Genomic DNA, 72089 nt, shown 5'->3' on the forward strand with positions numbered 1-72089 from the left:
TATTTGGTCAGCACTTATCATGATGACACCTGAGGCACTTCCACTTTGGCTAAAGAGTCCTTGCTCTATAAGGGTATTCGGATTGAGCCTGTATCTTAGTGAGGAAGTGTGGCTGACACCGTTGCTAGGTTTGACACTGTTTTTAGGAGCTCTGATTGGTTGATGCCACAAATAAACACTAATCAATGGTAATTAACGAAAATAAATTAATCAACTAGATTGTATAACGCTTCAAAATCAAAGTTTTATGTGGTTTATACAGTAGAAAAGGAATTCCCAAAGTGTGGTGCGTACGTGAGCTGTCAGTAGGGGGTGCCTACTGGCAGTCTGACAGTGTTTTTTCCCCCACACCATAAAGATGTGTGAATAAACATTTCCTTTGTAAAAATTCAAATCAAAAACTATAAAATTAATCAATAAATAAAAATTTATTGTAATGATCCGTATTAGACTTTATTGCTAAGTGCTGTTGCACACTTACTGTTTCTTTAAATTAGGTTATTTTGGGTTCATACTGGGAAAAAAAGTGTGGCTTCCAGGGTGAGAAGTGCTGGTTCGGGGACTGGCTAGCAAATAAAGTGTTAGCAGCAAAACCTCGGTCTGGTGCTTGGGTGTCATAACGGAACGATACAGAATTCACACGAAAATGTATTTGTAAGAAATCTTCTACGCTTCATTTTTCTCTGCATTGTGCTGTATATGCGCACCTGCCTTTTGGCCTCTGCTTCAATAATTCTCGCAAATATGCTCAATTGGCTGAAACCAGGTAAACTGCCATGCAGGTGAGACATCTAAGTTCAAAGTTAGTGATGAAGGAGGAGAGGAAAAGAGAATGACAGAATTGGAGACAACAGTGGATAGAATTGCAACCGTTCTGGCGAAAGACAACGAGCGAGAATCAGAAAATGCCTCTTCCTCAGCAGAGGAAATATTTAATTCGGACCGAAAGTTTTTATTTGCAAGATTAAGTTGAGTGACTGTCCCTCAATCGATCGCCCAGAGCCTACAAGCAGCGTTGCTCATGCTGCCGTGACTCTGAACCGTGACAACCACTGATGCGCATGACACGCCCTGCTCTCTCTCTCTCTCTCGTGAGAGAGAGAGAGAGAGAGAGAGAGAGAGAGAGAGAGAGAGAGAGAGATGTTCTTATTTTTACAAGGCTTGAAAATAAGTGTATGCTAATATTAAATAACATTACAAATTTTTTGGTTTCTGGTAAACTCTAAATCTAAAAGTAAAAGTGTTGCGACGAGAGCAGGAGCATTTAGCACCAGATACACAGAACTGGTCTCCTATTAATGATGAGCAAATATAGAGAAAAAGTAATACATGAACACATGAATGAAGGCTTGCTCTCTTGCCTCTCAAAAAATAAGTTGATGGTTTGAATTTTAAACTTAAATATTTATGTGTGGAGTATTCAGTTTGTGCAAATGTTTTTTTCTTCATATCAGAGTTGTTGAATTAGTTTCTTTCCCTGAGTCTTTCATCTTGATTTGAATCAACCACACTATATTTTCTGATGCATTCTTTTACCCAGGCCTGATAAATGATAAATATCAGAAGGCCAATATTGTTTGTTGATATAAATCTTTCAATCTGTTAATTAAATAAACTTCTGGGCCTTAGGGGTTGTGTAGGAACATCAATCTGGAGGAGGAAATTTGAGATGCAAATAATTGTTGAATAATTTATCTCATTTGTCTTTCAGAGAGAAGCTGCCTGAATCCTGAAGCAGGTTGTAGCGTTAAAGAATCTGCTTCCACAATGGAGGTACACAGCTATTTTGCCTCAAATGAATGATGAAAAATACTGTACCTGTTATGCTGGAGAAATTATTTATGATCTTATGTTCATCTTAAGGAAAATTCTGGGGCTGACCTGCGCGAAGCTGGAACAGATGGTAAGGATCAGCCTATTCAATTAAAAAAGACAGCTACAGTAAGATCTGCAGTCTGTAAGTGTCTTCAGGTAGTATTATGATTGTTGTGGGTGTTACCTTCACAGCTGCTGGTCACGTAAAGACAGCAGAGGTTGACATCAGACATGAGCCAGTGTCTCGTCCTGAGGAGACTCCAGAGGCAGAATCTGGAGACTTCACAAGCAGAAAGGATGAAACTTTACCAAAGACAACAGACACAAATGACTCAGCAGAAGTCGCCGACCTCCAAGGAAACCAAAACCTTGAGGAAGAAGGACAAAAACAACGTAAGAACGCTATGTCACTTCAGCAACTGAGTTGAATGTGAAATAAAACACATGAAATTATTCTGTTTTGACCTAAATACAGATCAAATCGATCTCTTCTATGATTGGTTCCATCCCCTAGTGGGAGGGGCTGTTGGATGTGTCCTGTGGGGCGGGGTGGCTGATTTGGGGGTGCCTGGGTTTTGGGGGTCTGTGGGGTGCCTGTGTAACACAGTAGAGAAGAGTATTATATTATTTAGATAAATAGGCTAATAGGTTTGCCTATCGGAGCACAGTGGGGTGTTTAAATGACACAAAAAGGCAGTTGGATGAATTTAAAGAACAACCGGCTTTAGTGAAAGAAACCATAAAATTGACAAACAGTTGTACAAGACACAATTATGAAAAAGAATTCCACACAATAAAATACATAAAATAGTAATACTTGGCCAAGTGCTGATTCTCAGATTTAGATATTTTGGGTGCACCCTGGTAATCTGAATTCTAAATTGTAATAGAAAACAGATTGATCAAATTCAGTTCCAATTCAGGTTTGACTCAACATCATTCACATGAGGAAAATGTCCTACACAGCAGTTTGTTATAATGTCCGAAATAAAACTTGTTAAAAAATAACAAAGTCCAAGAATAAAACAATAAAAGTGAAAAATGTCAGTCAGTGGTCTCATGCATAGCCAACTGTGCGTGAAGATGTGAGTGATACAGACCTACCACACCGCAGGGTGCAGCAGGACTCCAAATGGAAAAGAAGGGATCCAGTTATTTCTCTAAGTCCAGGTGGGAAGGCTCGTCATCAGTCAAAGGAGGAATCCACCTCAGGAACAATCCAGCATAACAAAAAAACTTGGCCCGTCAACAGACAGGACCAGCAGAATAATATATTTTTTTATTAAGCTGCTCTAGCTTTAATCCTTAAATCATGTTTCTGTAGACATCAAATCTGACATAATTTTGTTTTTAAATTACTCTATGCTAAAAACAATTATTTTTACCTCAATGCAGTATTTCACTGCATTATTCATTAACTTTTTCTTCTTATTGTCTTCTTTTTTTCAAGCACAATAATAAAACATTACATTTTACCCAAACTCAGTAAAAGTTTACATCTGAATAATTAAATAGCTCAAATAAAGGCTATTATTCAAAAACAATGATAAACAGAACAAAAAACAAATTAAAAGGCACAAAATATGCTCACCGATCTCAATGCAACACATTTGGGACAACAATATGATGGCTCTCAGTCCGGACAGGTGGGGCGCTTCAGCTGAACGGAGAACGAAATTAACTTAAAGGAAACCAATAGCCAATAAGCGCTAACAAGGCTAACGAGGTAGCTCTAATGCTCGGCAGAAAAACTGAAGTTTAGTCTTCAGTTTTTATATATAAAATATATAAAAAAAAACATTTAATATATTTATGCAACCTTTTGGGGTGATTTTGAGTTTTTTGTTATGGGGACCAAAATTCCTGTTGGCACATCTGCATCCACCTGGTCTGACGGGTGGAGCAACCAGAGCATAATCATGGAAGCAACCAAGAAGTTAATAGTACCGTATTTTTTTGGACAATGAGGCACACTTAAAATCCTTAAATCATCTCAAAAATTTATAGTGCGTCTTGTCATCCGGTTCACTGTATGTATGACTGCTGTTATGCTTACTGACCAATTTTTTTGTGGTACAATGTGCTCAAAAATCTGTTAAAATGTGTAAGTATGATTTTGGTAAGCAACAAAGCCGCTCTGTCACTACCCAATCTGTACCAGTAGCACGATCCGTTCCATCAGCTAATTTGCGCACGCGTGAACAGAATAACTTCCGGGTCGCCAAAAATTCATGTAATGAAAATACTTGTTTCTATACTTAATTAATGAAATAATGCTAAACTATATCATATACAAAATACTGTAGACTTTTCTGGAAGAAACTGATGCATTTTACATTCTCTCCATTGTATTGCTTGACGTCATCATCGGATATGCTCAGAAGTCCGGCGAATAGTGCTTGCTCAGTATGAGGGATTGCTGCAAAGCCATGGACAATGCAGACGACTCTCCCTGTGGCTCTACGGTTCCCCAGGAGTGAATGCTGCTTGTCGGGACTTTGATGCAATCAACTGGTTTCCTTATATAGGACATTTTTGACCAATCTGTATAATCTGACCCAATCTGTATAATATGATTGAACTTGATTTTGTAAAGTGCCTTGAGATGACATGTTTCATGATTTGGCGCAATATAAATAAATTGAATTTAATATATTATTACGTTATGTTTATCTGTATTGTCTGAATGGACTCTATTAGTTTTATTATTTGTTCAAACAGGACTGGAAAAAAATATTTCCATCCCTAATTATAAGGTGAATTTTGTTATATACATAATCTTGAACTAAAAATGTGTTTTATTAGAAAGTTAAAATTATCGATTGAGATTGTAGCACCCTCTGGTGTACACATCATAAACAAGAAAAGACTTTGTCAATATAGTAGCCACATTGTTTATTTCTTACAAAACTGAACAGGGAACAGAACAAAGAACACATAACAAAGCAAAGGCATACATTCTTAAAATACATTTTATAAGTACAAAATACACAAATACATTTGCAAATCAAATAAATTAAAAAAACCTGAAGAATATTCAAAATCAAATATGTTTCTATACTCCTATATGTGTTTATAGCTGTTTTTTTATGTACTTTAAGAAATAGTGTACATATTTTCATTTCCCTAACCATATTTTTGCTATTAAAAAACAAAAAAACCCAATGTATTTTTATGTATTTCTTTTGTTTCATTTTTAGAATATGCAATATTTACGCAAATACAAAGATATACAAAAAGAAACCCCTGGCCCGAAAAAAGACAAAAGAATAAAAAAGTAAGAAATACGAAATACAGCCTACCGGAAGTTATTCTGTTCGCGCAGGCGCAAATGAGCTAATGGAACGGATCGTGCTACTGGTACTGAACGGGTAGTGACACGCTCCACTCAACGGCTCTTTGGAGCATTACGGTACACTGTGTCACTACCTGATTGGACCCCTGAGCTGTCTACAAGACTGCCTGACTGTAATGTCTAAACTAGAAGTGCATTCATGTAAGGCATACTCTACGCCCAGAGTATGCGCTAGCAACAATAAACCAAGTAAGTTAATTCAATATAAAAGTTATGTTTACTTTCCCCTAATGTTAGAAACATGGTAGTGTAGTCCAACTACTCTGTCCTCCAAACAGAGACGGATTGCTCTCCCTTTCAAAGAGAGCTGTTTACACAGAGGGGTGGAGTGATATTACACACTTAGGACAAATATTTAATGCACCTTATAATCCGGTTCGCCTTATCTGTATAATATAACATTTTAAAGAAAGATTTTCTCAGTAAAATCATTAACTCTAGGAAGCAATTTTATTAATGCAATTATACCTCCAGGAGGCAAGGGGTCTCTGTAGCGATCGGTTGCTAAAATCGGCTAATCCTAAAGTTACACAAAACGGCTTTAAATCAGCATTAATACTCCGTATTAATACTGTTATAACGCTTATAGCACTATCGAACGATGACGGAGCGAAACGAACAAGCCTTATGCTTTACACTAGTCTTTTTTGTGCCTATCCGGGAACCGGAAGTTACCGGGGCTAATAGCGTTTAGGCTAGCAGACTTTCGATGCTAACTTTAAAAGCTTCGGCTTTCTTTTTAGACATAATGAGTGGGCCGGATAACATAAACCTTAATATCCCATTAATGTATGAAACCCTTGTGGAGTTAAAGTTTGTTATAACCATAAAAACACACTCGAATCACATCGCAATGACATGGTATCAAAATGCTCTCAAGCTACTTTGGTTCACTTTGGCCATCCAAGGAAGAGCATTGAAAAGCAGGGTATATGTTGGTTCTTTTAGCAGCGGGCTAGCATGCGGCTCTGCGGCCCAGCCGAAAAGGGCTTGGAACAGGAGTGGGCCTGTCCAACGTCCTACATACAGTCTCTAGGTTCAGCTCATCTGGTGAGGGCAGGCGACCAATCCGCCGTCTCACGTTCGCTTTCCTGCAATGGCTGAGGAGAAATAAACAAAGCTGTTTTTGGCATGGAGGGATTCTTTCCCCCAGCATCTGACGCTGAAGTTAAGAGTGTAGACTTAACTCTTATTCAATAGGGGGTTTTCACTGACGTCACTGGCCAACTTCCGGTCCGCCATATTGGGTGGTTCACTTCCTTATCTCTAGTTGTCGTACACGTATTATCGTATCGCGAATGGATAAGTACGGCAGCGGGCTAGAGCGACCAGATAAGGACGTATACCTGAGGAAATGTTCCGTGATCGACCATATGGACCAGTATGCCCTCCACGGTGCCTTGTTTAGCCGTAATCCATTACCTGGTGTTCGGTGAAAACCCTCTGCACACTCTTGAGGAAATGAGAGCTTACAAGGGTCTAGAGGCTCACAACCAGTTCACATCTGGTTATGTACATCAAGGAAATCGCCATCATACGTGGACGGGTGAGTTTTAACAAGATGGTAAAAATGTAAACGATCCGACGCAAATGCGTCGCATGCTTCTGCGGTGGCTGACGGCCGGCGGTGCGCGAAGGCGCTTGGCTGCAGGGCCGATCGACGCCGCTCGCGGCTTTAATTATTTAAGCAGAACAATGACCAGTGCAAAATTAAGTTGTATTTACCGTATTGGCGCCGGTAGGAGCGGCAGATCATAAAGCCAGCAAACAGTGGGAACACAGTAACTCGTTCAAAGGTAAGCTGTGCTCAGACGGGCTCTGGCACATGCTAGTTTAGTAGCTGCTAACCGTTAGCGCTAACAACCACTCGCGCATGTAATGTACTTTTAACTTGCTGCTATGTGTTTCAAAGGTTTAGAACACACTCTCATTGACATCGGGATACTGTGGAAAGTTATGTTCGGTCGACTTACAGCCGCGATCCAAGCGAGCCGGCGACTCTTTGTTATCACTAACAGTTGTTCTCCGTGGTTGCGCCTCCAGGCAGGAAAGCGGTGGAAAATTAATCTGTTTCTATGTTTTTCCCATGGCGATCATGTGTTGCGCTGTTACAGCCCACAATACAGCAACGGTTTACCATGGTTGAAATCAAGTTAAGGTGAAATTAATCAAATTAAAACACGGCTGAGAGGGGGAGTACAGTACGCGGTAGTCATAGGCAGTAGAGGCGGCGGAGGCAGTCAACATGACAGCGGCGGAAAGTAATAAGTCATAACGCCCAAGCCCTATTATTAATATATTCTTCTTACATGTTTTAAATACTTAACAGTTAATTACCTGTGACAAAGTGAGCACCGCAGACTCTGGCGTATTCCAGCTTAACACCGTCCAAATCGGACCTGGATATCCGTGTCAGCCATAGGTGACGGTGTTGTTCAGAGAGCTGTTTTTTTTTTTTTCACACTGATTCACTATTACGGCTGGTAGGCGATAGAGCGTTGATCTCCACCTCCACGGGCCGTGCAACCAACCATTAAACACGTTTTCCCCATTGTTCACTTCCAATACTGCCTAAGGCGTCATACAACGCAGGTCAACGGTGCGAAACGACTGCCACCCAATATGGCGGACGCGCTGAGTAGTCACGTGAGCGTGACGTCAGCTGAAAACCCCCTATTGGCAGATCTCCAAACCCAGTCAGGTCCTCCGCTTCGCAGAGGATGAGTTTCTCCCCAGCTTGTGTAAAGCTTAATTTTGCTTCCAATCCAATCTGATTTTATTTTTCTCATCATGGCTCAATGGCACTACAGTCCTACAAATATAGGACATAAACATGGGTGTTATTGTTATATAAGTCTATCTATCTATCTATCTAATTTAAAAAGGACTAAAGGAAATCAGTTCTACATCAAATCCTGATGATGATGATGAAACTACTTCTAATATCTTCAATCCTCATGGTGTTAACATGGAAATGATTCCTTAAAAAAACATTAAGAAGTAATAAGTCTGAGTTAAGATTTCAGTTTAGATTATCTGTACAATATACGTATGTCCCCAAGAAGACTTGAAAAAAGTGTATGCTAATAATAAATATCATTAAAGATATTTTGTTTTCTAATAAAATCTAAATTTAAAATTAAAAGTGTTGCAATGAGAAGATCAGGAGCCTGCAGCACCAGATAAAAATAACGGGTGTGCTATTAATGATGACCCAATATAGAGAAAAAGTAATACATTAACACATGAATGAAGGCTTGCTCTCTTGCCTCTCAAAAATAAGTTGATGGTTTGAATTTTAAACTTGAATATTTATGTGCATAGTTTTCAGGTTGTGCTTGGGCAATTTTTTTGTTTCTGTATATCAGAGTTGTTGCATTCATTTCTTACCCTGAGTCTTTCTTCTTCAGTAGAATGAACCAGACCATATTTTCTGATGCACTCTTTTAACCAGGCCTGATAAATTAGGTTTTCACCCATGTAAATGTTGTGAATATCAGAAGGACAATATTGTTTGTTGATATAAATCTTTTAATCTGGTAATTACCTAAACTTCTGGGCCTTAGGGGTTGTGTAGGAACATCAATCTGGAGGAGGAAATTTGAGATGCAAATAATTGTTGAATCATTCGTCTCATTTGTCTTTCAGAGACAAGCTGCCTGAATCCTCAAGCAGGTTGTAGTGTTGAAGAGTCTGCTTCCACAATGGAGGTACACACCTATTTTGCCTCAAATGAATGATGAAAAATACTGTACCTGTTATCATACTGGAAAAAATCTTTATGATCTTGTATTCATCTTAAGGAAAAGAGTATCAAAGAACCACATATGAATCTTCCCTGTGAAGAAAAAAAAGACCCTGCAACCCCAACATGTATTCACAGTGGGGTTGACCACCGTGAAGCTGGAACAGATGGTAAGGATCAGTCTATTCAACTTAAAAAGACAGCTACAGTAAGATCTGCAGTCTCTAAGTGTCTTCAGGTAGTATTATGATTGTTGTGGATGTGGCTGTTACCTTCACAGCTCCTGGTTGTCACCTAAAGACAACAGTGGCTGACATCAGACATGACCCATTGTCTTGTCCTGAGGAGACGCCAGAGGCAAAATCTGGAGACAACAAAAGCAGAAAGGATGAAACTTTACCCATGACAACAGAGACAAACGACTCAGCAGAAGTCACCGACCTCCAAGGAAAGCAAAACCTTGTGGAAGATGGACAAAAACAAAGTAAGCATGCTGTCATTTCAGCAACTGAGATGAATGTGACCAAAACATGAAAATTATTTTACCTAAATATATTTTTGCCAGTTGGAATTTCATTACTTTGCCCTAAACACCTGAATCAAATGGTCAAACTACCTCACTAGCAGAGTCAAACTCTGCGGAGCTCAGCTACTGAGCTAATATTTGTCAGGTGTGCTGAGGCAAAGACTCATATTACCCTTGATTCACACAATCTCCTTCATCCGTGTGTTCGCTGTTACATCACATATAAAAGCCATTCTATTCAATGAGGTATTTCCCACAGACTCCATGGTGTAACGGCATGGCAGGGCACCCTCCTCCATTAGCCAGAAGAAATACAGATTGAATCTATTTGAGACAGATGATGCTACGCAATGTGTCAATTTCTAATAACTAGATGAGCTAGACATGAAGTCAGGTGCAGGAAGTGTAAAGTGGATCCAACATTATTTCAAAATAAAGGAGGGAGGGGAGCGTGTCTGTCTGGATGAATGGATGAGATGTGATGATATCAAGATCTCTGATTTGCCATTAATTAGCTCAAACATAAGATGGCATGCATGTTTTAAAGGTATCAACATCAGCCCTTCTCTGACAGCATGGTCAGATAAAATTGTCAAACATTATACAGGACACTGTCTAAACTAGATGATTGAAAATCTCTTCCTATTATGAACATATCAGTTAACTTTGAACAAAACTCCTGGTTTAATAACTTTCAAAATGACTAGAAACCCAAATTTACAATTAATACAGTACAAAATCATTCATAGAGTGCACTATACAGGTCAACAATTAATTTGTTTTGCATAATCTAACATCTGTTCACAGTGCACAGGTAATTACATTCATACACTGTGGTTATGTATGCCTGTACAGGGATTCTGTGGCCAGATATATGAAGACTTGTCTAAGTGTCAGATATGTAAAATTTCACCTTCCCCCTCAGATTGCTGATTTGGTAACTTCGATGATAACTTTGGGGAAAAAAATCAGTTTGCATGTATTTCAATAGCCCTATGTATCACTAAGAAAACTATCCCCATTAATTGGAAAAGCCAAAAACAAAAGACGAAAAAAAAAAAAGATTCTCAGTATAATCAGTATAGAGATCTTTTGTAGAATTGGTCTTCAGACAGCATCTGCATCCAAATCAGATTGATCCCTATGGGCTGCAATGGTTGGCTCCATCCCCTAGTGGGAGTACTGGGCAGACTGTTGGATGTGTCCTTTGGGGCATGGTGGATGATTTGGGGGTCCCTGGGTTTTGGGGATCTGTGGGATGCCTGGATGGGATGTCTGGTTGGTGCGGCACTGGGGTCTGTGACCCTGCTGGGGTGGGGCTTTGGGGGCCTCAGGGCAGCCCCTGGCAGCTACTTGTGATGCTCTTGGGGGGGTCTGTGCCGGCGGATGTGGGTTCGTGACCAGGTAGCTATGCTGCTCCTGGGTGGGTTTTATCTAGGCATGCAGACATTTGTAGCGCAGCAAGTGGTGCCTCCCTCTCCGGGTAGGTTTTTGGAGAACGGGGGTGCCTATTGGAGCCAGCGGTGGAGCTTCTTGAGAGGGCATGTTGTGCCTCTCAGTCATTCCTCCCCATCCCCCCTGCCCTCTCCAACACACTGCCAAACATGTAGGATCTTGGGGCCTGTGGGCGTTGCAAGGGAGATTTTCCAGCCCCTCTGTGTTGTGACGTTCTTGGCCCCAATTTTATTGTACATATTAGACACTTTTCATTTCAATTTTATTTATAAAGCGGCAATTCATGAAACATGTCATCTGAAGGCACTTTACAAAGTCATATTCAATCATATTATACAAATTGGGTCAGATTGTACAGATTGGTCAAAAATGTCCTATATAAGGGAACCCAGTTGATTGCATCAAGTCTTGACAAGCAGCATTGACTCCTCCTAAAGAAGCGTAGAGCTACAGGGACAGTCATCTGCATTGTTGATGGCTTTTGCAGCAATCCCTCATACTGAGCAAGCATAAAGTGACAGTGGAAAGAAAAACTCACCATTAACGAGAAGGAAAACCTTCAGCAGAACCGGGCTCAGTATGAAAGGTCATCTGCCTCAACCGACTGGGGTTACAGAAGACAGAGCAGAGACACAACAAGAGAGACAAACAAGCACAGAAGCACACATTGATCCAGTAATCTGTTCTACATTAAAATGTAATAGCAGGTGATCTGTCTTCCCTGGACGATGTCACAGCTAACAGAACGCCAGAGCAGGTGTACCTACTATGAAGAAAAAAAGAGAGAGAACAAAAGGTTAAAAGCTGAAATGACGACAAACAATGCAAAACTGGATAACAGTAGAATTCAGTAGAGTGAGAAAAATAGACCTTGATGTTGATGATGATAAATAAAATTGAATTGAATGTCCTCCAGTAGCCTAAGCCCATAGCAGCATAACTATAGAGGTAGCTGAGAGTAACATGAGCCATTCTAACTATAAGCTTTGTCAAAAAGGAAAGTTTTAAGATTAGTCTTAAAAGTAGACAGGGTGTCTGCCCCACGGACCAAAACTGGGAGTTGGTTCCACAGGTGAGGAGCCTGATAGCTAAAGGATCTGCCTCCCATTCTACTTTTAGAGACTCTAGAGCTCTGATATATGATGGAGCTTGATTATTAAGGGCTTTATACGTTAGAAGGAGAATTTTAAATTCTATTCTTGATTTAACAGGAAGCCAGTGAAGGGAAGCTAAAATAGGAGAAATATGATCCCTCTTGTTGATTTTCATCAGAACTCTTGCTGCAGCATTTTGGATCAGCTGAAGACTTGAACTGCATTTTGTGGACTTCCTGATAGTAAAGAATTACAATAGTCCAGCCTTGAAGTAACAAATGCATGGACTAGTTTTTCACTCCTGGACAGAATGTTTCTAATTTTGGCAACATTCCAGAGGTGAAAAAATTAAACTCTGGAAACCTGTTTAATATGGGATTTAAATGACATGTCTTGGTCAAAAATAACACCAAGATTTTTTACTTTATTACCAGAGGCCAAGTTAATCACATGTAGATTAAGTGATTGTTTAATAAGTTTATTTTTTGAGGACTCTGGTCCAAAGATTACAACTTCTGTCTTGCCAGAATTTAACTGCAGGAAATTTAAAGTCGTCCAGCTTTTGATGTCATGAAGACATGCAAGTCAAAGTATGACTGGATTCATCAGGATTTATGAATAAATATAGCTGAGTGTTATCAGCATAACAATAGAAATTAAAGGGGGGGTCGTGGCCGAGTGGTTAGAGCAGCGTGCCTGCAGTCAGAGAAGGATGCAGTTACCCGGTTCAATCCCCGGTCCCAGCACTCTGGGTCCCTGAGCAAGACCCTTAATCCCAGATTGCTCCCTGGTGCCACACATGGCAGCCCACTGCTCCCCAAGGGTGATGGGTTAAAAGCAGAAAACAAATTTAGTTGTAATGTATGTTTCAATGACAATAAAGATGATATTTCTATTATTACTAATCCCATGCTGTCGGATAATTTTGCCAATCGGAAGCATATATATAGTAATATCTATATATATACTATATATCACATTCATTTATAACTTATTTCACAAAATCCAAGATTAAAAACTGATATTTAATCTGGTAAATTATGTTATTCAATTAAACTATTGGAACCACAACAGGCTGAATAACATGGAAATACCATGGAGACTGAATGGAGTAAATTAGTATAACAAGCCAGCAACTCCAACTAGCAAGTTACCAGCAAGGTTCTTGCTCAGACCTCTCAACTTTTATCAAAAGTTAAGAGTGAGATTATGCTAATTATGGCGGTGGGGCTTGTTTGGGGGCGTGGCTAACTGGACCCTGGAAGAGCCAGTGGAGTCAACTCCATCTCATTTTTATCCCACCAGACATTGAAGTAGACATGTATTACTTTTGTTAAAAAGAGAAAGAGACATATTAATACTTTATTGTTCAGTTAGTGGATTAAAACATAAGAAACACACAATTGTTCAAATAATACTGAATAAAATAAAGTAGTTTTAAGTTATTGACTGAATTATTACACTGTTAAACATTCATCTATGGGATTTTTTATCATTGTAGATCTATAACCTGATTGGTGGATCAGGCTGAGTTTCATCAAGCCTTTATGGTCAACATTTTCCCCTCAGCAGCAACACTAAAGCACACAGAGGTTCCCACTGCGTCTTTACGCACGATCCAGCTGCTGATGTGTCCCTCTTTTCAGCTCCATGCACTTCTAGACTGTTACAGTTTATAACATTATCATCACCTTTTACAGCGACAGGTTTCTCATCTCAGTCGCCGCGCTGACCAGACAAATTTCTATTGCTCTCGTCAGTGCGCTCTGGGCGGTGAGGTGGGCGGATTTTACCCTCGTTGGTGCGCTGCGTGCTCGGGATAAACAGTGGGGAAAATGCATAAATACTGTAAAGGACTCCTATAGAGGGGAGAGGAGGACTGACAGGTCTGAGATGAAGCCCTCATGTTACAAGTTCTTTAAAAGTGCGCACCTGAATTAAAGCGCAAGGCAGCAGCCCACCGAAGCGCCACTGATTCTATGTTGTTAAAAACGAAAGAGCATGAAACACAACTACTAACTCTCCTATTGACTTTAACTGGCACACTTTGCTACAGGTGTGAGGACATTAAATGCAGTGATTCACGTTTTGAATGATGAATGGTGATAAAAGCACCTGGTCCGAGGGAAAGGGAAGGGGGGGGGGGGGGTGAGCAAGCGCTGAGGCACAGAAATATGGTGCATGTAGTTAAAAAATGCAGAATTAGCAGAACTGTTTTATGATCCAGCGTGCAGCCATGACCGGTTCTGAATGAAGGATTCATCGGGCAGCAGCTCAACATCCCCAGAAATGCCATGTTTGCGTGTGAAATGCCATGTGTTGCGTGTGAGCGTGTGAAGTCAGTGAAATGCGTGTGTCACACGGTCAATGCGTGAGAGTTGACAGCCCTGTTCTTGCTAGAGCATTTCAGCATTATGGGCTGTTACCTGAAAGTCATCAAAATTACACTGAAATTAAACCGTGAGCGTAGCGTTGCTACGTGCTAAGATAGCAGATGACACGGATGTGCAGCACAAGATACACAGAACTGGTCTCCTATTAATTATAAGCAAATATAGAGAAAAAGTAATACATGAACACATAAATGAAGGCTTGCTCTCTTGCCTCTCAAAAAGAAGTTGACGGTTTGAATTTTAAACTTGAATATTTATGTGTGGAGTATTCAGGTGCTAAGCTAGCAGTATGACACCGATGTTTGAGAGCAATATAAAAAAGGTCAATCAAGCTCTTGAATATGCATCAGCAAAGTTGTAAACCATCCGGACAACATAAGTTAACGTTAGCTGTTATTAGCTTCATGGACGGCCCATTGATGGGGTTCGGTTGCACTTTGAGCGGCACCATGGAAGTCTTTGCTGCGTGAATGCATACTGACAGAGAGAAAACACAGACAAACGTGTTCAGTCAGTATTCAGTAAGTTAACTTTTTAAACCGATCTGGCCCAATCTTGGAACTAGCAGAGCCACACCTATTTTATCACGATTTAAAATAGGTCACACATGGTCACATCACTTTCTTTCCTAAATACCTATAAGGAGGACACTTTAATATATACAAAATATTTCCCTAATTTTTTTTCACAAATACTTTCAGTTTCGAAGAATATTAAACACATAAAATGCCATTTAACTGTCTATCAAACATTGCTGACTCTCTCAGAAAAATGCTTTGCAGTCCCAACAATCATTTTGTGTTACGTTGTAGGAGGCTAAATGACATTCTATTTCTTTGTATGGGTTCAAACCATAAAGAAGTTGATGTGATTGAGGAAAAAAGGTTGGGAACCACTGTCTCAGAGATTATTATCAATATTGGTGTATCATTACTATCTTCTCTTCTAGCAACACCCATCAGTTGCTGGATATGTGTTGGATGAAATCAACCTCAATTTGATAGATTTTGGGAATGCAGTTGTAAGATGCATCTAGCTTAGTTTCAGAGGTTTTAGTTGTGTCCTGTCTAACCTTTCATCTTAATGTAACACATTAAGTTGTAGAACGATGTTTGTTTCCTATTGTGTAAAAATTTGATCTTCAGGTGCTGTTCTTGCCTCATTTTGAAAGGCACATTAAAAACTATGTGTCTATATGATCCACAGAGACGACTCTTGAGAGCCTACTGGAAGATCTGGGGTTGAAGGAGCAGTACCACAGAGAGAAGCTATCACTCAGCAAAATACTTCAGATTGATGAGAAGACAGTGACTGACGACCCTGGCACTTGTAAATCAAATGTCATATTTAATTTTCTTAAGAAATTGTTGATGGTTAATGTGACTGCTAGGGCTGTCAAATATGTAGTATGTGACTCAAAGGATGTTAATATTGAAACAAACTGTGATGATGCATCAGAGAGCGCAGATTACAATTTTGAGGACCTGTTTGACAGCCCAAATGATGCTGAAGTCTTTAATGCTCTTGATTTAATCACTGCTCTCTTTCTGTGCTCTGATGGGTTTGTTCAGCAAGAGTTAGCACTAAAAATGTCCATGTGTCAGTTCTCTGTTCCTCTGCTGCTTCCTAACTGTGATACTAAACAGTGCACCCTTATGCTGTGGGCCATGAGAGACATTGTTAAGAAGTACAGACCTTCAGATCTTTCAGCATCAAAGGGCTTCAAAGAAGAAAGAATCGTTCTTTCTAAGCTTCCAATGATCTCATTTGTGAGACTGGGTGAGTGCTCCTTGTCCAAATCAGAGATTCTCAACAAACTTCTGAGTAACCCTCAACAGTACCATGACACCTTTGTTCACCACAACATGAAGTGTGGAGACAGTCAGAGAAAAATATCTGATGGACTGACTGAAATTACCTGGTATCTTCCCTGTGGAAACAAAAACATGGACATTTTCAGTGAGCCAGTGGCTATAGCTAACCTTAGAGGTGACATTGCATCATTTGAAACACAATTCTCCTATTTGTGTCAGACATCTGCTGCAGTTTTTGTGTTCTTTGATCAGCTGGAGCCTGAGTTCAAATTGCTGACCAACGAAAACCACAAAGCAAAGATCTTCTTGGTAGGAAACCAACAGAGCAAGAGCTTTAATCTAGATGTTCTAAAGAAAATAGCAAACAAGCTGAACTTGACAAACAACAATATAATCATAAGGAAAAAAAGGACAAAAGATGTAGACTTTGTTGAATGTTTGAGGACAACTGTGAGCAGTGTACTTACCAACCCAGGGTTGATGATATCAATAGAGCAGATGACCGACATTGCACGTGAACTGGGAATTTCTATTGATGAAGATTCACCAGAGTGCCAGGCTGGGAAGAAAAATGCAGATGCCATCACTGCAGAGATTGAAGACACCTTTACATTCAAAGAAAATCAGTTTCCTTTGCAAGGCCAGATCTGGAAGGAACTGACTTTTTTGGAAAAGGAAGAAGTTCGTCTTCAAAAAGTTGGCTCTGAAGACATAGAAAACTATAAAAGTAATCTTAAAATAAAAAAACAAGAGCTTCGTAGGAAGCAGAACTCCCATGCCATGTCAGATTTCATGAGTTGCTTCATTAGTGCAATATCCAGCAAAGAAAGGGGTTATTTTCTGAAATGGATGCGAATGAACCTTGAAAACTTGTCTCGGCGAAAACTTTCCAGCCTCAGGGAGCTTTACAAGGAAAAATGCAAGGACTCTGAGAACAAAAATGAGATCAAAGAAATTGACCAAAAACTTTCTAGCAGCTCACTGGGAGTTGAGCACTTCTTCCGTGAAATGGGTCAGATCTACGAAGCTTCTCTTTACCTTCCAAAAAGAGACCCTTCACGTCAACAACTGCAACATCTGCCCAAACTCTGTGCTCAGTTATTACTGGATGGATTTCCTCTGGAGCTTGTAGATGGAGATGCTTCCAACATACCTCTCAGATGGGTGAATGACGTTCTCTCTCAGCTCAGTGACTTGGTGTCTCCAAAGAACAAGATACTGGTTGTCACAGTTCTTGGAGTTCAGGGCACAGGAAAATCCACTCTCCTTAACACCATGTTTGGGGTGCAGTTTGCAGTCAGCAGTGGTCGATGCACTCGAGGAGCCTTCATGCTGCTCATCAAAGTCAGCGAAGATATCAAAAAAGTTCTGAACTGTGACTTTTTGGTGATCATTGACACTGAAGGCTTAAAGTCACCAGAACTGGCACAGCTGGATAACAGCCATGAACATGACAATGAGCTGGCAACACTGGTTGTTGGGCTGAGTGACGTCACCATTATCAATATTGCAATGGAGAATTCAACAGAAATGAAAGACATCCTGCAGATAGTGGTGCATGCTTTCCTCAGGATGAAGGAGGTCGGCAAAAAGCTTAAATGTCAGTTTGTTCACCAGAACGTTTCTGATGTTTCAGCCCATGAGAAGAACCTACGAGACAGGAAGCTGCTCCTAGAACAGCTGAATGAGATGACCCAGGCAGCAGCTAAAATGGAAAAGAAAGAGGAGAACAAGAACTTCACTGATGTGATGGAGTACAATCCAGATACTGGGAACTGCTATATTCCTGGACTCTGGAATGGAAACCCACCAATGGCACCAGTCAATGTGGGATACAGTGAGACCGTCTATGAGCTCAAGAAAAACATCATCCAACTGTTGGGAAAGTGTGAGTCAACTTCTAACGACATATTGGAGTTCAGAGAGTGGATAAACAGTCTGTGGACTGCAGTAAAGCATGAAAACTTCATCTTCAGCTTTAGAAACAGCCTGGTAGCTGATGCATACATGAGGCTCTGCACAGAGTACAACAAATGGGAGTGGGAGTTCAAAAATGAAATGTACACCTGGGTTACCAATGCGGAGACAAGAATTTGCAATTTTGGGACAGTTGCTGCAAAAACTGAAACATCTGACCTGAGAGAATATGTCACTGAGTTGAAAAGTGAAGCAACTACAGAGCTGACCAAGTGGGAGACAATGATGCTTGACAATCTGAAAAAATACTTTGAGCACCCAGAAGGTCATGTTTATCTGGTTGAAGGATACAGAGAGGAGTTCTCAAACAACATAAAGAGTCTGAGACGACAAACTGAGAGATCAGTGTTTGACCAGCTCACAGCAGCAGCTGACATCAAACAGGGACTGAAAGAACTCGACAAAATCACAGACACTTATATACAAAAATTTGAAACAGCAGTGTGTGCATTGATTGATGAATGCCGTAAGAAAAAAGGAAAAATGACAGAGCTTGATGAAAGTTTTAATAAGATGTGGGCTGAAACACTGAACACCTTGCCTTTCTCTGCACTGCAGACTTCAAATATCTTCACCAGTGTTTCCCTTCAGTTGAGAACAAATCTTTCACCCAAGGGAAGCCATGCATGTGAACTGCTGAGTGAAAGAAGACTCCAAGACTGTGGACTGGAGCCTTTTACATACAAACCCAATAGACAGAAGGAACACATCCGAAGCAAACTACCAGGATGGATTCCCTGGACAGATCTAGTTAAGGCAAAACAAGAAATCGCTGAAAGCATCATATCTGCTTGCGATCACTGTGTTGGTGATAAAGTTATGAGAAAAACTAATTATCACGATACTTACATCCAGGAGATCCTTCACATCATTGATGAGAGGCTGAACAAGACTGATGTTGACACGGAGATTGAGTTTGAAGTGTCTCTGAAACAGCACATCTGTGGCTCTGCAGCCAGGGAGTTTCAGAAAATGCATGAAGATTTTATAGAAGAAAATGATCCTTACAGACGTCTGGAAAAAAACAAAGACAAGTTTTGTGAAGATTTCAAAGATGTGTTCAATGAGCAAGACCAATGCCAGAAGAAAGCTGAAGAGTTCACCAACTATTGTCTGAAACCTGCTGTGGAGGACTTTGTCTATCGTCATCTTGGTCTTGACATTGTTGATAAAATGCTGACAAGAGAGGAGTTCAGCACACGGATGTCCTTCCAGTATTATATCTTACTGGATCTGATTTCAAAGAGTAAATTCGAAAGCTTTCAGAGATATATCTGCTCATATGAAGATTATGTAAAATCATGGATAACTGATAGAATTAAGGAGAGTTTCTCCTCTGAGTCAACATTATGTGAGTTTAAGGACAGACATCTTCAGTCCTGCATTAACTACATAAATGCTGCCATAAAAAAGGCAAAAGCAGAAAAGACTGACAGTCTGAAAACATTTGCAGAACATATCTGTGAAGAACTTGGTGATAAACTGGTCATTTCCAAGGATGCTCTAGATTCCTTCATGGTTCTGAACAAAGCTGATGAAGAACAGTTTGCTTTCTGGCTCAACAAGTGTGTGATGGAAATGACAGAAGCTCTTAGATACAACTTTAAAGACACTGCATTTAAAAATAAAATCACACATCTCCGTCTAAAAGCCAAGAATGAGCTGTTCAACAGAGTTATTGGTTGTGGCAAACAGTGTCCGTTTTGCAAAGTACCATGTGATGCAGGTGGAAAAGCCCACGCTAAACACTTTGCTGCCCTGCATCGACCGCAGGGTGTAGGTCGGTACAGATGGGATCACTCACAAACACTCTCTACTGACATCTGTTATTCTGCTGTTATCAGAGACATGAATTTTAAATGCAGTGCTACAAACAATGAACGACATCCTTACAAATATTACAGGACAATTTTTCCAGACTGGGATATTCGTCCAGATGTGAGCCTTGAGGCGTCAGATTATTGGAAATACGTGATGAACAAGTACAACAAGGAATTTGCAAAAGCATATCATGCTCTGCCGGCTGACATTCCTGATTCCTGGAAGAGTATCACAAAAGAACAGGCAAAGGAAAGTCTCAAGAAGTCATTCGGCATCAAAGTGAAATCATAACTCATGTCTAGTTGAAAGAAAACAGAACAAAAGAACGTGGTTCTAATCTAATTTACAAGTAGAGTTTTATCTCTTTCACTAACGACAAAATAAACTGCTAAAGCCTTTTTTGGTATAGGTCCTTAATTTATCAGTAATCATTAATTTTTTTAGCCTTTTATCATTTCTTTGATAAACTTTTATCAACAAAGTATCTCTTCAGTAAATATTTACACTCTAGTTGAAAAACTAGAATGTGCTTCTAAATTGCATAGATAAATAAAGTTTGGGTAAATATTTGGAGATTTCCATTATAAACTATTTGTTCAAATTTAACGACTCCTAATCCTAAATCGTTCAACAGGATTGATTGCTTCACAGTCAGCAATTCATACACACACTAAGTTTCCTTAGATAGAAAACGTTTTACCAAATAAAATACTAAACGTAACCTGATTGTTTTGATTTGCAAGTATGATCAAATTAGAAAGTGTGAATATGTCTTAATGATGTTGAACTGATTATATATTTCTATATATAAACTTGATCTGCTTTGTTATCTAGGTTCTTTGGGTATGATATTTGTTGTGTATCAGTCATCAATAAAAATTTGTTTTATGACAAATGCTTTGTATCTTAGTTGTTTATCCGGTATCGGTGTAGTCATGTTTTGAAAAAACAAACAAACAAACAAAAAAAAAACGTTCTTTTACATATTTCTTTTTTGATTGGTACATTTAATGATAAACACTCTCTCTGTCATAGCCACATATTGCTTCTGTGTGTTTGAACTAAAAACTTTGTTATTCTTAGTGGAAAGCTGCAGGCATCCAGTTAAAAATTAGGCTTCACTTGTCTTTCTGTTATTTTTTAAGTTCTCAGATTAGTCCACCTTACAATTCCTTTGTGAATGGTTCTATAAAGTAAAGAGATAAAGAAAAATCACCAATTATGATATTAATCATAAGTCTGGGCAAATTATTAATCAAACCTTTATCATTAACCTAAAAATGCTTCCAAACAGATAATACATAGTTAACTACTTCTGCAAAAGCAATATAGCTTCATTACCTTAAATAAGGAAGATATTAAACATCTGCATACAAAACAGAAAACTCTATATAAACATAGGAAGATTAACTTCCTTCATTTGCCATGCTAACATGCTATGTTAGCATGGCAAATGTAGGATATTAGCATGGCTAATATCCTATGATGCATTAACTAAACACAACAATATTAAACTTTGAATGGTATTTACATACAGTTAGCTGCAGGGACACAAAAAGCTGTCTTGAATAACTTAAAGAACCTTAAACAACTTAAAGTCTATGTTGCTCTCTCTTAATTCCTGTCCTGTGCTGCTAATTCGGAAAGTTCCAGAATATTGAGGTTTTTATTTGCTGCTGTTAATTGTGATTGGTCAGTGCTCCAGCCAATGATGTTGCAGAGCAGCTTTAATGCAAAGGCAGGAAAATGTTTAGTCTTTTCCACAGTTTGTATGAAAATTATATTTTTATTGTGTTTGTATCATCATCCTGTAACAATATTAAAGATTCAAATGTTATGTTTTGAGTTTTTTGTCTGTCTTGATATTTATCTTCTGTATTAATTTGAGTTTGTTTATTCCATATCAGTTGTTCCCTAATATATACAATACAGTTGACACGTTTAAAGCAGAAAAAAATATTTCCCAAACTTTGAACATCTCACGGAGTACTGTTCAATTCATCTTCCGGAAATAAGGAGTACGGCACAACTGTAAACTAACCAAAACAAGGCTGTCCTCCTAAACTTACAGCCCAAACAAGGAGAGCATTGATCAAAGATGCAGCCAAGAGGCCCATGGTGACTCTGGATGAACTGCTGTGATCCACAGCTCAGGTGGAAAGAAAACCATAAGAAGTACTGTTTGATGTTTGCCAGAAGCCTTGAGACAGACTTGGGGACAGATTAAACATGGAAGAAGGTGCTTTGGTCAGACAAGACCAAAATTTAACTAACACTACACATTACGCTAAACATACTATCCCTACTGTCAAGTAAAGTGGTGGCAGCATCATGCTCTGGAGGTGTTTCTCTTCAGCAGGGACAGGGTGGTCAGAGTTGATGGGAAGATAGTTGGAGCCAAATACAGGGAAATCTTGGAAGAATACCTGCTGGATTTTGCAAAAGACTTGAGAAGTGAGGTTCACCTTCCAGCAAGACAACGACCTTAAATATAAAACCAGGGCTTCAATGGAATGCCTTAAGACAAAACCTGTTCATGTGCTAGAATGGCCTAGTCCAGACCTTGACCCAACCGAGAATCAGTGGCAAGAGCTCAAAACTACTGATCGCAAAGACTCTTCCTCTAATCTGACTGAGCTTGAGCTGTTTTGCAGAGAAGAATTGGCAAAAATGTCAGTCACTACATGTGCAAAGGTGGTAGAGACATGCCCTAAAAGTCATGCAGCTATAATTGCAAAAGGGGTGTGAACACTTTTTCAAGTCCCTGTACATCTGCCTTCATTTTGCTGGTTTTGGGTCTTCTTTGTCAGCATTCATCTTCAAATGTCACAAAATATCTACACAAATAAACTTAGCAACAGTGGGGAGATATTAAGACCTTATTTTGAATATACCTTCTGCTGATGAGGTATATATATATATATATATATATATATATATATATATATATATATATATATATATATATATATATATATATATATATATATCTCATCAGCAGAAGGTATATTCAAAATATATACTGGGTCATCACATTGCACATGTCCGACAGGCATTGCAGAGTTACCTCTGTTTAAAATTGAAGGTACAAGCAACCAACACCTTGATAACATCACTGAGAAATACACAGTATTATTTAGTATGGGGTGTATGAAGTGAAAGCTAAAGCTAACTATAGGGTTTTCTGTATAAAAGTGAATCTGTAAGCATCTGAATCTAAGCACCTCTGGGAGTTTGCAAGAGTGCACCTTCATAGTAATAAATTATCTTTGAAACTGAAATTGTACTAATCATTTAGACTAAACTGATGTTGAAATTACCATTTCTGGTTTTGTTTCAAGGATAAAAAACATCCTATTTGAATTTTCTCAAAACTCTCACATTCTAATCTTATCCTAATATCTATTATGATGCTATTTCAATCTGAAAAACTCACACGGAAAGAAGAGACAATTAGAAGAATTTATTGATACAATATTTTAAGAGTTTGGCACTCAGACCTCGGCAGGAAACATTCACGCTGAATTATACTTCAATATGCATAAGCAGGTGTATGAGAATAGGGATGTTCCCCCCTAGGCCTGAAAATGGTGGTGGAGTGGACATAAACAAGTTTGATCAGTCCATATGATTATCTGTTTCAGCTAGATGTCCAACTTGATAAACACAGGTTTGCATGAACTGTCCATGATGAGCAAGCATGAAGCGACTGTAGAGAGGAAAAACTCCACTTTGGGAAGAAACCTCTGGCAGAACCAGGCTCAACATGGCGGTCTTCTGCCGGACCGTTTTAAGGAGTGACTGGGAATTCCGTAAGAGTCCGGGAGGAACTGATAGGGACGAGGTTTAAGGAGCGCCGTAGGAAAGACAGGCGGAGCTTGTTACGATGGTGGAGAAGGGGATGGAGGTGGGTTGAATCCAGTCATCAGAGTCCAAATCAGACATCGCGCAGCGACTGCTTGCTTGCTGGGAAGAAGCTGTAGATCATGCCCTGATGAAGCCAATAGGACCACGTCATCCGTGAATAGCAGAGACGCAATCCTAAGGCCACTAAAACGGATCCCCTCAAAACCTTGGCTGCGCCTAGAAATTCTGTCCATAAAAGTTATGAACAGAATCGGTGACAAAGGGCAACCTTGGCCGAGTCCAACTCTCACCGGAAACGAGTCCGACTTACTGCCAGCAATGCGGACCAGACTCTGACACCAGTCGTACAGAGACCTGACAGCCCTTATTAAAGGGCCCGGTACTCCATACTCCCAGAGTACCCCCCACAGGATCCCTCGGGGGACACGGTCGAATGCCTTCTCCAGATCCACAAAGCACATGTAGACTGAATGGGCAAACTTCCATGCACCCTGCAGGATACTGCTAAAACTGCTAAAACATACGGGGAAATCAGAGCTCTAACATATGATGGTTTTTGATTATTAAGGGCTTTATATGTTAGAAGAAGAATTTTAAATTCTATGCTTGATTTAACATAAAGCCAATGAAGGGAAGCTAAAATTAGAAGAATATGATCCCTCTTGTTGATTGTTGACCTAAACGTAATCAAATCCAAGAGAAACCACAGTAGAACTCCGCGCTATGTTCAATAGTCAAAGTATGAGCATTTCCACACGTAAAATGTGAAGGGAACTCATGGGATAGGGACTAAACAGCTGTGCAGCCTTAAGAAAAATACACATAAATTAGGCCAATTGGAAAAAAAGCTTCTAGCTTTGCTAGAGAGCATAGAGATTGTACTGGAAGAAGGACGTATGGTCTTATGAGTTCAGATTTACCCTGTTCCAGAGTGATGGGCGAATCAGTGTAAGAAGAGAGGCAGGTAAAGTGATGCACCCATCATGCCTAGGTGCCTACTGTAAGCCTGTGGGGGCAGTGCTATGAATTGGGATTGCTGCACTTGGTCAGGTCTAGGTTCAGCAGCAGAATGTGCTCAAAGAACGAAGTCAGCAAACTACCTGAACGTACTGAATGACCAGGTTATTCCATCAATTGTTTCCAAATCCAGTCAGTGTGATACACTAATATTGAATACTTAATTAGGCGCCTGCAGTGCAGGGCCTATTGCTCTGCACCTAATAAGGGTTTCTTTATAGTTTATTTTTCTTCCGTCACCGTTAATACAGCCCGAACCGTAGGTTGTACACCCACAAACTATATATCAAAACGTGCGTCTCGAGGCCGTGAAGTGTGCTATTTGTACTTCTTGCCATTTTGAGTTACCATGGCGACGAAATTAGCGAAAAACCACCCCTAAAACACAGCTAAACTCCACATAATGCATGACCACATATGGTTCTAGTAGGGCTGGACGATAATTCAATAACAATATATATTGATCGATAGACGTGTGGTGCGATAGGAAAAAAACAGGGTCAATAAAACTTCGATAGACAGTTTTCCTTCCTTCCTTACAGCCTATCATATTAGTTGATGCTACAGTCACTACTTCCTCTCGACCAATCGTAATCGCAGATCCAGGCACGCCGTCACAAAGCACTGCCCTCTCAAACCACAAAACACAGCACGTGAATATGTCGCAGCAAGGAGCGGCGGAGGAAATTGTCCCAAAACGGGGTTTTACTAGTTCGCCAGTCTGACAGAAATAAACCACAGTGATTTGTAAAACTTGCAAGGAACCGGTAAAAACAAAGTCTGGTAACGTAACCAACTTGTTTCATCGCCTAAGCCGCTCACACCCGCAGCAGCGCAAGCCGTTTTAGTCCCACGCCGCTCCGCGTCATCTTCGGAGAAATCTTACAGAGCTTCTTCCAAAACAAAGCAGGTATAGCAGCTAAACTGGGCTCCCTTCTTTGTGATAAAAGGTATTGGTATATTTATTTTGGTCATAGTTTATTCTTTGTCAGTATTTAATAACATAACTCAGGTTTCTTAAGTCATTTTTCTTTAAAAAACTTCTGTTATGGTTAAAAAAGTTGGTTAAATACAGATTTAATTGGAATTCTGTGTTTGTGTTCTTTATTAAAATTAAATGCTTTAGCAATATCATAAAATGTCCAGGCAGAGCTGCACATAAAATATGGTTTTAAATATTTTCAATAATTATCGATATCGATCAATATACATTTTTTATATCGATAAGCTTTTTTTCTATATCGTCCAGTCCTAGGTTCTAGTCTTTGGTACAATGCTTTAGTCCTGGGACTGCCAGTCCAGAGGTCGCAGGATTGCAACCTGGTGTTGCAAGTTTAGAGTAAGTTATTATTTTTTCACCCCCATTTATTGATGCCTTTATCATTTCTATTCCGATATTTATTTATTTCATGGTACATTTAAGTATTTAAACGTGTTTAATAACATCATGATACCTTTAACTAATTATTGAGAGCTTTACAGACTACTTTTACATGGTATATTTATTTTATTTTATTTTGTCTCCCCTCTCCCCTCCATACTACAGTTCAGTTGACTGCATAACTGAGGTCTTTCAATACATTTCAGACATGTTTTCAATTATTCTCATACCACTTCAACACCATTGTCTATAGTTTAATGAATTTTAAACTGAGTCAAACTCTGAAACACTTTATATTGCCTTTCTAGACTTATACAGCACAAGTTAATCTCAAAGCACGCTATCAATACAAACTCAATTTACCACGGCGCTTTGACGCTTCCCCTTCACTCTCGGCTGTCGGCAATCAGCTGATTAGCAGCGTCTCAGATCGAACTACTGTACATATGTGTTTTCAGCACACATGCTTTTTCTTCTTCTTCTTCTTCTTCTTCTTCTTCTTGAGTTTATTGGCGGTTGGCAAACAGCTTTCCGGTGTGCATTACCGCCACCAACTGGTGAGGAGTGTTGGTGAAAATGGCCATATTCCCAAATATGCTTATAGTTATGTATCTATATATCTATGGATCTCCCCCCTTTCATATGTACCTGGATCAAACAGTTTCTATCCAACAGGCCCCAGACTCTGAGACTACATCCCGCTATTTCCCCTCAAACTGGACACTGAGCACAAGTTCACCACATGGCTGTCCTAATCTTACCTGCCCCTACACCTCTGACCACAGTAACAAATTAATTCAATTTGCTGATGACACAACTGCGATCTGACTAATGTCAAAGGGTGATGGGACAGCCTACAGAGAGGAAGTCGAGACACTAACTTTCTCTTTAGACAACAACCTGGCACTGAACACCATGAAAACAATACAAATCATCCTGGACTTCAGGAGAAACAGACTCTCCCTCTCACTGATGGACATCTCCACCACAAAGCGCCTGAGCAGAGCTTGCAACACAACCAAGGACAGTTCACACTCCAGTTCTCGGCTGTTTGAACTACTATCCTCTAGGGGGCGCCACAGACACATCAGAGCACAGGTAGACTTAAAAGCAGTTTCTTTCCATGACCCGTCAGCATCCTGAACTCACACATGCAGCAACCCCACTCATCAATATAATGAACAATAGGTTTTCACTAGTACAATATCATTTTACATGTTTACATTTCTTTAAAGAATATTATTGGTATTTTTAATATTTACTATTTTAACTATTATCTATTTTTTAACTAATAATAGTACCTTTTGCATTATTTTGTACATCCTCTGTGTCTGCACTGAAAAGGACAAGCTCTCGAATCCTGTTATACACTGTGTAATGACCCGTGGTGTACAATTTCTTCACCACTGGTAAGGCACGTTTATTTATATACCAGTTTTCAGTAACAAGACAGTTCACAGTGCTGTATCATCAGAAACTTCAAACCACTCAGCGCATTGCTGATTAAAAACAAGCGTTTCGTCTTAAGTCTTTTTAGTACTAAACACTTTTGCACTGCTTTGGATAGATTGATGTTTTTTGTGTCTGCAGGCTGTCTGGCTGTCTGATCACAGAGGAAGGAGTTGCTGCTCTGGCCTCAACTCTGACTTTGAATCACTGTCGCCTGAGAGAGCTGGACCTGAGTTACAATCATCCAGGAGAGGCAGGGATTCAGCATCTGTCAGCTGCAGACTGGAAGCTGGAGATTCTCAAGTAGGAAAACCTCTGCTGCAGCTGTATAGTGCCTTATTATTAGAAAAAAAACATTTTATATTCACATTATGGCGTCCTTATACACATGGGTTACCATTGACTTAATAAAGCATCCAGCCGGAGCCCTTCTCTTTCCACACTGAAACCATTTTGAAGCGATTTGTGAAAACTATTCTTATATTCTTTGAAGTTTGTGATGTTGTCAGGTTCAAACCAAATTTTAATGGGCATTATGTGATACACCATCACAATTTAATCAACTAAACACCTTACTGTAAATTGCAAAGACAATTATACATGTTCATTTTTTTAATACAAATCTTGGCCATAGTATTTCAGTCTCATCTGACTGAAAGTCTTTTTCTCACGTGTGTCCTGCAGATGGATGTGACAGACTTAAAATTACACTTCTTTTTTCAACAGTGGTTTTCTTTTTTCCACCCTGTTGTAAAAGCAACATACACGAAGAGCACAACTAGTAATTGTCCTGTGAATAGATTTTCCTACATGAGCTGTGGATCTCTGTTGCTCATGTGGCATCACCATAAGCCTGTTGGCTGGTTCCCTGATAAATGCTCTCCTTCCTGGACCTTTATCCTGGTAGCTTTGTAGGTGTGCTGTGCTCATTTTCCGCTTCAGATGGATTAAACAAAGCTCTTTGAGATGTCTTAACCCTGCTTTGAACTTCTCCAAATGATCTGCCTGTTGTGTTTCTTTGCTCTTTGTCATGCTGTTTGTTCATTAATGTTCTCAAACAAACTTACATCCCTTAAAACATCTATTCCTTAAGTCATTTGTTTATCATGGAGGTCCAAATAAGTTTCATGTAAACAGAAAGTGAGACTCAAGCAGTAGTTTTATCAGTTTTGGATTCAGTTGTAAGGACTTGTGGTTAAATAAACCTTGCCTGCTTGCTTAAACACTGATGTGACTGATAGACCTCTTATCTTACTCTTTCAGGGTTGCAGTGGTTAACACCAGGTCTGAGGAAATGTACGTTTTTTTTTTCTTTTCTTTAGATCTATGATAAAGTGGCACAGTCAATCATCTCCATGTGTTTTCATCACTCATTTATTAGTCCTGAACAGAGTGTTGAAAGTTTTATAGATAATTTCACTGAGCTTGATTGTGTTTGTGCTGTTGTTTAGATTCCTGTTCTCTCACGGTCGATCTGGACACAGTAAACAAACACCTCAAACTGTCTGAGGACCACAGGAATGTGACCCGGGTGGAAGAGGAGCAGCCATATCCTGATCATCCAGACAGATTTTACTGTCTCTATCAGCTGCTGTGCACTGATAGTCTGACTGGTCGCTGTTACTGGGAGGTAGAGTGGAGCGGGAGAGTTGACATAGCTGTGAGTTACAGGGGAATCAAAAGAAAGGGGGACAGTGACAACTCTTGGTTTGGATTTAATGAAAAGTCCTGGAGTCTGATCTGCTCAGATGATGGTTACTCTGTCTGGCACGATCATAAAACAGTTCAGATCCCTTTCTCCTCCTCCTCACCCTCGGTCTCTGACAGAGTAGCGGTGTATGTAGACTATCCTGCTGGGATCCTGACCTTCTACAGAGTCTCCTCAGACGCCCTGATCCACCTCTACACCTTCAACACCACATTCACTGAACCTCTTTATCCTGGATTTGGATTTGAGTTCAGGGATCATTCCAGGGATGCTTGGTGCTCATTTTAATGCAGTCATTTCCAGCTGGATTGAACCAAACTGTAACTGTCTTTCATCCGAGATGTGTTATCAGACTATTCATAAACCTCTTCTTATTCTTTGAGAAACAGACATTTCACTTTTACAGATCCAGAGTAGTGAAGTAAAACTTATGTATAAAACTTTATGTATAAACTATAGAAGATATAAAAATATGTGCTTCACAATAAATTAAAACAGCCCAACAACCAAAAAAAATTTCATTAAAACCAGATAAAAAAAGAAAAGAAAAGCCGATTCAATAAAATGCAATTTAAAAACAAGTTTTTTAAACATAATCTTTTAAAAAAGACTGCAGAGTCCACTGATCTCGAGTCCAGAGTAGGAACCTTCATGAGTCTAGGACACTCCTTTTGTTTTCATTGTAGAGAACCATCAGCAGGCACTGATCACAGGACTTCAGCAGCCTGTCAGGGACATATGGGCCCAGAAGACCTCTGAGATAACCTGGTACATGTCCATAAAGAGCTCTCCAGATCAGTGAAATAGTCTTAAATTGGACTCTAAAAATGCTGCTGCCAAGTTTCTGACAAAGTTTACTGGTTTCCCACTTATTTTAAACAACCTGCAAATCAGGGTGGATTTGCTAAGACGTGTGAAGCGCTTTGGGTAAAGAAACAAAGAATTCATTAATATTTCCACTTAAGGACATGAGAAAATGATTTCATTAGTTTCAAAGATGATCAGAACAGAAACAAACCTGAAACCTGACGTGTGTTGGGCTGAGCCATGAGAAGAACGCAAAGCACAGAACTACAGAGAGAGAGAGCTCCAAGGAGACAAGAAAAGACCCAGAATTCAGAATCTTAAGCTTTTCTCATGCAGAGGCTCCCATGACAGAGGGGTTTCACAGCTGCAGTCCCTGTGATGTTATAAAGTCATAAAACTCTATTTACGGCAGCAGGTTTTCCTCTTTGCCTGCAGCTCTTCAAAGGATGCATCAGTGACACGTTGTTGAGCCGCCTGAACCTGGATGTCTGAGCTCCTAAAACAGAGAATCTAACTAAATCATAGAAGCAAGTTTCCATCCATTGACTTAGTAATTTTGAAACAATTACTTACTTTATTAGCTGTTTTTAGCCCTTGTAAATGATTATTCACAGCCAAACCAAACACACTGTTGTACAACACATGCCTCTAAAGTCAAATTAAAGGTTATACCTGGATTACTAACGGAGGATTCTGTCCAGGAACCAAGAGGTCTGAGCATTTTATTAACCCTTGACATGCATTTTATTCTGGTGTAAATCTCTGTTCTTTAAATTCCCTGAAATAAGTTTAAAAGTAGCTTTTCTCATCTGCTGTTGGGTCGCTGGAGACAGTGTGATGCATTTACCTTCATTGTTGAAAAGGTTTTAGTGTGAATTGCACTACATTCTAATAATAAATTACACTATGTGTGACCTCTCAGTTTTTGTGATCAAACTAACAAAATAAACGTAGTATAAATACTTGAAAATATGTTTCGATACTAATTTGGGATTAACTACCATGCCTTGCAAAACCATTCCTTCTTGAACTTTTTCACATTTTAGGATCAGGTTGAAGCCTAAAACATTGGTAGTGGGATGATATGTTATAAGTAAGAAATATTATGGTCAATTGACATCGTTTTTACAACAGAAAAACTGAATGGTTGTTTACTTTTATATTCTGTTTTACCTGTTTTAACCTTTAACAGATCTCAGGTAATGAGAAACATAATTTCCAGGCAGCCTGTCCTTCTTCCGTTTACTTTCTGATTTTCTATATTGTCCCCTGAATCCACATGTGGCTTCAGTTTCCAGGGCTAGGTTAGGCTTGAACCTAACAGAGACATGTGACTCTAAAATCCCATGACAAGTCTCGTAAAAAGCTGAAAACAACATGAGCTTTCCAGTCAGTGAGATGCATAGAGCTGTTAGTACATAAAAGCAGCAGGTAACAAGTTCACCTGCAACAGCTGGTGTGACCGCTGTCAGTCCAGCATAGGCAGGCGATGCTGGACTGGAGAAGGAGCTTCAAGTCAATTATATTTGGGAAATTATAATTTTTTTCCTTGAATTGTTTGTCTTTTATGAGGAATCTTGCTAAAGATTTAAATTATATTTTGTTGTTGGTAGGGACAGGCTCTGAGGAGTCTTTCCATGAAGGCCACTGGTGTAGAGCAAGGCAGTTCAAACGTGCAGTGTTTAGTTAATTTAGAGCTCCTGGGGCACAACCTGCTCATTCCTGCAAGAAGTCATTATATTCTGACTCATTAAAATTCCAGATCTCTTTGTAAGGAAAGTATTAAAGTTTTTTTTTTTTTTTCCAAAACAACACATTTTGGCTCCTCTCATATAAATATTTGACATGGTTTTATGTTTTGCATCTTTACCTGGTTCTGAACATGTCTGAAAGAAAACCTGGCAATCTCCAAACTTTGCACCTGTACCTTGGAGACAAAACCTCTAACCCTTCACTGTGTTACAGCGTGAATGAGGAAAAAAAGGGAAAGGTAATTAAACATCTGCCAAGACTGCGCCAACAGCCCAGACAGCATACCTTTACCCGCACCACGCCTCTGCCTCTTCTGAGGAACTCCAACACACCTCTCTTTCTGTTCAGTCACACAATTTCTGAAAACAAACTGTTATTAATTTCTGTTCAACTTTATTTTTGGCATCTAGATTGTGTTAATCTGTACATCAGACCTAAAAAGAGCTGATAGACTGGAGCAGAAGGAAAAACTGTCAATACAAATGTCATGAGAAACAAAAACGCACTTATTATTTGACAAAATGTGCAATTTGGAAAGCAATTATAACACAGAAATGTTATAAATAGACGGAAACAATAGAAAAAGGGCTCGTTAATCTCTAAGTTTTTTTTTTGTTCATTTATGGATAAATATAGCTGTGTGTCATCAGCATAACAGTGGAAATTAATCCCATGCTGTCTGATAATTTTGCCAATCGGAAGCATATATATAGTAAAGAGAATTGGTCCAAGGACTGAACCCTGTGGTACTCCACAGGTGACCCTAGAGTTTGAAGAAGATTTATTATTAACATGAACAAACTGGAATCTGTCCGACAGATAAGATTTAAACCAGCCTAATGCTTTCCCCTTAATCCCTACAGTATGCTCAAGTCTTTGTAGGAGAATATTGTGATCAACTGTGCCAAATGCAGCACTGAGATCTAACAGGACAAGTATAGACACAAGTCCATTATCTGAGGCCATGAGAATATCATTAGTGACCTTCACCAGAGCTGTTTCAGTGCTATGATGAGCTCTGAAGCCTGACTGAAACTCCTCAAGTAGGTCATTACTTTGTAAATGTTCACATAGTTGATTAGCAACTACTTTCTCAAGAATTTTAGATAAGAAAAGAAGATTAGATATAGGTCTGTGATTTACTAACTCATCTTGATCAAGAGATGGTTTCTTAAGTAAAGGTTTAATAACAGCTACTTTAAAAGCCTGTGGTACATATCCATTTACTAAGGATAGATTAATCATGTCTAAAATAGGACCACTGATCAAAGGAAATGTCTATTTAAACAACTTGGTTGGGATCGGGTCAAACATGCAGGTGGAAGGTTTAGATGAAGCTAAAATTTTAGATAGCTTAGAAAGCTCTACTGCTTCTAGACAGTTCAAACACTGTCCAGGTTCTAAAGATTCCTCCAACGTTGCCTCACTTACTGAGGATGAGGTAATCATTTTTGGGAGGATGCCAATTATTTTATTTTTAATGGAATCAATTTTATTTATAAAGAATCCCATAAAGTCATTACTGCTAAGAGCTAAGGGAATGGATGGATCAACAGAGCTGTGACTCTGGGTAAGTTTGGCAACTGTACTGAAGAGAAATCTAGGATTATTTTTAAGTGCTCTAACCTCCAACATTTGTAACTGTACCATGGAAAGGCAATCTCTAACCCTTCATTGTGTTACAGTTTGAATGCATAAAAGGAGAAAAAAAGAGAAAATAATTTAAACATCTGCCCAGACCATTCTAACAGCCCAGCAGCATACCTTCACCTGCAACACACCTCTGCCTCTTTAGAGGAACTCTGACACACCTATCTCTCCTTTCAGTCACACATTTCTTAAAAACAAACTGTTATGTATTTCTGCTTCACTTTATTTGGCATCTAGACTGTGTTAATCGGCACATAAACCTCAAAAAGAGCTGATAGACTTGAGCAGAAAGAAAAAGTGTCAATACAAATCAGGCATGGCTCATCATCTGCAAACAGGGTTAATTACCATTAATGGCGTTTACCCTTTAATTTATTTCATAAGGGATCCTGGTGGGGTTTGCAGTCTAGCCATTTCCTTTATACTATTGGAGGATTGATAGAGCAGAGCCCCTCACATAGCGGCTATTTTTCCACTGAGATTAAAGTGCACCAAGGTTCCCTCCATGCAATAATGAAAGACTTCTGACTATGACTATGTCATATTTAATCAGAAACAAAAATGCACTTATTATTGGACAAAAAATAAAAACTGGCCAGCGAAATTAACACATAAATGTTGTAAATACAGGGAGAGAAAAAATAGGAAAAGGGCTCATTAAACTCTAACAGTTTTTTTTTTGTTTTTCTTAACATATATGCTCTTTAGGCAACATCAGAAATTATTACTTTACAGTCAATAATTAACTAGAGGAAAATGGCTGCTGCACACCAAAAAGAGAATAAGAAAAAAATATGTCTTGCTTTATAAGTTGTGCTTTTTAAGTTAGTGTTGTTGTTTTCATAGTTACAGTTTTAGTTTATTTTTGTACCTCTTTTGTAAGTCAGTTTTTGTTTTTGCATTTGTTTTTAATTGTATTTTTGGGCTTTTGTCGTCTTCGGCTTTTGCGTTAATCTTCATGTTACCTCAGCTTTTATTATCCCTATTTCCCGATAAAAAAACTATTTATTGCTTTTGACCCTTGTCACTGCATTTTTTTCCCCTGTTAATTATTGGTGCTTAAACAGGGGGAAGATTGTGGTCTGAAGGAACCAGATGGTATGTTTGGAACAAGAGACAGCATATTACACTACTACAGAACACAATAGTGAAACTTGGTAGTTTGTATGTAACTGGGTTTGTGTCAACATACCACATTTTTTGGATAAAAAGGTGGATTTAAAATCGGTAAATTTTCTCAAATATTGATAATGCGCCTTATGATCCAATGCACCTAATATATGATCACTGTTGTGCTTACTGACTGATTTTATGTGGTACAATGCGCTCACAAATCTTGTAAAATATGTAAGTACCAATTTGGTTAGCAATGAAGCCGCTCCACGATATTCAGAGCATTACGGTACACTGTGTCACTACCTATTGGATCCCTGAGCTGTCAACAAGACGGCCTGACTGTAATGTCCAAACTAGAAGTCACAAACTATTTCAGACACTTCTCTGCGGTCCATCAGGACCAAAACCTCATGGCACAAGAACATTTTTTTCCCATCCGCTACCAGCCTTATGAACAAGGCCAAGAGCCGCCCGTGACACTGGACACTGCCTCTCTCCCCCGTTCAGGACTTACAAGCTTCTGCGTTACATTATCGCACAGTCTACTGTCTGTATATAGCTTCTGTATATATATATATATATATATATATATATATATATATATATATATATATATATATACAGACTGGCGACCTGTCCAGGGTGCACCATCAACATCAGGTCAAATTCCTTGTAAGTGCAAACCTACTTAGGAATAAACTTGATTCTGATTCTGAGATTTAAATCCGGCAGAAAATCTGTGGGCTCATATATAGATAGCTGTGGACAAATTAATTTTCTGTGAAAGGTTTGTCTTTTTTAGGGAATCATTTTTGTTATTTTCAAAGGGATTCCTTGTGCATCTGTAGTGAACATTGTGTATCTTTGAAGAAAACTTTTCCATTTACACATTTTGCTCCGTGTCTAAGCATTGTTTTTTTCACATATTTTCCTGGTTCCAAATATTTATGAAAAAGCACTGTACTACCAACTTTTGTACCTGTACCTTGGAGAAACAACCTCTAACCCATCATTGTGTTACAGTTGGAACGATAGGAATGAGGAAAGAAGAGAAAAGCAATTAAACATCTGCCCAGACTGATCTAACAGCCCAGGCAGAATACCTTCACCTGCACCAAAACTCTCTGTCTCTTCTGAACTCTGACATACCCCATCTCTGTTCAGTCACACGTTTTCTGAAAATAAACTGTTATGTCTCTCTGTATCGCTTTATTTTGGGGTGTAGATTCTGTTAATCTGCACATCAGATTAACAGGTGGGGATGTCGACCTAGTTGTTAGAGCAGCACACTTGCACTCAGAGAAGGATGCAAGTACCCGGTTCAATCCCCAGTGTCGGCACTCTGGCTCCCTGAGCAAGACCCTTAACCCAAGATTGCTCCCTGGGCTCCGCACATGGCAACCCACTGCTCCACAAGGGGATGGGTTAAAAAGCAGAGAAACCACATTTCGTTGCTTTGTACTTGTGACAGTGCAATGACGATAAAGTTGAATTCTATTCTATCAACCCGCAGAAGAGCTCATGGACTTGGGGAAAAAAAAGAAAAACTGTCAGTACAAGTGTCATGATAAATCAGGAACACAAATGCACTTATTAATTGACAATTTAACTGAATTCTGGTCAACAACTATAACAAAGAAATTTGTAAATAGAGGAAATTTTTTAATAAATACTCATTAAACTATCAATATAGGTTTCATGAATAATCACAAAAAAACGGCCTTATTATTTGATAAAAACTGGAAGTTGGAATAATTCCTAAATAGGTGTTCAAAAACTAAATTTTCACACTGAGGAATTGCTGAATCAGTCTTAATGAAACATAAATTGTACCAATTTGAAGGAGCAATAACCAAAATTTCACCGCTAGGTGAGCTGTTGAGCTCTGTCTGTAGACCAAAAGAAGATGTGTGACAAGCCACGCCTCTCTCTACCTCCACTCCCTAACCCCCTTTGTCTCCCCTTCTCACCAGTTGGCTTCAAAGCACATATCAGAATCAGAAATACTATAATAATCCCAGAGGGAAATTACTGTTTCAGTACAACCGCCATCACATCCATCACAAACAATTCAAGGGTAGACGATTTACTGAGGCCATGCTGCCAAGGACACCGCTTACACGGTGCCCACAGGGCGCTGCCACTACTCTGTGGAAAAATAGAGGCCACAATAGGAAAGGAGAGGAAAAAACACATATTTCAAACTTTATCCTATTACAGAATACCGTTTGAGATATCAAAAACCTTGGCACGAGAAGCACAAATAAGACAAGAGACATAAAAGCAGAAAGGTAAACATTTGAGACTTGTCGCATGAAGTTCATATATTATTGCAAAGTTGTTCAAATTTGCAAAGGATAAATACACACAAAACAGCATCACCTTTTGGAGGAACATGAGTTGTGAAGAAGTAACTCAACTTTTTGATCCACCGGACGCGCTCTCCGCCATTTTAAGTCCTGGGTGGCAGCGGTTCAGGTTGCATTCGCGCACAGCATCAGGATTCAACGCGCACAGCAAAGCTATGCTGCACAGTAAATAAAATCCAAGCTGAACTGTAAACAAAATAATAATAAACCAAGTTTTTTAACCATTTTGCAACTCTGGTGTGATGGTGTACCACGGCCCGGCTCAGTGAGCGCCAGGTGCTGATCGGAGCGCACCACTGATGGATGGGTTGGCCAGACGCCTTTATGGTTGGAGAGGTTGCTCTGTGCGTCTTTGTTCTGAGCCTTGTGTCAGAAAACATGGCTGATCTACCCTTAGTAGAAAGCTGCTACATCTGAGTAGTTCTTCCTCCCTCTGTCATACTCAGCATGTCCGATTTCAGAACAGATGATATCAGTCAGGTAACTAAACACAGCGCCCGATCAACCATTGAACGTGAGCATGAAAAAAAGCCCGATCACTGGAACGCAAATAACGTGATTCACCATGGCTGTGACAGGAAATAAGCTTGGAAGTGCGCATGTCCTGCGGGTAGAATTAGAAATCTTTAAAGAAGACATATGGACAATATTAAACCATAAGAAACAATGCCGTTGCTGCTGAAAACCGCAAGAGAATATTGTTGAAAAAGTCAATACATGCGCGATATGAAAGTTATATGATGGATAATTAAAGCTGTTTTCACCACAGTTCACTGTTCAACACAAAAGGGGGAGTATGTGTGTGTGTGTGTGTGTGTGTGTGGGGGGGGGGTGGATTGAAAGGACATGGCAGCAAAAAATTTGTAAAAAAAATATATAAAAAAGCCAGAAACAAGCAAAGTAACGCAATAGTTACTTTTACTGGTAACTAGTTACTTTTATAGTGAAGTAACTCAGTAACTCAGTTACATTTTGGGAGAAGTAACTAGTAACTATAACTAATTACTTTTTCAAAGGAACGTGCCTAACACTGGTGACACCATACCATAGTCCATCTAAAAAGATACCACATCACCATTTTTTTTAGTTCTTTCTATCTAAAATAATGAAATTTCACTGTGGAAATGTGGATGAAGTGCTCATTAAATTTAGTTTGTCTTTTAGTTCTGTTGTCTTTTTCAAAGCTTATTTGTATTTTTAAAGCAGCACAAATCAGTTTCACCTTACTGTACTAGAGCAGAGCAATTGTGTTCTGAGAAAGCTGCAAATATCTGGTTCAATCACCGCAGACCGCCACTATGGGTCCCTGAGCAAGACCGTAGCTGCAGACTTCTCTCCGAGTTGTCTCTTCAGTTGTTTCAGTTTTTTACGGGGGTCATTTGCTGTGGGGAGACTTGTTTTTCTGGAATCCAGCAAGTACTCGCCTCAGGAGAAACACAAGAGAAAAAGAGCAATTGCAAAATTCCAGTGAGGTTTGGTATGTTCTCAATGAAAAACAGCAAGTCACGGTACGTTTACACTAAGTTCACAAAGTTCATTTGTTTGATGTTACACTCGAATGGGTTTAATGCAGAATACCCATTTCATTGGAATGTACAATTGCAATGGTAAATAAAAGTCTTTATGAGTGACATCACTCTATAAACTATTTCCTGTAGTTGATATTGCTGCATATCTAAATTCATCGAAGAATTTCACAAAAAAGAACATCAACATTGTCTAGGGGCTTGTTTTGGTAGGCCTGATTTCTCTCCTTAGTGAAAGAGATAGGTGCGGTAGTAATATCCAGCTCTACTTAGTTGACTTCACTCTGATTGGCTACAACCATATTTGGGAAACCGGTCAAAGGTCCCCCCACACACTCCCTCGCCCCCTCCATCCAAACCTCTCTTCTCTGCGCAACACCCATAAATCCATTATTATGGTATTATTGGAAGAATTTGTGTTGCAGGATGTCAGACAGGCCAGGTCAAGCTGACCAAAGACTTTAACCATGACCGACCATGAGCAGGGCCTTTGATGCACGCTATGGCATTCACACGGCCTCATCAGTGCACAACAGACCCTATTATACCCCCAAAACCACAGGAAAACATTGTCATGACCTCTTTAATAAGAGTGAAAATTGCTGCTACAAACGGAAAAAAAGTTAAAGTTAACCTGTGTTTTGAGTTGTGCTCTTTAAATCCGCGTTGCTTTCCAAGATATTGAATGCAGTTGATAGTCCTTATGCATACCTATAATTTTTATACTACTCAAATTTTATCATATTATATATATATTAGGGCTGTCAATCGATTAAAAAAATTAATCTAATTAATTACATACTCTGTAATTAATTAATCTAAATTAATCGCATTTAATTTTTGCTGTGAAAGTATTTTAAATATTTAAATTCAAATGATTCAATGAATAATCAGCATTGGATACATTAAAGTTCAAAAACTCTTATTCACATTTCATGCCTTCAGACGTTTTAACATGTGTCGTTGTGGCATATGTGGCACACAGTAACGTAGGGGACACAATGAAAATAAATGAACACTCCCCTCAATATCAACACTTTACAACAGTAAAGTGACGTCCGCGCTACTTCCGGGTTACGCCGGTAGGCAAAGGCAGGACTGTTCTCGCCAAATACCGTAACAAAACGGGTGAATTAGAGTGTGCTTTTAGTTTATTTTCGAAATGTAAACAATGCCTACGACTTGTTGTGCTGCCGGTTGCACACAGAGGCATTCCAAATCGTCGGATGTACGTTTCTTTCGTTTACCGAAGGACGAAGAAAGAAATGGATATTTTCAATGAAACAGGACCCAGGCAGACAAATCCCAATCGATTGTGGGAGCCATCATACCCCGACAGAATTTGCAGTCTACACTTCATCTCCGGTAAATACAACTTAATTTTGCACTGGTCATTGTTCTGCTTAAATAATTAAAGCCGCAAGTGGTGTCGATCAGCCCTCGCAGCCAAGCGCCGCTCTGGCCTATTGGCCACCACAGGGGTTCGCGCACCGCCGGCCGCCAGCCACCGCAGAAGCTGTCACGCATTTTCCCCGCCCGTCCGCCGGGCGATACACACGAACGCATTGGGCAGCGCTCCCCACGACTCACAAAAAATCTAGTGCAGATCGGTCGATGCAGCGAGGAGATACAGCCGTTGAATAATGATAATGCATTTGGCCACCGGGCCGGACTAAATCGTTTGGCCGGCATTCACAGACTCGCTATCTGGACGGTATCTGACAATCTGATACCATCAACCATCAACTTACTCTTAAAACGATCTTGTGATACGTTATCTAAAGAAAAATACGCAGAGAACTCGTCGTTTGCTCTGTTTGCGTCTGCCGCTGTGCTCGCCTTCTGCTTTCCAGTCCGGCGCACAGGCGCGAAAAACCCGGATGAAAACAATAGCAGTGAACTACCCTAAACGATTAATTTGCGTTATTTTTTTTTTTATCCGTTTTTTTTTTTTTTATTAATTAATCGAAATTAACGCCTTATTTTGACAGCCCTAATACATATATATCTACATTAATGATTGCTAAATGTATGTTTATCTGTGTAGCACCTACCACCAAAGCAAATTCCTTGTATGTCTAAGATACTTGTTGCCAACAAAGCTCTTTCTGATTTCTGACCTTTTGGAAAGTAGAAATTTTCTTTAGATCACAAATTGAAAAGTGTTGATATTAATAAATGGAATCTATCATAACTTTTGAGGTTACCCTTCCATTGCCCCATCTGTGAAAAGTGTATAAGGTCCTGCAGGCAGTCTTTAAAAATAAAATGATCTTTCATTTTAAAACTATATACTTGGAAGGCCTTGGGGTAAAACACCTCCTGAAAGCTAACTCATAGCTTTCAGGACCACAAACACCCACAGGTGCTGGGTTCCAGGTACTTAGAGATTCACTTCCATACAGAAAGCCCATATTTTTTATCTTTAGCTAACACATTATACATGTCAGAATAAATAATACTACATATACTTCAGCGATGGTCTCAAGGTGTTACTTTATTATATCTGTAATTCTATATCCGTTGGTTGTGCTGTTCTTTTTACATCTCTCTTTGCAAGTGATGAAGCAGACTGAAGACGTTTTATCATTCTCTCCCTTTTATCTCCTCTTTCTTTCACCTTTTCTCATTTTTTTATTGTTTTTCCTTTCCTTTCCTACTTTCCCATTGCAGTGTCCATATAATTTTAAATACTCCCTGCATGAATTATAATAAAACTATTTACATGCATAAATCAAGCGGAGCACTATGGCAAAAGCCGTACTGCTCCACTTGTGAAAGTAAAATCTGTTGGGCTCTTTTTGGCATTAAGACAACAATTCTTATTGCCACATTGCCAGACAAAATATACAATTGTATTAGTAGCTGCAAGAAAATGTCCGTCCGTCCGTCCGTTCCGTCCGTCCGTTGTCTTCCGCTTATCCGGGGTCGGGTCGCGGGGGTAGCAGCTTCAGTAGGGAGGCCCAGACGTCCCTCTCCCCAGCCACTTGGGCCAGCTCCTCAGGAGGAACCCCAAGGCGTTCCCAGGCCAGCCGGGAGACATAGTCCCTCCAGCGTGTCCTGGGTCTTCCCCTGGGCCTCCTCCCGGTGGGACGTGCCCGGAACACCTCACCAGGGAGGCGTCCAGGAGGCATCCTGACCAGATGCCCGAGCCACCTCAACTGGCTCCTCTCGACATGGAGGAGCAGCGGCTCTACTCTGAGTCCTCCCCGGATGACTGAGCTCCTCACCCTATCTCTAAGGGAGAGCCCAGACACACTACGGAGAAAACTAATTTCAGCCGCTTGTATCCGGGATCTCGTTCTTTCGGTCACGACCCAAAGCTCGTGACCATAGATGAGGGTAGGAACGTAGATCGACCGGTAAATCGAGAGCTTCGCCTTTTGGCTCAGCTCTCTCTTCACCACAACGGATCGGTACAGCGCCCGCTTCACAGCAGACGCTGCACCAATCCGCCTGTCGATCTCCCGCTCCATCTTCCCCTCATTCGTGAACAAGACCCCAAGATACTTGAACTCCTCCACTAGGGGCAGGACATCCTCCCCAACCCGGAGAAGGCACTCTACCCTTTTCCGGTTCAAGACCATGGTCTCGGATTTGGAGGCACTGATTTTCATCCCGGCCGCTTCGCACTCGGCTGCGAACCGCTCCAGTGAGAGCTGTAGATCACGCCCTGATGAAGCCAATAGGACCACGTCATCCGCGAATAGCAGAGACGCAACCCTAAGGCCACCAAAGCGGATCCCCTCAACACCTTGGCTGCGCCTAGAAATTCTGTCCATAAAAGTTATGAACAGAATCGGTGACAAAGGGCAGCCTTGGCGGAGTCCAACCCTCACCGGAAACGAGTCCGACTTACTGCCGGCAATGCGGACCAGACTCTGACACCGGTCGTACAGAGACCTGACAGCCCTTATTAAAGGGTCCGGTACTCCATACTCCCGGAGTACCCCCCACAGGATCCCCCGGGGGACACGGTCGAATGCCTTCTCCAGATCCACAAAACACATGTAGACTGGTTGGGCAAACTCCCATGCCCCCTCAAGAATCCTGCTGAGGGTATAGAGCTGGTCCAGTGTTCCACGGCCAGGACGAAAACCACACTGCTCTTCCTGAATCCGAGATTCGACTATCCGACGGACCCTCCTTTCCAGAACCCCTGAATAGACCTTACCAGGGAGGCTTAAGAGTGTGATTCCTCTGTAGTTGGAACACACCCTCCGGTCCCCCTTTTTAAATAGGGGGACCACCACCCCAGTCTGCCAATCCAGGGGAACTGCCCCCGATGTCCACGCAATGTTGCAGAGCCGCGTTAACCAACACAGCCCCACAGCATCCAGAGCCTTAAGGTACTCAGGGCGAATCTCATCCACCCCCGGAGCCTTGCCACCGAGGAGCTTTTTAACAACCTCGGCAACCTCAGCACCAGAGATGGGAGAACCCGACCCAGAGTCCTCAGGCTCTGCTTCCTCAATGGAAGACGTGTTGGTGGGATTAAGGAGGTCTTCGAAGTATTCCGCCCACCGACGCACGACGTCCCGAGTCGAGGTCAGCAGCACACCACCCCCACTGTAAACAGTGTTGGTGCTGCACTGCTTCCCCCTCCTGAGAGAAATGTATAACCTGTAAATAGTTCAGGAAGAATATCCCTAACACTAAAGAGTGGATGTCATGGCGCAGCTTTGCCTGCTGCACCATGGACATATTCAGGGCAGTTTTCACTCTCCATACACTCCAGTCTCCACTCTACCTTAGTAATCATCTACACCTGTCAGCCACTAATCAAGCCAGTACTCAGCACACCTGTCATCCTCCCTATTTAAGCTCCCTTTATTCAGCTCTCCCTGGTTAGTTCGTCTGCTCATTACTGCTCACCTCATCCTTTCCTTGTCCAGCCCGAGTTCCCTTCGTCTCCGCCTGCCTGCTCTTGCTCTGGTCTCCAAGTCTTCACTCTGCCATGCTGCTGGTCCTGCTACCTCCGTGCTCCGGCTCCGTCCTGCTTGCCAGTTCCTGCCATCTACATCCTCTGGCTCCAGTCTGGTTCAGTGTCTCTCGTCTCCTGCTTCCACTACTCATCATCATCCAATGAACTCTTTTAAAATATATCTCTGTCTGTGGTTGTGTTTGGGTTCACCTTCAAATTATGACAGTGGTTAGACATAGTATATAGATTTTTTTAAAGGGAAAGAATAACCTTTGAGTTAAAACTACAAATGGCTATATTTAATGAATATTGGTCAAAATGGCTGAAGTACATAAAAAGGCCAGACATTGTTTGATGATCTTATTGTTGCATTTAGACCCACTGTTTGTTTGTGGTTTTGTTTGTGTTTTGTAATGAGGCTAAAAACAAATAAAAACTTGAATGACATAAAATGAAATTGTAAACAAAGTCTGAATTTAAAAGTTCAGGTGAGTTTGTAACATTATTTTTGGAAATAAACTCGACAATCCACAGTTACTTTTTCTTGTGTTACTTGTCATTGTGTTATTATCAGGTACTTCTCGTACCATTTTATGTCTATTTCAGTTGATAGCTGTTGTTGCCTTTTACATCAGAATCCTACGCTCTTATTTTACATTGTAAATCACTGGCTTTTAACCTTCTTAGCTGATATTGTTGTACAGCAGGCTTTTTTCAGCCAGATTTCAGATGCAACTGGACAAGACAGATCCTGTAAGAGGCCCCAGTCACGTCTATATAACTATAAACGTTCTTTGTCTACTCTTTTTTTTTTTAACATTTGCGTCTCATTTCTATGCTGCTTTCTGTTATCACAATGGCTGCATGTTGTCAGCAATACCCCCGAGGTTCTCCACGAAAATAGTCCAGCTTTGCAGCTCGTCCGACCGCAAACGACAAGAAACTGGCATCTGGCTTGCTGGCTGCAAAAAGTGAGTTGTCTCTTCAGCTGTTTCAGTTTTTTTACCGGGGTCAGTCAACAGGTTGACAAACTGAACGATAAGATGGCATTTGCTGTGGAGAGACTTGTTTTTCTGGAATCCAGCAAGGACTCGCCTGAGGAGAAACACGAGGAAAAGAGCAATCGCAAAATTCCAGTAAGGTTTGGTATTTTCTCAACGAAAAACAGCAAGTCACGGTATGTTTACACTAAGTTCACAATGTTCATTTGTTTCATGTTAAAGGAGCAATAAGATGTTATGAATCACCGTACCCCGTCTGCGGTGAAACACCCCTGGTGGACCCAGCTCTTTTTACCCTTCAGGCGACCCCCACTTACTTACTACCTTGAATGTAGGACGCATAAAACAGACAAGTATACTTTTAGTTATATTTTATCTACTTAAAGACACAGAAAGAGTTACAGTCACACCAGCGCTGATGGGCCCCTGATCGGCAGGAGGCCTCGAGTGCTCATCACACAAACATTATATAAGTATCTAGGTACACACCCATGCAAGGGCTGTACACATCCAAACTGTGACATCAACAGAGAAACTGTGTCACCTCCGGGGTGATATCTGATAGATATGTGCCAATCTTTTTGGGTCGGTGCTATCTAAGTTTGCCATGCAGTTCTGCGATAAACAGTTCGTTCCACTTGACCTTCGTTGATATCCTAACAAAGATATTTACAGAAAATTTCACTAAAATTATTCTCACTTGTTAACTGGGACGTAAGTGACATTCTCTATCAACAATCAGCCACGTTAAGTCACGTTTTTCTCCTTTCAAACCTAGAGGTACGGTCCGGAACTAGTTTTCTGCAGTTTGTAGTTCGTGTTCACTTCCTGCTTCTTAAACTAATCCTATGGGTATTCCCAGGGTTCCCTAAACAGAACACCACATTTGATATTTTACTTTGGCAAAAGAGCAGCAACCTGCAAACGTGAAAGCCAATAGGAGAAGGGGACCAGAAATAGAACAGAATACAATTATATATATTAATCCTGAAGAGGTAAAAATTCAATTCAACCAGCAACGAACCGTTGAGTAAATGGAAGTTTTCCATGAAGCTTGTGTGTGTGTGTGTGTGTGTGTGTGTGTGTGTGTGTGTGTGTATTGTTTTGACATGCAACACTATTCAATTAAAATTAATTTTATCTATATAGCACCAATTCACAAGACATGTCATCTCAAGGCTCTGTGAACGGCTGTCTTTTTTTTAAAATTACTTTAATGCGGGGTTGAATTTTTTATCACTTCTCAGCTTAACTTTTCTTACCATAAATGTTATTGCTTTTTTAGGGGGGATATTTTTACAATATGCAAGTTTTACACAGGTGCTGGTCTTAAACTTCCTCCTTGCCATGACTCCATGCCATGCCACATTGCTGCAGTAACCTAGGGAAAAGGAGCCCTGACAAAGTATTAAGGGGTGTACATGTTCATACTTTTCAGTTGGTTCAAATTTCTCAAAAGATCAAAAGTAATTTCAAATTTTCTGAGATACTGGATAGGAAGTTTTAATTAGATGTCAGCTAAAATAATCAAAATTAAAATAAATAAACACTTGAAATATATGAGTATATGTATGTCATGAATTAATATAATATACACGTTTCAGTGTTTGAATGGAACTACTGGAAAAAATAAACTTTTTCATGATATTCTAATTGTATTACCAGCAACTGTATTAGTTATGATAAATCACTTAATAGTGGGATTTTTTCCCCCGTCATTTTTCATATCTTGAGTTTGAGTCTCCTGACGAACTGAATTCAGATTTCTACATGATAAAACAACTGAGTATGGGACAATAAGGGTGTGTTCAGTAAGCAGCTTGGATTTATGTATACTAACAACAACAAAAAAAAATTAATAGAAAAGGAAAGTGAAAGTAGCATCAAGAATATAAAAGGTGTCGCTTCCTGCACAGATCCTCAGACACCAGTGCTCGGCTACAGCATCACAAACACCAAGAACTGCTGCTTCACAATCAGAGTAAAATGTTTTTTACCTATTGGGTTTACATGAAGAGATCTCAAAAAGGTAGGATGTTTATATACCTTTTATACAATATCTCCATATGAAGGCTGATCCATTTCATTTCAAAATCATTTTTAATATGCAGGTTTATGCGAGCTGATGAATTACATTCTGAGGTAAATAAACTGAGAAAATATAATTAGGTCAACTTAAAAATAACTAAAGAATTAACAAGCTTGGCCTGTTTTAATTGTTTTTCAGCAGCACAGCTATGGAATAAAATAATCTGAATGCTATATATTTAAACAACGCCTGTGTAAGTAAAGACACAACTTTATATAAATAGTCTTAATCAGTGTAAAATAATAATTTTCTACTTAAAGGTATTTAGAAATAAAGTTTCCAGGTTTATTTATCCTAGCTTTATTATTTTTAGTTTAAATTCTTTCCATAAAAACCTCATGCTAAATATTATATCTTAAACTCAAACAGTATTACTGTGTTTTTTTTAACGTTTTGAATGTGGAAAATACTACATATATTTTCTTACTTTTTTATGCATTATGTAAACATTTTAATGCCGTCCTTCAATAACAATAAATGTTTTTGTTTGAATTTAACCAATTTGTAATATTTAATTTTTTTTAAATAGACCGTGACAAATTTGCAAATCATACATATACTGTATATAACCTGGCAAGCCATATTGACGATTACTCTACGTTCTCCGTGTTTGTGAAGGCACAAATACCGCGAGAATTCAGCTTTCAGACAATGTTAACGAAGATAACGTAGGAAGCATTATGCTTCTATCTGGTGGTCACAGGATGAACTACAACCAATAGAGTTTAATTAAATTTTAATTCATTTATTGTTTTTGCACGAGATTATTGAAACATTTTTGTTATTGAACATTAATGATTACAGAAACACGCTGTAATTCAATCTCAAAGTTCCGTGCTGTGGATCCTTAAACTGAAATAATAAAAAAATAAATAAAAGCAGAAACATAAATGGCCCAATAAAGAAACTAATGCACTTAAAATGTATCATTTAATGTGAAGAAAATATAAATAATTTTACATCTATTAAGTCTTTGTTGAAAATATTCGATTTATTTACCTAACCTTTTTTCATAAATTAACTTTCATATTTTTCTCTATTTATTTCCAACATGTTAATTATTGAAGCATTTATTTAGAATTGGTGAGTTTTTTATATTTGCTTTTAAATATAGTTCATTTCCACTTGAACCTTTCAACCATGTTTTTTCCTCATAAAACATTTTATTCCCATGTGTTCTTTTTTACGTTGTCTGTCTCCTTCCTTCTAATTGAGTGGAAGGAGTAGCGAAGCCAACCATCGAAGAACAGCCCATCTTATTAGCAAAATGAGGCAGAAACGCACAAACAAAGGTTAAACAAAGATACAGAAACATTAAAAATGAATACATGATAATATAAAGGCATGTGGGAAAAAACAAGGTAACAAAATTCAAAATGGAAGTAAAATATAGAAATTCATTTATAATTCAAAGACGGAAAGATAAATAAAAAAGTGAGATTAAAATTAAATTAAACAACACAGTAAAGTAAATCAATGGAATATTTCAAACAAAAAACACAATAATTCAGCTACTATTATTCTTTTTTTAATTAATTGGTGTATTTTATGTGTGGTGATTTATTTATTAGGTCATTTCTATATTTTTGCGTTTATATTAGATTTTTCTTTTCAGGTTTGATCCTACATATATTTCAGCAGCAGCGCTATAAAACATATTCTGATAATGTCTTATAATGCCAACAAAGATTTATATGTTTAAATGTCCCTGTGAAGGTAATACATTTAAATGCTGTCAAAGGTTGTAGAACAGAGAAGGGCCATCACAAAAGCCTTGTAGCTAGACATTTAAATGCTTTGAACCATGCAGCCTCTCTCTTATTGTTAAACATGATCAGCGTTTGGAGAAACTGACCCCCTGTTTATAAAACTGAGGTCTGTCTGATCTGGAATGCTCTTCAGCAAATAATCTGAAAGAGGTAGAAAAAGAAGTCAAGCTTTTTTCTTTACAGCCACGGTGAAATTTGGCTAGATAACCTTTAAACTGGCCACCAGTAAATAGTAGTGCATGCGATGCAAAGATTAAATAATTGGGTTGAGAAGGGTAAGATCCGTCAGCCTTTTTTCCTTACAGGAAAATGAGAAAATCCCATCGAGATTGAAATGTTGTGATGTATCACACAGTAAGTCAAGACTTTTATCATGAATCTGTGACATTCGACTATACACAGGAGAAGATGCACAACCCTGAAGAGAATCATTTAAAGAAAAAAACATTTTGGTTTCAGTGGTATTCAAATTTTCTCTTAACAGTGCAGTTGGTATTAATGTTGTTTTTCCATCCATAGCCTAACGCCATCCTTTGAAGACAGCGGGGTACAAAAACTACAGTGAACTTTTGCATCCATCTCTGGGCACTCCTGGTGGTGAAGTGAACTTCTGCACTCTGATCTACGGTGGAAAGGAAGATACTGTTCTAATAATGGCGGAAAGAAGACTTGCAAGCAGTTACCAGCTGGAAAGCAGAAGTAAATCTGTTGAAACACCTGCACACATATTATATATAGATTATTTGCATTGTAGCTACTGAAATGCATTATTTTCCAATATTTTTTGTCATAACAAAGTTGAAACAGGTAGGCCTTTTTCATCCCACATGTACGTAGGATGTACATAACACGAAGGGCTGTTTTTTACCAACAAACTGAGCAAAATCAAAGCATAAAACATCAAAAATAACAACAAATGCGGCAGCAGAACATAATTTTTAATAAATACATTGTATGCAACCAGAGTGAGCTACTGACGTATAAATAAAAAAGTCAAACAACGAGGCTATGCACCTTTAACAATAGAGTCTTTATGGTCTTTAGAGAAATGTCTTTGGGGCGTGGTGAGTGCACTATAGTCCCCTCAGTTGCATCCTAAATTTTGTTCCTTAATGATAATTCTTTTGTCTTGAACTGCATTTACTTTTATACATTAGATGGTTTTGAAACCCAGACATTTAGACTTTTGCTTAAGTGAGAAGCTGAGTTGATAGTTCAACTTCTGTTACGAGCAGACAGCCAGAGAACCTGATATTCAAGCTGGACAGAGGGTTTCATTTTAAAAGGTTTGTTAAGATAGAAAGAAACTGGTGCAGGAGAGCAAATCCTCAGAAAAAATAGCATGATTTGGAGCAGATTTCTGACTACTAACAACAGGAGAAGACAGAAAGAGATGGTTGAGGCTGGAGACAGATCCTTGCAACAGACTTGGGTCATGCATAATAAGGCAGAATGTGCAGACAGATCCGGATGGGCCAGTCAGAGTTTTATGATCATTAGATAATCCAGGTCAAGGCTTCCAAATAATCTGATGACAAGTTCCTGAGAAGCTCCTGAATATGAAGGAGCAGGAACAGGTGAAACCGGTCTGGCTAATTGAGTTGCTGCAGAGGAGATGCAGGTGTAGCTGTTCACAGTAATAGGAGAGGCAGAGTGAGCCACAGTCAGCCAGCCAGCCAGCCGAAAACATACATTGTTTTCTGTAAAAACAAACTTTTACAGAAGTGTTTTTAAACTTTTGTATTACTTCTACTTATTACTTCTACCAATGAATACATTTGCTGAAGAGTGATTCCGTCAGTTGCTGATTGTGGCACTGAGTAAGGAGACAACAAAGGTCTGTGGCTCATTCCTAATAGACTTAATAATAGCTTCTAGCTCCTACTCCTAGCTCCTGTTGATCTTTCATAGGATCAACAGTGAGAACTCTGTCATGGGGAGGAAAGGAGCTTCGGACTGCTTTGCCGAATTCAGTCAGTCTTTAACTCTGATGTCATTACGTGACGGACTACAGCGTTCCAAAAATGAAATATTTCCGGTTCATCTAAAGAGTCCCTGCTCTGTTAGGGTATTCAGATTGAGCCTGTATCTTAGTGAGGAGGCTTGGCTGGTCCGGTTGCTAAGTTTGACACCGTCTTTTAAGAGCTGTGATTGGTCGTTACAAGAAACAAAAAAACAGAAACACACTAATCAATGGTAATCAATGGAAAAAAATTAACCAACTACATTGTATAAAAACTTGAAATATCAAAGTTTGCTTTGGTTTATACAGTAGAACAACATTCCTTTTCTGTTAAATAAATAGCAAACCTACGAAATTCACTATACCGTTTTCTTTTGCTTATAATTGATTTTCAAAAAGTAGAGAAAAACATAAGGAGGAAAGGTCTTATATATTTTTTTAGTTTGAATTCTAAACTATATTGAATGCTTACACATTCTTGCCCAAAGTGTTTGTTTATTTTAGTATAATTTATAGTTTCACGTGAATTCAAGAGCCATTGTACTTTACTTCCTTGCTTCTGTGTATCTTTGACGGTTTTTCTTATCAGTTCATTATGACAGTGTGACAAATTACTTTTTCTTTAGTTTGCAATAATAACAGAAATAATATTAATCACAAATTGAAGAAAGCCTATTCATTTAAACAGCTTTGTGTGTAACTAAGTAAAATTAATATTTGCTTGTCTGCAACTCTGCAAGAATTCTGGCATCTATAATTGAAAATTTAATTAAAGTATATTATTATCTTCACAGCGGTTTCTTCTCAATCAAAGACGACAGTGCAACACACAGTGGTTAGGACCAGCCATGTGAGCGTGTCTCATCAGCAGAGATCTCTGGCGGTTTCGAGCAGCAGCAGCAGCACATCACCAACGACAATATTCCCAAACTCAGAAACAATCAGCAGTTTCCAAAGAAAGCCAAACATTGAGGAAGAGATTAAAAAGATGAAGTAAGCATTATGTGTCACTTCAGCAACTGAGTAAAGTGTTAAACAAAAAACATGAAAATGTAAAAACGTATTTTGAAATACCTTTTTGCTAGTTGGAATGTCATTCTAAGACTGATATTAAGAAGGGATCATAGGTTCTCCTGTACACTCACCTGTGTTTAAAAACTGGTATTAAAAACGGGAAATTATCTTTAAAAGTCAAACTCATTTATCTAAGCTAAAGGCAGTACATTAAAAACTGACTGGGGTTTTGTTTCACCTAGCAATTAACTCCCCTTACCCAGGTTAATTGTTGTTTTTGAAAGTATTTGTATATGGGAATTTGGTAAGAAATAAAATAATAGTATATAGTTTAAAAAAAGGGTATTATCCAAAGCATGGGGTATTAAATTGCATAAAAATGATGGTGCAGTATGTACCTTGGCTTTAAAAGTACCTATTCTAATTGGTTTTGGGACATTTCATTGAAAGGAATTGTTTTTCTAAGTTTTTTCTAACAGTAGTGATACATACTGCATACACTAGCAAATAAGCAAATAATACATATTAGAATGTAATTTTTACAAAGCAAAGTGTCCTACACATTGTCACACATCTGTCAACACCTTTGGTAACACTCTAAAATCCCTTGGATTCAAATCTTGAAGTTCTCTACTATAAAAGAAGTGAACAGGGCAATCTTAGATTTATGTGTCAACTTCTTAATAATTGTTAAAAGGCTTGGAGAACATGCTTTGGACAGAGGAGACCAAAACTAAGCTCTATGGCTTCAACTCCACATGACGTGTCCGTATACAGAGACTGTCACCTGAGGAACGTTAACCGTGAAGCACAAGGGAGAAAACATTAGGATTTTAACACACCTTTTATTTTAAATCATATCAAAATGCTAAAGAAAAAAAAAAAACGATAGAGAAGTGCATAAACCAAAAACTCATACCAGCGGGAAATGCTTGTTTAAAAAAGGGTCTCTAAGGCAGGGATCAGCCTTATGCCCATCACATAATCCACTTAATGTTTGCTGATTAGTCAGTTTTTGCTGCAATACCCTCTTTGGCTTTCCTGCCCTCAAAAGTGATCCTTTAAAGAAAAAAAAATTTTTTTTTTCATATCATGTTTAGACTTACATTATGCAATCAACAGTGATTGCAAAACTAATTCTCTGCCAGTTCTGGTATCTTCAGTTTAACAAACTAGATCCTTTTTTGTCATGCAGTGTCTTAGTTTGATTTTCACTTATGCAGAGATTGTCAATAACAGATGTACAATTTAGTTTTTTTATGTTAAATATTTGAGTCTGTTTATTTAAAAAAAAAAAGGCTTTTGTGTTTTGTATTGTATGACCAATGTGAGGTGGGAGGTTTTACATGCAAATAATGGTTGACTAATTCTTCCCATTCATCTTTCAGAGAGAGGTTTTCTGAATTTTCAAGCAAGCCGGGGTTTTAAACAATCTGCTTCCACAAACACCAATTAATCCAGTAAGTAACTTAGGATCTTTGTATCTTATTGTTGTGTCTTTTGTATCTTATATTGAAAAACACTGACATAAAGAATTGGTTCACTACATCTTTCTCCATCGTTACTGTAGCTGAATGAGAAACATAAAAGTTTCCACATAGCAGACATAAGTTATAGCTGTCTCTGCTTTTTAAATGTGTGGCAGAACATAAAACTTGGCACTTTAGTTTTGCACAAATAGACTTTTTGCTTTTGTACAGGTTTAAAACTGTTGTACTAATCAGTACATGTGCATGTCAAACCAAATGCTCTGTACTGAGTATTTTTGCTTAAATGTGTAAAGTTAGATCCTTATGTATAAAACAGCTGGAAGTATGAAGTTACGGGCTGAATTATAATTACATGGAAACTTAAGGACAGGAAACAGCCTGAGACTAAAATATTTGTGAAAGCTTTTCCTGTGCGGAAACTTTTATTGTGTGAAAGTGCAGTCACCTCCATACCTGTTGCTGCAACTGTTAAAGCTGTGCTCAACACTTTTGCAAAAACTTTTTGAATTAAGGACTAATTTTAAGCACTAATTCTGTGAAAAAAACATTATTACTGTATTGTGTATTTACCTATTAAAAATCAAATTAAAATAAAAAAATATATTATTTATCCCGAAGGGAAATTAACTGGTATAACTCATGTTGGTATAATTCATGTTATAGGGGTTTATTCAACATCTCACCAAAGAAACTGTGTATTTACCTATGAAACATTATATTAAATTAAAAAATATAAGATTCTTCTCAAAGGGAAATTAACTGGTATAACTCATGTTGGTATAATTCATGTTATAGGGGTTTATTTAACATCTCACTGAAGAAACTGTGTATTTACCTATTAAAAATTATATCAAATTAAATTAAAAAAAATATAATATTCTTCTCAAAGGGAAATAAACTGGTATAACTCATGTTTGTTTCACTGTTTTAGGAGTGTCTTCAACATCTCAGAGAAGAAACTCTGCTGTTGAACAACAATCTGAAGAGGATTCTCAGGGTTGTCCCTAATGTTCTTAATTTAATGAATAATCCTTTGTTAAATAATCTGCGGTGGTTCTGAAAAAATCTCCATAATAGCTAAGCCATTATGGGGACAAGCTAATTCTTTATTAGCTTGTTGAGCTTCTTCAACAAGACATCACAAACTACACAACAGAGAAGCTCTGCAGCATCTTCCTGCAAACACCTAGCCTTCCTCAAGAAATACAGTCTTCTTTGTCTCATCTTATAGACACTGTCCCTCATATGATCTTTTTCAGACTGCTTTGTGTCAGGGATTGTGTAATGGTAAGAATATCTCATCAGGTATGATAAAATGATGTTTGTTTCACATAACATGACAGTTTTATGTAGGAAACAGAACCATGGCCACTTCGTGGCTCTAAATATGTCTGATCATGTTATTTGACTCATATATTCCTTTTAACATGATGCAACTCAATACTTACTTGCCAGATGATGCTGCACAACATATTTCTGTTTATCAGCATCTGTAATTTAAAGGCACCTAGGACCTCATCTTCAAAGATTCCAAATACGTTGAGCTAAATTGCTCAGGAAGAAAATAATTGCGGGTGCAATAAGTGGGCGTGTTGTGGGTGATCTTCAAAGATTGCGTCCGCAAAACCAATTTCGTCCCATTTAAATGAGTAAAATACTTGTAGTACTGGCAGTCTGGGAGCTGCCGTAAACAAAAGATTGCAAAAAGTTCTAAATGTTTCTCGTTCTGAATGCATGCCAGAAACAGCCATCACATAATCACTCCATTTTTAATGAAACGGAGAAATTCTGCTATTTTTCTTTTTCTTTTATGAGAGACAAAATACATTATTATTATACAAAATAAAGAAAAACAACAGTTACTTTCATAGAAGAAGCTCTGCAAAAACTGTTCCGCTACATAACGACAAAACGCAAGGCAAAACTTTTTTTTTGCTACTTTTTTAAGTTTAATAAGAAAATATCACAGTTAACAAGTAAGATTTACATAGACAATGAAAACACCACTGTTTATCATTAATATACTGGTTTGTGTATCAGTAGTAACGTTGGGTTGATTGAAAAAAAAAAAACATAGATTGAAAATCTTCCTATATAATGATAATTTTTTTTTTTAAATAATAACATAGATAACATAGGTACTCTGCCACATTGACTGCTTGATACAGGCACCAGCCCTGTTACAACCTCACACAGATAAGTGAGCAGGCGATAGATAATGGCGGGACAAGGTTTAGAGCCCATATAGGAACATTGAGAGTGGAAGTCATGTATGCCCAAAGCACCCCCGCCTATCCATTTTTCCAAGAGTAATCCTAAAGTCTCCGTTATGAACGACCTGTCCCCAGTTATCAGTGACACACTTTTTAGCTACAGTGCTATAAACTATCATTACAAAGAATATAAGGACATTCTCCCAGAATGGGATATTCGTCCAGATATGAGCCTGGAGGCATTAGATTTTTGGTAAAACGAAAAAGTACAGCAAGAAGTTTGCTGAAGCATATTATGCACAGCCCGCTGACATTCCTGCTTCTCTAAAGAAAATCACAGAACAACAAGGAAAGTTTCATGGAGTCATTCTACATCAAGTGAAATCATAACTAAGGTCTAGTTGAAAGAAGGCAGATCAAAATAACACAGTTCTTACATGTAGAGAGTTTTTAAGCCCACACAATTTGCAGATAGAGTACTCTAGTCTACCAAAGACAAAAAGAAAAATGTCAAAATATCTTTCGGTATAGCACCCTATTTTTTGAAAGAATGTTGTCCTTAAACATTTTTACAGTTTATCATTATTTTATCATTCTATTCTTTTTTGAAGATTTATTTAAAAAAGTATCTCCTCAGAAAATGTTTACTCTGTTAAAAAACATTTGATTGTGCTTCTACATTGGGTGAACCATTTAAGTTTGGGTAAATATTCAGGGAATTTAACTATAAACTAATAGTTTATTGTTAGTTACTTTGTTATTTACAATTGTTTGCTGTCGTTAAAATGATTGTTCAGCAGGGGTGATGCTGCACAGCCAGTCACTTGATTCTGCTCTGTTGAGTTTCCTTAGACCGAAGACTTTTCTACATAATAAAATACTAACTAAACCTGATTGTACTGATTTATAAGGGGATCAAACTGGAATGTATGATCATGACTTTTTATGTGTCTCTATGATATTGAATTGATTGTATTTTTTAAAATAGAAACATGATCATCTCTGTATTCTAAAATCTTCTAATATAACATTTGTTGGGTATCAGTGCTAAACTAACAAACTAAATTTAGGTGAGTTTGATGTCAAATTCTCTGTATTTTAATAATGCTGTTTTTGCTGTATGGGTGTGGCAATGATTTGAAAATCTTGTCCCTTTACATATTTCCTTTTTGAGAAGTATATTTAAATTCAAACACTCTTTACGGCATCAGCCATTGCTAGATATGGTCTTGTGTTTGTATGACAATTGTATTATTTTCTATATTTTAGTATATTCCACTTTTCATAATAATAATAAAGATTCTGGGTTTAGCTCTTGTCTTGTTCTGTCTTGTGTTTTAAGTTTTTCCCCTGTCTTGATATTTATATGAGTTTCCCCAGTATTAATTTTAAGTTTGTTTAATTTTTTTTATTTGTATTATCAGTTGTAGCTTTGTCTGCCTTGTTTATATTGTTCATTCTCCACAGCCTCAGCTAGCCATGCATAGCTGCCATTCATTATTTTCATTATGTTCACCTGTGTAACCAAATGACACTTAACAAATAAAAACAAATCTAAATCAGTTTATTCATATAGCAACAATTCACAACACATTGTAAATGTGTTGTGAATTGTTGTCTCAAGGCACTTTACAAAGTCAATTCAATGAAATCATACAGACAGATTGGTCAATGGTTTTCTGTCTAAGAAAACCCAGCAGATTGCATCGAGTCGTTGACATCTGCATTGTTGTAGACTTTTTTTATCATACTGTACATGCATGTAACAACAGTGGGGAATATACAATGTAGAATGTACTTTAAAATTCTTGTATTTGTCCATAAATCACTGGTTGCAGCAAAATACATTACAGCCTGAGCCAAAAGACCCTGAGTGGACCTGAGCCGCTCAGGTCTACTCTGCATACCCAGAATGCAGCACTTCCCAGAAACAACTCCCAGAAGATTGTTTGAGTGCTGAAACCCCAGTTTTCTTTAAACCAAGATTAAAAACCTATTTGTTTAGAGTTGCCTTTGAATGTTAGTGTTAGTGCTTCTACTCCAACTTGTCTTAAAGCTTGACCTGCTGGTACTATTCCACTGCAATGTTCTTTTCTTTGTAGTGTTTTCTTTTCTTATGTTCTGTTCATGTACAGCAAAATGTCTGGTTACTGAAATGTGCTGTAGAAATAAACTTGCCTCGCTTTGCCTTGGTGGTTTATCAATAGCACAGAGTTGGGCTTCCAAATATGACACTTGTTTCCAAAGTTACAAAAATAGTAATTTTTTTGCATGTACCATTACTGCTCAAGGGGACAGTAGATAGACAGTGGAATTTATCTGACCATAGCCATTGGTGGACAGAAATCAAACAATGACTTAGGTACAACTATTTGCAATTAAAACGGAAACTCTAATTACGTTAATTATGAAGAAAAAACTCCTGTAATCAGGCAATATTTTCTTTGGCACCCTCTTTCCAAATTACTATAAGAAACTTGGGTGTCATCTTTGGTAGCTTCTATCCTTTAAACACCATTCTAGAAAATTTGGGCCAAAATAGTTTTTATCATGTGAGAAACATTTAAAATTTGGGATCATCGGTGTCAAAACAGGAAATAGAAATGGTTATCCATGCTTTTGTCTCATCTTGTTTGGATTGCTGTAATAGTCTTTTTACTTGTCTCTTTAAATAAATTTCAAAATCGACTTCAAACAATCCAAAATGCAGCAGCAATAATCTTAACATCGACCGACAGAAGAGAGCACATCACCCCTGTTCTGGCCTCCCTGCACTTGTTCCCTTTACAATATAGGATCAATTTCAAAATTCTGATCCAAACCTTCACGGCAGTACATGGCAAAGCTCAAGAATACAAAATGTCCCCATATTGCTGTTCAGAAAACATCCAGGGATGAAGCTCCGGACATCCAGGTATACCAACAGGCCTGGTTTAAACCTAACAAGGGAAATAAGTCCAGGATTCCATGACAAGTCTCAAAAAGTTGAAAGGAAATTATCAGCACAAAATGAGCTCTCCATTCCACGAGCAACAGAGAGCTATAAGTCCTTAAAAGAAGCCAGGAACTATCCAGCTACTGCAAGTGTAAGAAAAGTAACAACATTCATATAATGGCCTACTGGCTGAACAAGGAGCATAAAGATGAATGATAATTGGAGAATGATCTGAGGTAATCTCAGGTATTTGCAAAAAGAAATGGACAACCCAAGGAGGATGACAAGATCTTGCATATGTCAATGGAAAATGTCAGAGAGTCTGTAGCACAAATACATAATAATATATTAATAAAATTGTCACAATTTCAAAGGTTGTCATAAATCAGAATAAAATCCTGTATAAAGTCTGAAAATTGTTGAATAAAATGCTTATTTTATGTAGGTGGAGATTAAGCATCAGCACATAACACAGGATGTGTGAGCTCAGACACAAAAGCTACAATTTAGTTTTATTGAAGTTGATTTTTTCCCAACATATTAAGTCAGGCTTACAGATTTTCATCTTGGCTTTCAACAATTTCTGTTTTGAACTTCCATTAGTTTAATCTGTCTGAAATCATGATGGTGCCATCTCCTCCTCTTTTGGTCACCAGACACGCCATTTATAACAAGTATTCACCTTCACTACAACCTCAAACAAAGTTCCAGATCATTAGACTATGCTGACCTTCGGAACTGCCGCCTTGTTTTCGCAAGCATGCATTTTCTTATCCAACACATATGAAGCTGAGTTTCTGAATGATAATGTTATACTCTGCTTATATCTACTAAAAAGCAGAACAAAGGTAGGTAAAGGACCAAAGGGCAGGTTATCAACTTGCAGAAAGAGTACTGAGACTTTTAAACAGCTGTGTAAGTACGCTTCAACCAGCATAATATATTTTATTACATTTAAGTTACATTTAAGTCACACTGTAGAACTTTTTTTTATGTCATATCCACCAAATCTGGGAGACAGTCTGAATTACGGAAAGGGTTTATCAATAACACAATAAATAACCCAACAGATTAAAAAGCCTGTGGTGGCTGACAGTGGGAATCAAGCAGCAAACCCATGTATGACACACATATGTACTACAGACACATATATAATAAAAACTCAAAAACATAAGAAACAATGCTACAGGAAAACGCTTCAAAACAAAAATGCTACAGTCACAGAAAATAGAATGATGCAAACTAAGAATTATAACAAATGCAAAACAAATGTTTAAACCAAATTAAAGCTATCGTTGGTAATCCTATTTGGAAACACTTTTTGTTATGCTGGGTCAATGCATTTTACATTCAACAAAAGGAAGTTAAAAAAAAAAGCAATCTCTGCAGGTCTGTAAAAACTCTCCATTTGGGGCGAATGTGTAATGTTTTGTGTAGAGATGAACCCAGACTTTCACCAGTCGCAGTCGTAATCCTTTTTGTGGAGTTTATTGAAGGAATGAGTTGAACAGGCAAACAGACAGGTTCCAGGCTACTGATGCTTCGCATACCAAAAAGTTGGGCAGATTCAAAAAACAAAGAACAGGTCAGACCAGAATGCAGGAGGGCTCTTTCCATGAAAGTGGTCGTGATGATAATGAAGTCCCGGCAACAAACAGAAAACTAAGAGGGGTTTAAATAGGCGGGCAGACACAGTAACAGGGAGGGACTAATTAACCAAAACCAGGTGGAAATAATTAAGGGAGCAAAAGGACAAGCCTAAGAATAAAAATAAGCCTAAGCAGAACAGAGAAAACAGGAAAGAACTAAACTAACCAAATAATAAGCATAAACCAGAACAGAACATTACAGAATGGCAGGGATTTGTCAGAGTTTTGGTCCTCTCACGTCCCTCTCTCCCTCAAGTCTTGGAGGTATTGCTTTATTTATTGGTTGACCCACATGCCAATCACTCTGACGCACTCACGTAACGGCAGTATGCGTGCATTTTCCTTTTTAATTTCCACTTGCTGGGTCCGTGTGCTCACTTTTAGTGTTTATGTATCTAGTTAGCTTAGCAGTAAGTTTTGGTGTTAACTATTCATTGTAGCTCCAGTGCTCTCGCTGCATACTCTGAACATGGGTGAGAGTCGCAAGAAGCAAATCGTGTAAAAGTTTTTGAGAAGAAGAGGAAGGCCTCCGTAGAAAGAAACAACACCAGAGTGGTTTTAGGAGATTTTTTTCACGCAATCCCCATTAAAAGTGGAAGATTAGGTAAGATGGTCTTGCACATACCTAATTGTTCAAAAAGGATCTTGGGGAAACTTCTGCAGACTCTACCTTTAAATAGAAGTAAAGTAAAAATAGCAGATGTTGATGGTTATGGTGTGGACTTCTGATTCTGATTCAAATTCATCAACTTGGTCTCATCTCTTTTATTTGGACATTCTGTTTTGTTTTTCTATTTAATGAAAGGTGATGTCAAAGCCAAAGGTATATATTTTCTGTTGTGAGTGAATGTAAATTGGGAGTGAGATTTAGAAAACTGTACTCGAGACTCAGTGGGAAATCTTGCCTTGGGGACCAAATGATCTACTACTACTACTGAAAGTGCTAAACAGACAATTATCAATAAACATTTAAAGAGGACTATTGTCAGCTAATATCAGCTATTTAGGCTGATATTCACTGGAGAATACCTAACAGACCAAGAGTTATTTATTAAAAATCAAATAACTTAAAACAGTGCACAATAGCACAACAACTGGCGTCTGTGGGTGGGAGTTCGTAAACAGCTTGTGCTGCACACATATGAGAATATCACTGTGACATTTTTTTAAATGATGTTAACTCCAAAATTTTCTAAGCTAGTGATGATGAACTTTACTATAAAAAGCATAAATTCAAATATTTGAATCAATCAAGTTTTTGGTGTAACCAATAGTCTGAGAGTTGATTCAACTGTAAAGTTAATCTTACTGACTGAATACAATTTTGTTGCACATCTGTGTCCAGGTGGTGTGAATTATCCTCATACTTCACATGAGGATAATGATTCACAACATGAAGCACAGCTCTTAAGCAAAAAGTCCACAATTATGTGTTTTCAAAATTGACTTGCAGTCCAAATTGAAGTTAGATGCTCCAATATCCAACCTAAGATCCTCTGCATATTCATCTAATAAGACATTTGAAGAGCTTTTTTTTGTTATGTTGAACAGATTTGTTTCCAGATTTAACTCCTTGTTAAATCTGTCTGCTTTTAAAGCTAAACTGCTAATTTACTTTAAATGAAAGGTGAGCATAAGCTTAAAACGCTAGAAATTACTGAAAAGTTCAAGCCTTGCACAAAAGGCTAATTCCTAAAGAAAGATCAAGCAGACACTACAAAGGCCAGTAATTCTTAAAGGTTTAGCATCTTAACACTGAAACAATAGTGTTGTCATAAGCCACATGTTGAACTGTCAACTTGAACACCTGTTTCTGCACACACACAAATGAGTATTTGCAAAATGTGTAGCTAAGCATGCACGGCCTGGATCTTGTGTTATTTTCAAAGCTTTTTCATAACTTGTGTTTGTTGTTTTGTGTTAGCAAGAAGGAGCCAGAACATCTCACATCTGAAGCTATACCCGTGGTGAATCATGCAGACATAGAGAGGCAGAAGGTTGTCGTTGCTGATCTCATCAGCTTAACTGCAGATGAGTAGAGTAATTTAAATAGTTTTAACCTTCCTGAATGTGATGAAAAAAACGAAGGAACTAATTAATTCATTGGGAATCTGACGAAAAGGACTCGGATTCAACAGGTTGTGTGTTATTGCTATATTCTCAGTTGCAGAATATGAGAGGACCCTGCATAGAACTCTCTAAGGCTGAGGTGAGGATGGAGGAAACTGAAGCTGAGACCGAGGAGCTCAAAACTACTGATGTTAGCAAGCCTACAACTTACCAGTGAAGTGAAATCCTCACACGATCAACCCCAGCAGGTTGACTCATTTCATGGGCTATAATCAGAGAGCAGCTCTGCAGTTTCTAACGCAGCACCTAGAGCAGAGCTAGACTTTCCAAAATGTTTGTGTTTGTAACATCATATGTGAGTGTCCTTGACAACAGGATATGTAGCGTATTAGTAGTTCTATGATTCTTTATGAATCTCACAATGGAGAAATTCACTTTCATGAAGTTCATGACGTCCATCCAGGTATATACAGTGGATGGGAAAAAAATAAAGATTAAAAGATTTAAGGTGATAATATAAAATACACTTGACAGAGTTTGAAGCACTGAGTATATTTACTGTTTATTACAGCAATCTATTCTGTCTTTTGCCCTTGAATATTGTTGCCAAGGGTATAGCGAAGTAATCTGACCCTACTGATCAATGGTTCAGTTCAGATGACATTACTTATGCAACAAGAAACAAATGTTTGGGATGATCATCCAGAGTAAATAGCTATTTGAGGTATAAACACTTATAAACTGGCTTATAGTTACATGTGTTAAACTATGCTATATTTTTAATCCGTGACATTTAGTTTATACTTCCAAATTTTCCCTGACCTTTATTATTCTTCACTGTTTTTCCTTTTTGCACAAAGAAAAACCTTTGAAAAGACTTATTTTAGTTTTTTTTTAAGCAAAAATGTACAATTTTCTTTTTTTTTGGAAGTTTTTAATTATTTACAAAACGTTTTCAGATGTAATGGTAAAGACATTATTAATCTCTTGCCCTCATTGTTACACATTCAATTGTGATTTTGTGAAAACTGTGTAAAAAATCCAACACAGTGAAAGCACTCAGCTGATTTACTGTAAACAGCTTGGATTTTCTGGAAGTTGTTAAAAGACTAAACCAAAAGTGAAAGTAGTATCAAGAATATAAAAGGAGTCGCTTCCTATGCAGCCCCTCAGGCGCCACTGCCCACAGCCACATTTTTCTTTTCATGGAGCAATCTTCTTCAAAGGTAGGGGCATTGTGTAGCTTTTTTGATTACTTTTATACATATTCTGATCAAGGCTGGTTCATTAACGTTTTAAACTCCTGCACATCTTACTACGTTGTAAAAAAGGTTGACTGATTTACATCACAGATTTGGGATAAAGGCATATTTAGATAGTCGATGTATCAGTAATACATTTTATACCAGCATCAAAATGCTAGTGAAATATTAATGAAGAAAGGGAGAATATGGACCCTTGTCAAGATGCTTCATCATCATGTGTAACAGCTGTCGGAGAAGTGAAACATTGTTGCAAAAAAAAATAAAAATTTGCAGGTTTATGGAAGATGGTAAAATATATTCTGAGGTAAATAAACTTAGGAAATACATTCAGGTAAAGTTAAAAATAACTAAATAATGAAATGCTTTGGTTCCAATTGCACAGGTATTGAATAAAATGTTCAAGGGTTGTTCAACTGTATAACAGTTAAGTAACCATAACATGATTTGATATAAAAAGTCTTAATCAGTTTAAGATTGTTTTTTTTTTTTCTAATTGATGTCTTGCTAAAAGTAAAATTGCCAGATTTATGTAAGCTAATATTATTAATTTAGCTGAAATTCACTTCCCAGAAAAGTCCATTTAAAGCAGGGGTTCCAAAACTTTTTTTAGCCGCACACCCCCTTCCGTGTCCCAAACCCCCTTCAAAAAAACAAGAAAAGCTTTTTTTTATGTAGCTTAATTAAAGGCTGCAAATTTAACCTGAGTTGTGTCCGATGACGAGAGAGAGACAGACAGACAGACAGACAGACAGACAGACAGACAGACAGACAGACAGACAGACAGACAGACACTTTGGTAGAGAAGCAAAGAGTAACAATAATAGAGAGGAAGCGCCGGCCTGGATAAAGATGCTATTAATCAGAGAAATAAAAAGTTATTTCCTGATTGTTTCATAGCAGTTACATCCAGCAGGTAAACACTGCCACGGCAACACACCTCAGCTCCCTGCAGCCCCCATAACTGTTCCTCACTGAATATGCGCTAAAACGACATCTTTTAGATGTGCATATATATATATATATATATATATATATATATATATATATATATATATATATATATATATATATATATATATATATATATATATAAACATCGATCAATAGCTCTCTGTTTTGCCAGTCTCTATAAATTAATCTACATATACATATGTTACAAGTATCTATAAGCTCCATCTTTATCTTTCTATCTAAATACTTAAAATATATATACAAGGAACATTCTTTTATGGAGCGTTCACTACTTGCTGCCACATTCGTTGTCACAATATCGTGGTGACGTTGACGTGCAAACCTGCGCCCAATGAGGTGTCTAGGTATGTCTGTGGTTAACGAAGATAACATAGGAAGCATTGTGCTTCCATCTGGTGGTCACAGGATGAACTGCAACCAATAGAGTTTTAATTCAATTTTATTTCATTTATTGTTTTTGCACGAGATTATTGAATTTTTTTGTTATTGAACATTAATCATTACAGAAACACGTTGTAATTCAATCTTAAAGCTCTGTGCTGTGGAACCTGTGGAAAAAATAAAGGCAGAAACATATAAATGGCCCTATAAAGATAAACTAATGCACTTAAAAAGGCACCTTTTAATGTAAGGAAAATATAAATAATTTGATATCTATTAAAGTCTTTGTTGAAAATATTCGATTTCATAAATTCACTTTCATATTTTTCTCTTTTTATTTACAACTTTATTATTCAAGCACTTATTTTAAATTGGTCTGTTTTTTTAATATTTTCTTTTATATACAGATCCATTTATATGGTTAAATTCCACTTTAATTTCCCAACGTTTTGTGAACGTAAAATCTGTTGAGCTCTATTTGGCATTAAGACAACAATTCTTATTGCCACATTGCTAGACAGGACACTGGCGGAAAAAAACAAAAAAACAAAAACAAAAGAAACAACAGTTCCTATTGATTTAGCTGGTAAATCAAAGACACACAAGGACGTCATAGGATATGATGTCAAGCGGCAATTTTTGCTCAAATATGGGCAATAATGGCCGCCCCCATACACAGTGATCTAGACGACAATTTATGCTTTTATTTTCTTATTGATGAACGCTAAATTCATTACATCACCACAAACGTATTAGTTTCAGGTATAGCTAATGATCCACTGATTTTTCCTTGTTGACCGGACTTCCCCTTTAAAGAAAAAAACATTTTAGTTTCAGTGGTATTTAAATTTTCTCTTAACAGTGCAGTTGGTATCAATGTTGTTTTTCCACCCATAGCCTAACGCCATCCTTTGAAGACAGCAGGCTACAAAAACTACAGTGACCATTTGCATCTATCTCTGGGGTGAACTTCTGCACTCTGATCGACGGTGGAAAGGAAGATACTGTTCTAATAATGGCGGAAAGAAGACTTGCAAGCAGTTACCAGTTTCAAAGCAGAAGTAAGTCTGTTGAAATACCTGCACACATATTATACATAGGTTATTTGCATTGTAGCTACTGAAATGCATTATTTTCCATTATTTTTTGTCATAACAAAGTTAAAACAGGTAGGCCTTTTTCATCCCACATGTACGTAGGATGTACATAACACGAAGGGCGGTTTTTTACCAACAAACTGAACAAAATTAAAGCATAAAACACCAAAAATAACAACAAATACGGCAGCAGAACATGATAATCTTTCAGAAATACTTTGTATGCAACCAGAGTGAGCTACTGACGTATAAACAAAAAAGTCAAACAACGAGGCTATGCACCTTTAACAATAGAGTCTTTATGGTCTTTAGAGAAATGTCTTTGGGGCGTGGGGAGTGCACTATAGTCCCCTCAGTTGCATCTTAAATGTTGTTACTTAATGATAATTCTTTTGTCTTGAATTACACTTAGTTTTATACATTGGATGGTTTTGAAACCCAGACATTTAGACTTTTGCTTAAGTGAGAAGCTGAGTTGATAGTTCAACTTCTGTTACTAGCAGACAGCCAGAGAACCTGATATTCAAGCTGGACAGAGGGTTTCATTTTAAAAGGTTTGTTAAGATAGAAAGAAACTGGTGCAGGCAAGCAAATCTTTAGAGAAAAATACCATGATTAGATGGAGCAGATTTCTGACTACTAACAACAGGAGATGACAGATAGATAAAAATTGTTTTTAAATCCTAGTATTTAGACTTCTAGCTATGAATACATTTGCTGAAGAGCGATTCCGACAGTTGCTGATTGTGGCACTGAGTAAGGAGACAACAAAAGTTTGTGGTTCAATCCTAACAGCCTTAATAATAGCTTCTAGCTTCTACTCCTAGTTCCTGTTGATCTTTTATGGGGTAGACAGTGAGAACTCTGTCATGGGGAGGAAAGGAGCTTCGGACTGCTTACACGATCTCAGTCAGCCTTTATCTCTGATGACATTATGTGATGGAAACGTACATGGATGAAGCGAGTCAAATCCGGTCCTACAGCCTTCCGAAAATTAACCACAAGGTGCATGTTCTCTACTCTTTTGACATTTTCGTTGATTTCCATGAGGGGGCTGTGCTGATAGGTAATGCCACGCAAAGGATTGTGGGATACCTAAAGGCTTCTTAGCACGTTGAGGGGTTCCTAGGCAAAACTAGCCACAAGAGGAGACATACAGGCTACTTTTCCTACTTCCTTCCTTACTGACAGCATTATTCGGACAACACTTATCATGGCGACCACTGAAGCACTTCTGTTTTGGCTAAAGAGTCCCTGACCTTTCATGGGGTTAACAGTCAGAATTCAATCGTGGGGAGGAAAGGAGCTTCTGACTGCTTTGCCGAATTGTCTTTAACTCTGATGTCATTACATGACAGACTATAGCCTTACGAAAATGATCTACTTCCGATTTAACTAAAGAGTCCCTGCTCTATTAGGGTATTCAGATTGAGCCAGTATCTTAGTGAGGAGGTGTGGCTTCTCCGGTTGCTAAGTTTGACACCGTCTTTTAAGAGCTGTGATTGGTCGTTACAAGAAACAAAAAAACAGAAACACACTAATCAATGGTAATCAATGGAAATAAATTAACCAACTAGATTGTATAAAACCTCTTTAAATACCAAAGTTTGCTTTGGTTTATACAGTAGAACAACATTCCTTTTCTGTTAAATAAATAAACATTGTGCAATCCCAACAGTGGATAGCATTTCTAAGAAATTCACCATACTGTTTTCTTGTGCTTATAATTAATTTTTAAAAAGTATGGAAAAACATCTGGAGGAAAGGTCTTATATATTTTTTTAGTTTATAATTCTAAACTATATTGAATGCTTACACATTCTTGCCCAAAGTGTTTGTTTATTTTAGTATAGTTTATAGTTTCACGTGAATTCAAGAGCCATTGTACTTTACTTCCTTGCTTCTGTGTATCTTTGACGGTTTTTCTTATCAGTTCATTATGACAGTGTGACAAATTACTTTTTCTTTAGTTTGCAATAATAACAGAAATAATATTAATCACAAATTGAAGAAAGCCTATTCATTTAAACAGCTTTGTGTATAACTAAGTGAAATTAATATTTGCTTGTCTGCAACTCTGCAAGAATTCTGGCATCTATAATTGATGATGTGGAAATTGAATTAAAGCATGTTATTATTTTTGCAGCGATTTCTTCACAATCAAAGATGACAGTGCAACACACAGTGGTTAGGACCAGCCATGTGAGAGTGTCTCATCAGCAGAGATCTGTGGCGGTTTTGAGCAGCAGCAGCAGCAGCAGCAGCAGCAATAGCAGCAACAGCAGCAGCAGCAGCAGGCCATCACCAACGACAATATTCATAAACTCAGAAACAATCAGCAGTTTCCAAGGAAAGCCTAACATTGAGGAAGAGATTAAAAAGATGAAGTAAGCATTATGTGTCACTTCAGCAACTGATATAAATGTGGGGTGTAAAAATGCATAAGAATTATGGTCCAGTATGTACCTTGGTTTTAAAAGAACTTGTTCTAATTGGTTTTGGGACATTTCATTGAAAGGAATTGTTCCGCTCCCTCTCCCAAGAACATCTCAAGTCTCCGCTAGGTGCGGAGCACATCCCCCCACGTCCTGCCCTCCTCCGCTGCGCTGGCGGGCGCCTTGGCCCTCTGGCGCATTGACGGTCCTCGGGTTTGGGGCGGGTTCCCGGATGGGCGCCGGCCCATTCCCGGGGGCGGCTTTGCGGGGCCTGGCCCCCCGGGGGGTGGGCCGCGCCCCTGGGGCCTCTGGCCCCCAGGGCCCATGGCCAGGACCACTTCAGCGCGGCTGGCTGCCGGCGGAGCCCACGGGCTCGTCCCCATGGGCTCCGCCGTGGGGGGGGGGGGTTATGGGTCCCACAACCACTATCGAGCTATTTCCTTCTGGATAATTTTCACCTAAACTAGTGCACTCTCACAAACTCCCACAGGTGCTGGGTCCCAGGTATTAAATGTTCACTTATATACAGAAAGCCTATAATTTATTTATTTATTTTCTTTCACTTTCTTTTTTAAGGTATCACATTACACATGTCAGCTTAAATAATAATACATATGATTTAGCAATGGCATCTAGGTGTTATTTGAGTGTATCTGTTGCTTTATGTCTGTTGGTTGTGCTGTTCTTTTTGTGTCTCTTTCCAGGTGATGGAGCAGACAGAGGACGTTTTATCATTCTCTTCCTTTTATTTCTTCTTTCTTTCACCTCTTCGCTTTCTTTTTTTTTCTCTTCTTGTTCTTCCTTTACTCTCCCACTTTCCCATTGTAGTGTCCATATAATTTGAAATTCTCCCTGCAGGAATCACAATAAAGCTATTTACATGCACAAATCAAGCGGAGCATTATGGCGAAAGCTGTTTGCTCCACTTGTGAAAGCAAAATCTGTCGAGCTCTATTTGGCATTAAGACATCAATTCTTATTGCCACATTGCTAGACAGGACACTGGGGAAAAAAAAAAAAAGGAGTTGTCTGAGGCTTGATTTTGGGACCTCCTATGTTTTATTTCATCCTTTCAGCGATTCCTCTCTCTAATCTAACAGGGAGCATCATGTTTATGTTACAACTTGTTCCTACTGCAGAATGGATCTCAACACATCATTGTTAGACTTATAAAACTAATTATCTGTCAGTCTGGTATCTTCAGTTTAATAAACTAGACCATTTTTGTCATGCAGTGTCTTAGTTTGATTTTCACTTATGCAGAGATTGTCAATAACAGATACACAATTTAGTTTTTTTTATGTTAAATCTTTGAGTCTGTTTATTGAAAAAAAAGGCTTTTGTGTTTTGTGGGTTGTATAGGATAACCAATGTGAGGTTTTGCATACAAATAATGGATGTCTAATTTTTACCATTCATCTTTCAGAGAGAAGTTGTCTGAATTCTCAAGCAGGCCAGGGTTTTAAACAATCTGCTTCCACAAACACCAATTGATCAAGTAAGTAACTTAGGATCTTTGTATCTTATTGTTGTGTCTTATATTGAAAAATACCGACATAAAGATTTGGTTCACTGCATCGTTTTCCATTGTTACTGTAGCTGAATGAGAAACATAAAAGTTTCTACATAGCAGACTTAAGTCATAGGTGTCTCTGCTTTTTAAATGTGTGTAGCAGAACATAAAACTTGGCACTTTAGTTTTGCGCCAATAGACTTTCTGCTTTTGTACAGGTTTAAATCTGTTGTATTAATCCATGCGTTTATTTTTAGTAGAATTGATTACTGCAACGGTGTTTTCACAGGTCTGCCTAAAAAGTGGATCAGACAGCTGCAGCTGATCCAGAACGCTGCTGCCCGCGTCCTCACTAAGACTAAGAAAGTAGAGCACATAACCCCAGTTCTAAAGTCCTTACACTGGCTCCCTGTATCTCAGAGAATAGACTTTAAAATACTTCTGTTAGTCTATAAATCCCTGAATGGCTTAGCACCTAAATACATCACAGACTTGTTATCGGTGTATCAATCCTCCAGACCACTAAGGTCTTCTGGCTCCAGCCTTCTCTGCATACCTAGAACACGAACCAAACACGGAGAAGCAGCATTTAGTTCCTATGCTCCACTTATCTGGAACAAATTTCCAGAAAACTGTAAAAGTGCTGAAAGCCTGAGTTCCTTTAAATCGAAATTAAAAACACATTTGATTAAAATTGCCTTTGAATGTTCAAGTTAAACTGTTTTACTGTTTTCAAATGTTCTTTTTTTGTTTCTACGTTCTATCCCTACTTGCTTTTATTCCTATATTTTAATCATGTAAAGCACTTTGTATTGTCTCGGTACTGAATTGTGCTATATAAATAAATTTGCCTTGCCTTGCCTTGCCTAATCAGTAAATGTGCATGTCAAACCAAATGCCCTGTACTGAATATTTTTGGAAAGGATATATTCCAATCCCCGACTCTGACTATGGCTAAGAGGATATTTTCAAGTAACCAGAAAATTCATTTTGCATTTAGACCCTCATTTCCAGAAAAAAATTGTTGCTAAGGATATTTACAGCAGTAACAGTTGTCTGAGCAACGTCCACAAATGTCAAACCACATTGCTGCTCTCTCCTAGCCTAGCCAGCCAGACCCAGTTTCGCTGAGTCTGGCACAAAATTGTCCTACGAATAGTGGTGTCCCAATACCGATACTCTTATTGTTAGGATTTTTCTTAGATGAACCCAGAATACACACCACACACAAGGGACTGGATGATGAAACCAAAGAGGCTGGACTGGACTGGAACTGGGGGTGTAGATGGAAGCAGAAGCTGACGAACCGGAGAGAGTTCTAGAGAGAGCAGAGCTACTGGATTACAGACAGTCGAGGAACAGGGCAGAGTTCAAATTAAGAGCACAGCAGTGGCAGGAAAATCCAGCGGCTAGCAGAGGCCTTACTTGAAGCTCAGGTGAGGCAGGAAACTCCAGCGGCTAGCAGAGGCTTAACTAGAGGAAATGAGGTGGCAGGAATCCAACAGCGAACAGAGGCAAACCAGGCTGACAGGCGGCAAGTGAGTGGAAACTGATGACGAACAGGCAGGGAACAGACTGAGGGAGGCTTTTGTAGGGAGGCTGGCAGGTTGAGTGAGTTCTGACTAATTAGTGACCAACAGGTGTGACTGATTGCCGAGGGAGTGGAGGAGGAGGAACTGAAAACTAGCAGAAAAAAGCCAGACTAAAACTAAACCATGACACTTATTGGGACCAATACCAGCGTCAAGTGCTCAAAACCTGCACTTGTAAAAGCAATCTGAAACTCTGAACTGTTACCAATTTTCCTTCTGAGCTGGGCTACGCTGCAACTCAATGGTTAGATACCATGCTATACCAGGTAGTGATGCCGTACACCAAGAGGTTGTTTGATGAAAGAAAAAGAAGGAGAGGATAATTGAATCTGTAACCAGATTCATCACCCTTGATAGTCAATGATATTGCTAAGTTATGTGTGATCTATAAGAACCAATTTATTAAGTACTCAGTATCAGTACTTGGAATCAGCAAGATTCTGAACTAATTCAGAATCAGACATACTTTAGTAATCCCAGGGGCAAATTGTTGTTTCAGTACAATCGCCATAACATGAACAAACAAACATCACAAACATTTCAGGGGGAGATGATTTACTGAGGCCTTGCTGCCAAGGTCACCACGCGGTGACCACATGGCGCTGCCATTACTCTGTGAAAAGATAGAGGCCACAAAAAAAGGGAAGGTGAGAGGGTAAAAAACATATGTCAAACTGTATCCTATAATAGGATACAGTTTGAGATATCAAAAAACCTCTTGCACAAAAAGCACAAATAAGACAAGACACATATAGCATAAGGATAACATTGGAGATTTGTCGTGTGTAAGTTAATCAGTATTCGGGAGCATCAGTTATGTGTGTCTGTATGGGGGAAGTGTTTATATTTCTGTGAACACTCTCCAGGGGCCATTGTCCTTGATGTTATCAGCCGGCCAACAGTTCAGAAAAGCATCCACAGATGTCCGTGGGGAAGGAGGGAGCAGGGGAGAGTTCTGAGCATTCTCAGCCATAACAATCCAGGGGTTACGTTGATAAGGAAAGGCAGAATCCAAATACTTTATTTGTTTATGAGGCAAGCTGCTCTGACTTTCCTGTCAGCTTTAAGTTTTTGTTGGCT

General features: G+C 38.6%; 2 protein-coding genes and 1 long non-coding RNA gene across 4 annotated transcripts; all 3 read left to right on the forward strand.

Moving 5' to 3' along the window:
- Positions 1 to 1715: 1715 nt before the first annotated feature.
- Positions 1716 to 20286, forward strand: LOC118565942 (up-regulator of cell proliferation-like). The gene is made up of 6 exons (XM_036147043.1): positions 1716 to 1773; positions 1864 to 1903; positions 2008 to 2208; positions 4197 to 4233; positions 8819 to 8841; positions 15590 to 20286. The coding sequence occupies exons 1-6, from the start codon at positions 1768 to 1770 to the stop codon at positions 20284 to 20286; spliced, it is 5004 nt and encodes a 1667-aa protein (XP_036002936.1). The 5' UTR covers positions 1716 to 1767.
- Positions 20287 to 27091: 6805 nt separating this feature from the next.
- Positions 27092 to 29705, forward strand: LOC118565943 (neoverrucotoxin subunit alpha-like). Its single transcript, XM_036147045.1, has 2 exons — positions 27092 to 27287; positions 29161 to 29705. The coding sequence occupies exons 1-2, from the start codon at positions 27092 to 27094 to the stop codon at positions 29703 to 29705; spliced, it is 741 nt and encodes a 246-aa protein (XP_036002938.1).
- A 16813-nt stretch (positions 29706 to 46518) lies between these two features.
- Positions 46519 to 69747, forward strand: LOC118565743. Of its 2 annotated transcripts, none has more exons than XR_004932568.1 (5): positions 46519 to 46591; positions 65270 to 65433; positions 67616 to 67856; positions 69331 to 69402; positions 69707 to 69747. It is a non-coding gene; the product is annotated as an uncharacterized LOC118565743 (long non-coding RNA). The 2 variants fall into 2 exon arrangements; XR_004932567.1 differs by lacking the exon at positions 46519 to 46591 and adding an exon at positions 62934 to 62980.
- The last annotated feature ends 2342 nt before the right edge of the window (positions 69748 to 72089 follow it).

The sequence above is a fragment of the Fundulus heteroclitus genome, chromosome 14 (assembly GCF_011125445.2).
Source record: "Fundulus heteroclitus isolate FHET01 chromosome 14, MU-UCD_Fhet_4.1, whole genome shotgun sequence".
Classification (NCBI taxonomy): Eukaryota; Metazoa; Chordata; class Actinopteri; order Cyprinodontiformes; family Fundulidae; genus Fundulus; species Fundulus heteroclitus.

Coding starts and splice junctions, on each gene's coding strand:
- LOC118565943 (XM_036147045.1), top strand. CDS start 27,092: ATGTCAAAGGGTGATGGGACAGCCTACAGAGAGGAAGTCGAGACACTA. Junction 27,288..29,160: donor TTGCAACACAACCAAGGACA/GTTCACACTCCA, acceptor GCTGTTGTTTAG/ATTCCTGTTCTCTCACGGTC.
- LOC118565942 (XM_036147043.1), top strand. Junction 2,209..4,196: donor GGAAGAAGGACAAAAACAAC/GTAAGAACGCTA, acceptor GGATATGCTCAG/AAGTCCGGCGAATAGTGCTT. Junction 8,842..15,589: donor CAAGCTGCCTGAATCCTCAA/GCAGGTTGTAGT, acceptor TATGATCCACAG/AGACGACTCTTGAGAGCCTA.